This window comes from Ptychodera flava, chromosome 18 (genome assembly GCF_041260155.1).
Source record: "Ptychodera flava strain L36383 chromosome 18, AS_Pfla_20210202, whole genome shotgun sequence".
Lineage (NCBI taxonomy): Eukaryota > Metazoa > Hemichordata > Enteropneusta > Ptychoderidae > Ptychodera > Ptychodera flava.
Genome location: NC_091945.1, coordinates 18,220,053 through 18,280,180, shown reverse-complemented (window position 1 = coordinate 18,280,180; position 60,128 = coordinate 18,220,053). Strand labels below are relative to the sequence as shown.

Here is a 60,128-nt window from a genome sequence, read left to right as displayed (position 1 = left end):
ATCGCACGCTTTATTTCATTTCTTGTCAACCACTTTGGGCTTCAAAATGGTTTCTTCCGGAAAGGGAGCCAGAAATAGAAGGGAGATCGAATGGCAGTAACACAGCAGGCGCCTTGTATGTTTATTGGCCTGTTTATCGGCAACACCAACCAAAGTACCTTGGTGTTTTCCAAGGGATATTGGAAGATTACGAGGGAAATTGATAGGGCTTATCAAAGTTGATCTCCGGTTCATTTTGACGTTCGCTGTAACCCTAGAAAATATGTTGCACACCCTTTACTAGACTCTAATCGAGATGGTGATGAAATAAAGCCAGTTGGCTTGAATCCACTTTGACCACTCTGACCTTCATGTTTTCTTTTCAACCTGAGACAATATGACACACACACACACACACACACACACACACACACACACACATATTATATATATATATATATATATATATATATATATATATATATATATATAATACATATATATATAAATGTATGTATGTATGTATGTATGTATGTATGTATGTATGTATGTATGTGTATGTATGTATGTATACTAAGTTTTAGAGGGAACCTTGAATGTGAGAGATTTTCATGCATTTTTGTGAAACTAAACATGGCATTGAACTAAAGGAATAGTTATGTTGACGTAGACAAAACTCCCAGCTGGCTCGAGGTAAAAGTAGCAGAGGAACTCAATGCATAAAGTACGCCTTCTCCGCTCTGCAGTAGATGCACAAAATAATGCCACTGAAAAAATGCCAAAGTTATACAGAAACTATTTTTTACTTTTTGAAAAATTTTCATTATGTTTTTACCAGTGATTTACAAAATAGGTCTTCGGCAAACTTCAAATAAGTTATAGGAATGTATACAGATTTAATATATGAAGTTCAAAAAAATATTCAACTTTACATTGAAGTTGTAGCCCTTTCCTATAGAGTCTATGTGACTCAGGTAACAGTACTATAAATGAAAGTCAAAAAGACCCTGCATTGAAAGATTGTTTTGTTTTCAGAGAACCTGCTGCTTATTCATAATTTCTTTGGCGAAAACTGGAAGAGGGAGTACATGTACATTCAGTTGAAAGCAAGTCGTGTATGACCATCACTGAGAATGTTCAGTTCATATCTGGTCTGCTGTGACATGAAGGCGCCTTGACACTTGTCTCATGAGCAGAGCTTGTTAATCATTTGGTCATTTGAATATCTATTATATTCTTTGGGCTACATCTCCAGAATTGTTTCACCTTTTCTTTTATCAGTCTATCATCCCATGGGCGTTAACACAATTACAGGATGAGCACAATACCGTTCTAGAGTCCTTAACTCGCCCTCAGTGAGTCATTTACTCTACCCGGTGTCGCAATCCTCAGATAGTGAGTCCATTACCCTTAGCACTGGTCCACAGCGTCTCCAATATCTGGGGTAACTTTACATTTTGCATATACTCTCGTCATACATAGTACTATACATACAGTTTTGCGGGCATGGCTTGCTATTTAATTCTCCGGTTTTGCGGGCATGGCTTGCTATTTAATTGTCCGTTTGTACCTTTAAAGGGACAAAGTCGGCCATTTTTCATTAATTTTGTTTGACATGTTGAAAGATACCGGTCATGACCATTATTTATTCATTTTCCGATTTTTTCGCAATATTTTCATTTATCGTTTTTAAAACTGGGGTCGAATGTATGCATGGTCACCCATTCATTAAGTATCTTTCGACATGTCAAACAATGTCATACAATGTAAGTAGTATCTCGTATCAAACGAGGTCAACTTGTTATTGCTATACTCTGAGGGGTGACGCACAGGTCAAACTAGCTTATTCCTGAGATACTTGTAATGACATTTGCACCCTGGATGTGTTACATCTTGTATTTATGCCTCAGTGTAGGGTGACTAAACTCTGAACTATACACCCATAAACAGGTGTCGCTTTTCAAACACGAACAATAGTTCACCGAGAATTAGACCTTTACTTGCATCCTGCTGACATAACCCACGCCTGAATATTTTTACAGTCAGTTTTTTCATGGAAACAGGCAGCTGTGCTTTGACCCAAGTCAGAATGGTGCCCACTTATGTCACAACACTGCATGGTGTTAATCAGTCTGCTGTGTGCATCCCTGTCAAAAGCCCAATGGCATGCGAAGTATATATTGTGTCCACAAGCACCGCGACATCGATGTAGTGCATGAATCCCAAAATGCGTGCAGCATTGATTGGACAGTCGATCAAAACTTGCCCCGCGATGCGAAGTGTGAGGTCGAAGGCCGAACCTGGGTCCTTGTACCCTTCGTACACTAGTACCGACACTCGGGCTTCGCCTCACACTTTGATCCCAACTCTGCACGCACCTGTGCACAAATCTGTCCAGGTCGTCGATTAGATTTGTCAGTCATGACCTCCATAACGAACCTCATGTTGAGTATTACTCATAAGACTGTGGTTTTTCAAGTAATTTTATTTCATCTGCTAGCTTCCGGTTCCTTTCTTCAAATTGATGTCAGGTGTATCTGTATGTATAATCTGCAAGATTAGATTTCGTTCCTTTCGTCAGGATCGGAGTCATATTCGCCTCCCCCTTAACCTGAGACCTCGTCAGAAATTATTATTCCTTGTCAGATGATCAGCAACAGCATGTTAAAATTATCTGTGGATTAGTTTATCAGTTCTATAAATTAAATATTTGAAAACTGTTGCAGTTCCTTCCAGAGAGCGTTCCCAAGGCTTCTTCAACACCGAATTTGAGTTAATTTTACATTGGTTTCGATCCATAAATGAACATGCAATGTCTTTGAACCGTAAGCTGACGAAAATGGCATTGAAAACACTGACTTTCATATCCCAAGTAGTGTAAAAGTTCAAACGCAGAATCATCAAGGACAGTTGCTTTGTTTCGCAAACATTTACACCGAATTATTTGCTTGTGCATGCTATGTTTTACGTCCAAACATTTACTTTAAACATCTTCCAAATGCTCGTGACATTACTTGTATTTTCCTTCGTTTCATGAAGAAAATATTCAGAATAAGTGGTCAAACCAGTCACAAATTGCATCATTCAGTCACAGAATTCGAAGTTTTTAAGTGCATAGCCTTGGGCTTTAATATACCAGCGATATATCGGAGATATCTGGGTGCTTGAAAATAGAAAAGCTGATTTACAAAGTTTACTAAGTGTCATTGGTACAACAAATCTGCGGCTCATATTAAAAGCAAGACAAATTTTATACTTTTCTGTTTTCTCTATGTCAATTCAGAATGACGGTTAACAAAAAGCTGTTTTGTCATTACTAGCTGTAGACCATTCCTTTAGTTATTAAGGTGATATTGATATTCATAGAAAATCGACAAAGCCAAAGTTGTAACTTTGTTCTCTAAAGGCATTATGACCGTGGCTAAATTGTACGGGTTTTCATTCACTGAATATAGGTATAATATAACTATAACATAATTTGAAATTAAGGCCTATCACAACATAATTCTAAGGCTACAGTTACTGTTACATGTAACAAAAAAGATCATGAATGATACTGGTCCTAGCCTAGATTATATTCGTACGCTTGCTTCCTTACCTCCGACCCACTCCGGGGGTACGGAGGCAATCGTACGAATAGAATCTAGGCTTTACTGATCCTTGCTATGGACGTAGATCATAGCAGGGAGAGTGGAAAGTGATGTTCAGTAGACGCAGTTGGCAGTATGTTGCAAAGCGCGAAATTAAGAAAAGATCAGGTGAAATTGTTTCTCTTATGAACATTAGTCATTGATTTGGTCACATCATGTTGACAGTTATAAAACAACAGATTGACATCGCATGTTTCAAGAATCCAGCTTGGCTTAAAGGAAGACGGCGACAGTTAGCAGTGATCCCTGCCGTAACGCCACATCAACAGCAGGAATGATGAAAAGTGGCGTTCGGTTGTTACAGCAGGTAGTGTAGTGGCATAGGTACGTTCAGAAAACAGCAGGTCATATTGATCTAATATGCTCATTACTCCTGGATATTTTCACATAATGTTGACATTTATATCATTACAAACGCCACAAGTAATCGGTATCGGGCCTGGTTTAATCGAAGTGGCCACAGTCAACAGTCATTATACATCTTGATTGCGAAATCGGTCACACGGAAGTCGTTTATGTTCTCAATCAGATCCCTTTAACATTTCTACCATTCTCCAATTTCAAGGGCAAAGAGGAAGACAGCAAGGTGGACAATCTGAATATTTTGAATTTTGATAAGGTCCATGTGCATTTGCCTTCTCGTTGCTGATTAGCTCCATCTCCTTCATACCTCGTCCGTCGACTGCATTCTGGCCTGATCTAAGGCCACGATCAACGACACTATTCTGTGGTCGTGCCTGGATAATCACAAAGGCTTGAACCATCATGGATACCACCTAGCCCTGCGTACAGGTCTGTGTGTTCCCGGCGTTATACGGCCTCCACCCCATGATGATGTGGTGGAGGCCGTATAACGCCGGGAACACACAGACCTGTACGCAGGGCTAGGATAGCACCAAGATGCACATCACAGTACACAACTTCATACTTAGCATTCTTTTCGTGATTGTACGTTAGCTGAATCTGTACTGCAGCTTGTGTTGTCTCGAACAAACTAGCAAGAACTCAGACTTATGTCAAAGGAACTTGAAGTAGTTGACCACACCTAGCTTTATGAGAGTAATCACGCAAGCGCATCAAACACAAAACTTTCAAATGCTGACCCATGTACAACCGAGTGCAAAGTAGCTTGATCTTATACTTATCTGCAGCGTATATTCAAATCAGCTGTATCTGTTTTGCTCTAAAGGCAATGTTATTCAATAGGTACATATATTTTAATGTCAATAAATTCCGACGAGATGGAAATCATCTGCCATGGCACCACAAATTTTACAAAACAAACATGTGACTTCGATGGCCCTTGTAATGAAAAAGTTTAGTGCAAGTTGACAATTGATAACGTACAGGACCAATTTTAATTTTTTTAACCAAACACAGGACATATTCTTTATGCAAATTTAAATTTCCGTTCGAAACAAAAGTCACTCAGTATTTCGACAGGCTTCATGGAGGAGAAAAAATCTAGCTGAGGGCCAGGACACAAATTTTAAGTTGTGTGTCACTTCCTTCACTGTTTTCAATAGATGTACAATATAATTTATAATAATCTTTTCCCAGCACTTTCCCTTGTGGAGCAGTGTAGACAAAATTCTGCAAATTCTGATATACAGGTCAAACTTGTCACTTGGTTCGATGATATACTCGTTAAACCAGCTTATTTCTGAAGTCCTTTGTATGGTCACATTTGGACATTGGATATGTTGCATCTCGTATTTATGCCTCAGTGTCAGGTGATCAAACTCTGAACTACACATCGATAAACAACATTTTTCTAGTGCCCTTTTTCAGCAAGTTCATATAGCTCACTGAGACCTTACAAGCAGCCATGCTTTTACCATGGCAATAGTAGTGCCACTTAAGTCATAACAATATATGGCTTTAATCAGTCAAGTATGTGAAGCCTTGTCAAATCCTTTCCGGCACAACATCGTCATACTGAATAAATCTATCTAAGACGTCGGATAGGTTTTGTCAGACATGAGCTCCATTGATGAAAACATATTAAGTATATCATATAAGACTCTGGTTTTTTAAACACAGGTACAGAAATTTACGAGAAATAAGCGAGAAATGGACACTTTCTCGCTCTTTTGCGAGACGTGTGCGAGAATACATTCTATCTCGCACTTACTTCACGAGAATTTTGTTTTCTCGCAATCAGCCAGTGAGAACTGTGTTTTCTCGCTTCACATCTTCAATCAGTCGGCTAACTAATTTCTTTCTGGTTGATTGCAAGAATTCAATTTCTCGCATATGAACAACCATGGCTAGCACACAACTTCATACTTAGCTTCCTCTTCGTGAGTGATTGTTCACTGAATCTGTAGTGCAGCTTGTGTTGTCTCTAATAAATATCAAGAACTCAGACTTACGTCAAAGATACTTGAAGGAATCGACCACACCTAGTGTTATGACAGTAATCACGCAAAAGTACCGAACAAGAACTAATTGAAAAGATATAGGGATGTGTAGGAGCGGGACTCGAAACTAAACTGTCTCTGATTGAGTATGAACTAGGAGTGTTGCATTGTGTCTAAAATAAAAACTCGCAAAAATAAATTGTATGGAAAAAACATTCTTTGTGTGTATTTATTGTTATGAACACATACACCAACATGCAGGTACTTTCTGACACCCATATTTATTAACCCAGATCATGTTGAACAGCTCCAGCCTCTTTATTCTGTGTGTCAACAGAAACATTAATTTTGTTTTTATAGAGCAGTACAAAGCTTAAGATAAGCAGCTTGTTCCATTACACAAAAGTTAGGATTTATGAAACAGCCCATCCACAGTCGTTGCAGCATTCTCTGGCAGAGACTCGAAACCAAACGTCTGACCTTAGAGTTGTAGAGCTTAATGCAAGTTCTTGATGACTTCTTAGAACAACATTTCAGACCCCCTTTCAGTACACCAGCATCGTAAACTGGAAATCACATTGCGTCACTTTTACAATAGGACACAAATGGAACAGTATACACACTCTGACTGATCTTTCAGTAAACAAGTCAGATTTATGGGTGGGAAAACGCCATTTACATGATCCTAAAGTGACCTTACCTCCTAGGGTTTTATGGCAGTATCTTACAACAATAAACTTTTCTCCTTGCTAACAAAGATAACCGTGTTTTTGTTCACGAAGCTGTCAAAAAATTCAATGGTATGGTATCTACTAAGCAAAATGCCGGGATGTAAAGTTCATAGAGGGGTTAGGTCATAAAAGTTGCACAACGAATTCAAAGTAAAAAGTGATAATCATACACAACGTGCTTTCAACTGAATGTACTGGTAATACACGACTTGCTATTAACTGAATATACATGTACTCCCTCTTCCAGTTTTCGCAAAAGACTTTAAGAAAAAGCAGCAGGTTCTCTAAAAACAAAACAATCACTCAACACTTGGTCTTCTTGACTGTCAGTCATAGTACTTTTACCTGAGTAACACAGACTCTTCAAATAGGTAAAAACGGGGTAAAACATGATATCAATGTAAACGTGAATATATTTTGAACTTCATATATTAAATCTGTACAAATACCTATAAATTATTTGAAGTTTGCTGAAGATCTATTTTGTAAAACACTGATAAAAACATAAGAAAAAACTTTCAATAAAAGTAAAACATATTTTCTCATCAACTGTCACAATAATCACAAGGTATCAATTTTATAGTTCCAATAACTGTATAACTTTTTTCAGTGGCAGTGTTTTGTGAATGTGCATCAGTTTCTTCTTCTACTCCTGAAGTGTGATGATTATTCCTGTTTTTAGATTATCAAAACAGCCATATGCCTACAGTCAGCATTGTTATCTTTTAAAATTGAATTCAAGTTCGGACTGGAATTCATTTGTCATCATAACAATGATTACGGTCTTCACACATATACAGATTATTTTGCTAAACCGAATATTTGTTATTCTAGCATTCTGTGGGGAGCAAAACAAAAACTACAGTTGATACACAAAACAAAACGCACTGACAAATTAGCCAAAAGGAACTACTTGTGTCCTTTTTACACAATTATTTGTTAATTCTGTTCACTTTTCCTGACAGGTGAGGGAAGTCATCCTGTTTCAAAGTCTATCTTTTTCGTGATCGCTGGTTCTCTGTTTTACAAAATAAAGTTTTCCTGTAAAGATAAAGTTTCCTGTGAGAGACAATATGTCAAAACAGCACAATCCTTCCCTGGAAGAAAAACAAACCCATATACACACCGGAAAATTCAGTCACTTTCAAAATAAGGCTAGTTTTATTTGACTCAATTTCAAAACTACAGCAAATCAGAAGGGGGTACTTGAATGTCTTTTCAGTTTGTTGGGGGTTTTCTGGAAAATCTGAGAACTTGTTTTGGATTCCCCCTCTAGAGGTGTTTATGTATGCAGCCTAAGACGTCGAATGGTTTTGAGCTCCAATCGTGGTTTTCCAAATGGCTCCCTATTTTATGACTTCTGGTCGCTTTTGATACCTTTATCGACATTTAATATAATGTTAATTGGTTTGTAGTGTTCAAGGTTGCGTTTCTTTCCTTTCTTCAACATCGGACGCACATTGACTTTCCCTCGTAAGCTGAGACCTCACCAGATATTGTTATTTGCTTGTCAGCTGATCAGCAACAGAATTTAAAAATCTGGGAATTAGTTTATCATGTCTAGAAACATTAATATTTGATAACCCTTCCTTTAACATAGTCCTCCCTTCTGCAATACCAGGTGAGAGATGTCAAGAAGATTCATCAACTTTCGGAAGGTGGATGGGGCACCACTAATTTTGACAGAGGCAGAAGAGCAATTTCCGTGACCCATACCAGGCCTATCATGATGAACCTAATTTATTGTAATTGCAGCTCAAGCTACGTATACGTTGCTACAATTATCACCACGACCCCTCGATACACTGGTCTCCAACAAAGAAACTATATACAAACATTCAAAGTAGCAAACATTGGACACAATTTCAACGAAAGCAATGTGAATATATGGCACCAGATTAGTTAAAGTAGTCTGAAACAAGTCCACAAAGAGAAAATAACAAGATATTTTTCGTTCTCATTGATGCATTTATTTTCCTTTCTCTCGCAGGTTTTGTGTTTATTTAGGATTTGTGTTTATTTCATTGCTGAAAGGGCTACTGAAAACTTACAGGGGGTGTGTTTTGGTAACCATTCATTTCAAACCCTGTAATTGGGCGTACAGTGGATGCACTCAAGAGGTGGCTGTGGGTACTTCCGAACTCATTTACGAGTATTTACAAGTAGAAGATGAGATACATTTTCTTTTTCATTGCAAAGGATACACAGACATTAGACATGATTTTTTCAGTAAACTAAACATTTGTAAAAATGCATTCAGAGGCACACAAGACCTTGTAAGCATCTTTTCAAGGACAGATAAAGCATCACTATGTGAATTGGGAAAATACATACATACATGTTTTAAACTCAGACAAGACAAAATGAAAAAGACAAAGTAAACTATTTATGAACCTTTAATATGTTGACCTCATGTATAGATATTTATATTTTATATATATATTATATATACTCTTTCATTGTTGTTTTTTTGCAAAACCTTTATTGTACTTTATGATCAAGATCCCAACTGGGATACGATTTCAATAAAGGCTTACTTTACTTTACTTTACTTTACTCATTTACAAGAACCTAACACCGTATGTTGTTCTCGAGAAAAACAAAAGAACTCTCTCAAGAGGGCGTATTTCATAGCATAGCGTGCAGCTTCCGCAGGCAGAGGGTTTTATTTGTCCCAGGAGGATTTTCGAAGCCCTAATAGCTCGATGATGATACGCAATTCCGTTCAATTGAATAAACATTTTTTTTACATGTAAATATAGATATTCATGAAATTTTAATATTTACATATTACGGTCAAGCTGCAACTTAGTCACATGATTGTCACATGATCTTTCGGTGACTCAACCAGGAAAAAACAAAACAAAAATGGCGAAAGGAGTGTGTGTACTTCTGCTGTTCAGTCTTTCGACGGCTTTTGCGCTGCTTGGGGGTCCTGAAGAGATCGACTTGTCAGACCCGTCTGTCAGAGATGCCGCGCTATTTGCCGTTGACAAGTTGAATGAAATGACGAACTCGATGTACCGCAGTAAGCTAATCAGAGTGGTGGAAGCCAAACGACAGGTACAGTGTGTACATGTACGCGGGCGCCGGAATGGAGGCAGACCTATCAACAAACAATAATGTTACTACATGTCTTTGTTATATTTTCTTCTTGTTGACTAGCCGGTTGTGCTTTCAAAATTTTGAACATCTTCAAATTCGGTTGGTAACGTGAACGAGGTTCGAAGTTCCCTGGTTCTAAAAGTGTTGGACAATACCTGACGTCATGTCTGAGTCATATGATGTCGCTGGCGCTGACGGGATGTTACATGGTTTTATTATGACGTACAATACGTTTAACCTCGGCCATGGAATTTTTCAACAGTTTGCATACAATGGGAACAAATATCGAGTAAATAGGCAGTGCCGATGAATACGCAAGACCCTCCAAAGGATTTAAAAGCGAAATTGGGTCACTTTTTTCATGTAAATTGTAAGACGCTGTCCTGATCCATTGAGCTATGTGTGTCTTATTTTATCCCCTTCCCGCAACATAATATTGATAAAGGGAACTCGGGACTTCGGTACATGTAAAAAAAAATTGGTTGCTTTATAGTTGAGTATGCTTTTTCATCGGCTCTTTATAGTGAGAAATGAGAAGTAAGAATTTCTATTTATAGCAATGATCTCGTGTAAATTCCCATAAAGTGTGTACGACATCCAGGAGTTTTTAAAAGTGTTACCTTGGCATTGGGTTGCCTATGTACTTGAGGGAACACCTATGGACAGGACTGGAAGAGATATGCTCGTGTATATTATGATAGAGCTGACTTGTTGACCATGACCCCAGACTTTGCCAAGCCTCTGTGGTACATTGTATGAAGTTACATTGTCTTAAAACTGTGTGGATAGTCATACACTATATCTGGCATTTTAGATCATTGTATACTAGGTCTTGGCTCATCAATTTTTCACGAAATTTGCCTCGATTGAGTCATTCTCTCATTATCAGGCCGTATTCAGAGATTCAATCCGGTGTTGCATAAAAAAATACGAAGATGTTGATCCTGATCGTTTTGGTAAAATTCCCTCTGAGGTATTAGAGCGGGAAATTACTCCTCATTTGTAAATTTAAACATCTTAAAATCTCCAAAACTTGTTTACCTTCAGACAGTTAAAATCATGACTCATGGAGAGGTGACTTTGTCAAAGACCTGTACACGTCAAGGTCAATTTCAAACCAAAAAATCTTTTACCATGTCAACAATAAGCTAGTAAAAATTGTTGCAAAAAGGAGATTAACTCACTCAAAAAGCTAGACCAGGAATGTACAAAAACTCAAGTGCCACGCGTTCCAGGGTTTAAAACAAAGGTCAGCGAACTTTGAGCAAGTTCAACCCAGCAATTGATCAATACAACTGCCTTGTCTGATATGAATACAAGGTTGAATGTTGGAACCAAAGTTGATAAAGTTTCTGAGTTGCCATAGTTTATTTACCACCATTGAGTAGGCCTGAGTCACATTGTGCCTTTGGTGTGGTGTGTTTATATTCAATTCTCAAACTGCTGAGAGATTTTTTTTGTTCAGGTAGAACCTGTTTTGGGACAGATATTTGGACTTCCAAACTTCTACATTATTTTTTGGCATACAATACCACATGTGAGGGCTTGTTTTGAAGCTTATGGAGTTAATAAAGTTTTCACCAGCTTAGTTTTATGAAAATCAGGAATTTTGTTTTCCCCCATAGAGATAACACAGGGATGGCAGGCCATTTTGAATTTAAAATATTGGGTAATTTGTCTCTCTACGGGCAAAATTTGCACAGAATCCCCGATTTTCGGTCTTGATTTTTAAAGTGAATGCTTGAAAGTTTGCCTAAGGAAATTTGAGCAAAAGTTTAAGTCTTTCATTTTTGAGGTGTGAACTACCTTAATCATGTAGTCAGGCTTTTTACTTGCCAGATATTCAAAATCATGCAAACACTGAAAAATTTTCAGTGATAGAAAATTTGAGAGATGGGAGTTATTTTTTTTATATGGCAAGGAAAATGATGTCTTGAATATCATTCAATTATCATTCAGCTGTTTAATAGAAGTTTGTAATCTTTCCATGTATATGACCATGCATCAGAGTCTGTTTTGTGTAATCAGAAAATTAGTATGTGATAAAAAGCTGATGAAAATTTCACATGCTGTGCCATGTGGTTAGTACTGTGTCCAACTTTTTATGCAATGGCGCCCTCTTGCTGTGAAAATGAAAGAATGCATCTGTCTGCAAATATTTCAACTTCTATCATGTAGGCTATTTCTTTCTGTGTCAGTCATGCCAATAAAGGTAATTGTTTACCTTTGCAGAAATCATGTGAAATATTTTATCTGTGTTCATTTCTAGACGGTTGCAGGACAGATTTACCTCCTGAAGATCGAGTCTGGCACAACACTTTGTCACATCAATGAGGCTACATCTTTGGATCTGTGTGACTTTGATCCAAAAGGACAGGTAGGTGTCAATATCATTATGTATTCCTCATTTGGAGTAGTGTGTAAAAGTGTACTTTTGGAACAGTAGGCAATCCTTGCTCTTAAAAAAATGCTGTGAAAAAACGAAAATGAGATAGTTTCTTCCATCAAACCCGAAGTCCTTCACCCTGGTTTCAATTATAGATTTTATCCATCCAACTTTGTGTCCATAAACTGTCATTTAAATGTTAAAGGTATCCTGTCACCTGTTCCAATTTTGCTACAGTTACCATGGAAAGTGAAAATCTAACCAATCACAGATTTTAAGTGGGTGGCCGGTTTTTTAAAACAGCACCCTCACATGGGCATTTTGAATACCAAGGAACGCCCCTTTGACCATCTGTGGGTGACTGTATACCTTTAAAAACTCCAAATCATGCAAAGACTAATATTTTTGTCAATGACATATATTGCAGGTTCATACTTGTGAAGTGAGGTCTACGTTAGACCATGGGAGAACCAGAGAGAACTCATGGAGGGACACAACTGTGTTCTCAAGGATGACAAACCTCCGATGAAGGTCAGTATAGTGATCGCAGAATCAAGTTGCAATGAACGCTCATATGAAATCATGGAATTTGCAGAAAAAGACAGATGAAGTAGAGAAATGTAATTTGCATGATTAACAATACAGCATTTAATTACTTCAGAACACTGAAGTCCAAGTACCATATTCGCTTCTCATGTATACGAGCTAAACATCCAAAAAATGTAATATCAAAATCTCTTCCGCTCCTCCATGAATTAACCTCTATTTACTGATCTGTGTTAAAAGCTGTGTCTGGGTTGGCTATCCATGTAAAGCTGATTTTAGTTTCAATAGCAGTTCACTGTGATCTGGAATTTGTAGCTATGCAAAGAAAAGCAAACAACAAATCGTGTTTTTAATTCAAACTGTCATGCTGACAAAACACCTTTTACTTATCCTTTTTCTCTGGCATCAAAGTTTCAAAGCTTTTTTGTTTTCCTTAATTGATCACATTTAGATTCCATGAACAGCTCAGCTTGACAAAGTACAAGTGCTGAGAACAAGTGGTATACATGTAGGATTAGATCTGTGATTTGTCACACCACTCTATAATCAACATAGTTGTCTTTCTCTTTACAGACTGGTGATGGAAAAGGCCTGCTCCAACTTGACATGTTCAACGATTTTATTCAGAAGTATGGGAAGAAGTATTCAACTGAGGGTAAGAGATGTTTTGCCCGTCCAAGTTAATGACCCCAACCAATGTAGTGTCAGTGACCTTTTGACCTCACATGTCAGAGGTCATCGCATATATAACTTCTTATGTTAATTCTGGTAAATTATTCCAAGTTAAAATCAACGTAAACTTTTCATCAAAGATTTGCCTTTTAGTGTCGTGTCCTGTCAGAAGAGGAATTAAACCACTTCAGTTTTAGTTATGAAGAGCAAGGAGTCAAGAAAAATGTGTGTACAGGGTCAGAGATGACTGAGAAAACAATAATCTATAATGGAGACATGTTTTACGGCACATCAAATGCCCTCCTGAAGGCTGCTGTAAGTTGTAAGCCAGTGAACATGTACATTGTCATTTCACTCACTTCCTCCAGGTTTACCAATTTATACCATTCATCAAAGTTGTAACCTCAGCAAAACACTGTCAATGGTATAACAATATGGGTAACCTTACAATTTTTCCCTCTCTCCCTTTGTCTCACAGAGTTTGACTTTCGATTCAGAGTCTTCAAGTCCAATCTTGCAAAAGCGGAACAACTTCAACAAAATGAGCAGGCCACAGGACAGTATGGTGTCACAAAGTTCATGGATCTTACAGGTAAAGAAAAAATTTAATATTTTCATTCTTTTGGATATCACTTCATCAAATTTTTTCATCCATTTCAGTGTATTTTCTATAACCATTTCACCCATATTTCCAGTATATAGGGCCACCAAGACCCACATTGAAAACATCCTAAGAATGTACCTCTGGTAACACAGTGTGACAAACATCTTTAAAGCCCCACTAGCTGTAACTTTTGAAATTTGTTGACCTCAAAATATCTTCCTTTTCGCTCCTTGTTTTCTCTGAATTCTACCCTCTGAAGGAATATGGGATTTTACTGCATTAGGAAATCATTCCCTTGTGAAACATGTGACAAGTAAATTCTAATTTGAATAGTCATTTTGATTTCCTGCCATTTTAAAAAATTGGTAATATTACAAAGGAAACAGAACATACAGTATCACAGTTGAAAACACTCACCCCTATGCATTACATCGGACTACTCTGTGCAGTTTATGTGAAGATTTCAGTGTAGATATGCACAGTATCCACAGTTTTTCGCTTTTCCACGTGGAGCTGCAATTTAATATTTGGGCAAACATTTAATCACAATGTAACTTTATCTTGTTTAAAAGTGCACGTACAGGCCAAGCGGGTAGTTAATAATGAGTGTATATACACACACCTAAATTAGTACATTCTCACATACGTATCTTACTTTGAAAGTAAAATCATAAAAATAATGCTTAAAGATACATGTACAGTTGGTGGGGCTCTAAGTGATATGGAGCTTCATAACTTTGTGATTTTTTCACCCATATTGCAAGACTTTCAGTCATTTCTTAAACTTGTCAATGTATTATTCCCCTTTTACAGAGGATGAGTTCAAAAAATTCTACCTCACACCTGTCTGGCCGGCTCCAGGTGTTAACTCTCAACCACCTGCTAAGTTGAAAGGTGAAGCCCCGGAGTCCTTTGATTGGAGGGATCACAACGCTGTGACGGAGGTGAAAAACCAAGGAACATGTGGATCATGCTGGGCATTCTCAACGACTGGAAATATTGAAGGGCAGTGGGCCATCAAGAAAAAACAGCTGATATCACTCTCTGAACAAAGTATGTTGATAAATGCTTACTCTTACCCGTTCACCTCAATGATTTGGTCCAAACTCATTGTTACGAATTTTGATTGTGGACCTGTTCACAGGGAATTAGGGATGAACAGGTCATAGCATTAACACAACACAGCAAATTCACCAGCTTTCTTTATTTGGCCGAACAAAAAAAATTGTGCTGTTCCGATAACCTGACCTACCCTATTTTTTACCTGCCGACCCTAAACATTTAAGAGCTACATAAACACAGAATTGAAGTAAAACAAGAGAAAGAAAAGCCCCGTAAAATCACAAGTTCGTTACTTGGCATTTGATTTTTTATGGTTTTTTCCTTTTATATGTATGATACATTTTTCTGGAAATGTTGTGGCCAGTGTTTCACCACCCTGAACCCCTGAAAAATGCATATTTAAAAATAAAAAATGTTTGGAAAAAAAAAATTCCTTGCGACCTACCTACCCTATTTTTGAAAACCATTTTATCAGAACAGCACAATTTATCACTTCTTTTTGACTGACCATTAATGGTACAATGTAGCTTTGTTAGTAATTGCAGCATTATTTTGGTTGCTGACATAAACTCTGTCTAAATATTTTCTGTTTTGCCGCTGGCCAGGTTTTTCGCTAGAGTTGATTAATAGTCACAGCCCTCAATACATGTGAGGTTTACTACTTCTGTCATACTTAAAGTAGCAACAGGATGTACAATTTTTATCAGTTTTGTGAAATTTGCAAACGTGTAAATTTGAATAGTCAAAATTTTACATGTGTAAGACAAATATTTAAATTTACATATTAATGATAAATTTGGGACACGTGGAATTACATTGCCACAATGCAATACATACCGGTATATCCATGTGCTTTCTGTGATTCCTGTATGGAATGTATTGGCTTTAATTTCATAATGTCTGTATGTGTTTTTCAGTGTTGGTTGATTGTGATAAGCTTGATGAAGGATGCAATGGAGGATTACCTACTAACGCCTATGCAGAAATCATGAGAATGGGTATGTAAAGGACGAAACTCACTCAAATTTCCAGAACCACAAGATACTTGTCAAAACCAACTACTGAATGATTGAGTCAGTCATAGAAACTCTGAACAAGAGGTTTAGCACTCAGAAAACATCCAACATATACCAGTAATTAAAAAATCAATCAAGGCAAACATGTATATTTGACAGATGAGAAAGGTTGAAAGTCCACAACGGCCAAAGTTAGCCTTTTTTGATTCTTGACTTCACACCATATACAGTAGCATGTTGTGCACCCTGCAGAGAACATGCTGATTATTCAGGTTTCAAATTCTCCATTACGGTTACAATTGTAAAAAATGGCTGCTGACACTGAAAAGACTTTTGTCAATACCAATTTTCATTGTTCCAACTTTGGAAAATCAAGATTAAAAAATCAGGGGCCACTGTTCAAAATGTCGTACCAGTTAAACAGATTACCCAAAATTGACTGACACCTAAATTTTAATATGGCTGCCATCCCTGTGTTAACTCTATTGGAAAAATTCAAATTTTGATGTAATTTCTGATGTAAACTTTATTTGCTCTGTGAGCTTCAAAATTAGCCCCAACAAGTTGTAGAACAAATAGTGTTGTAAACGTTTGAGGAGGCGTTGAATATCTGTCCCCAAGACACATTCTACTTCAAAAAAAATCCTGCCAAAGCCTTCATCCAAATGACATTGTGTACTATACTGGTACAGTGATTGCTACATGTTCGTCCATAGTAACTCCAAAAATTTGAATTTCGCATCCAAAATATTTCAGGCAGACTACGCTGTATCTGCTGCCTTTGAAGTACCAATAATAACAACAAAATTCAGGAATTTCAGTCGTGAGACATTTTGAATGTTAATGAAAATTAAACTTGTCCGTCAAAAACAGAGTCATACTTGCAGAATGCTGAATATCTTTATGTGTTGACTTTCTTTACCATTTCAGGCGGAATCATGACTGAGACTGATTACCCCTATAAGGGAGTGGATTCTTCCTGTAAGTTCAACCGCACAATGGCCAAAATTTACATCAACGGATCCATGAATATTTCACAGGATGAAGGAGGTAAGGTTGGGAAAAAAGTGTTCAAGGTTGAGTCAGTTACTGTTTTGATGGATTCAGTTTAGTTATTTACTAGAAACTGATGGAAGATATGATCGGGAATTAACGTCACACTTGATCTTCTTCATTCATCACGCCAAGACGGATCGGATTATCTAGAAGGAGTCATCAAGTCTTTGGACATGAGTGTTGTTGTCAACCTTTGACACATAATTTTCATGACAAGGATGGACTATGGGTCAAACTAATAACCCTTTGAGCGCCAAAGTCAATTTTTGTCACCCTTATAAAGTGTGCCCCAGTCAAATATTTTTTAGATTTTTGCCAAAATTTTGGTGAAAAACTGTAGTCAATGAAATGTGATGTCCATTTCATCCAAAATTATCAAAAAATTGCAGAAAATTTCATAACATTTGGTAAAATATTGCACTGAAATTTTGATGGAAAAAAATACAGCAAAGGGTTAATGATTGAAATATATTCCTTACTCAAACATCATGTGAAAATTATATTTTGCAACCACACATGTTATGTCACTTCTGTAATTATTAAAGTTTTCATCCCCCGGGCAGAGGGAGAATTTCTGACAGTATCAGCATTATTCTTCTATCCACTATATGTTTTTTTTTCAATGCTCGACTTTTGCTATCATTTGCTATCTTTCATTTAATGTTCTGGATGTTATGAAAGCTTAATGCTATTAATGTAGTAATACATTGCATTTAGACCCATGAAGACAAAAAGCCATCTTTACGTGCAGTCAGTTCTAATTACAGTTACTTGATAGACCATTTTCTGTGTTTTACAATGCCTTATAAGATCTAATCCATACCGTATGTGACAGTTATGTCATCAATGAAGACAAAGGGTGCACAAAACATTCAATTTTACTCAAACTGCCCAGATACACATACCACAGTCATAGAAAGTTCGAAAATGTTTCGTGTGGCATGACCCTTATTTTGTCCATGGAACATTAATGATGAAAACTGACAGAACAAAGCCTATCAACATTATGCACAATTTTGCACTGAGCTCAATATTTGCAAGTTTTTCCTCTATGGGCACTATATATATTTCATGGGTACATTTTTAAAAAATCACTGTTAAAAACACAAGTCTTCCAATTTTCAACCCTACAACTTTCAGTTCTCATCTCAACATTGCTGTGTCATATTTTTTTGTCAGAGATTGCCAACTGGTTGGCAGCCAATGGTCCCATATCCATTGGCATCAATGCCAATGCCATGCAGTTTTACTTTGGAGGTATTTCGCATCCCTGGAAAATTTTCTGTAATCCAGAAAACTTGGATCATGGTGTTCTCATAGTTGGCTATGGAACAAGTAAGTAGCAAGCAATTGTCAGCCACGGAGTTTTGCCTGCAGGGAAAGGCAGAATGGTATCTCTTTTTCCTCAGCCAACTTTTCATGATTATTTTGGTGTTCCTGTAAAGACAAGTGTTCGCTGTTTAGCCTGTACATGTCAGTTCACATGCTAATTACAAAAATGAGTAAAAAAATGCCGATTATCAACTTCACTTAAAATACCTAATCTCACTGCATGAACCGAAATTTCAACATTCGGTTGTTGGTGGTTTATGAGCCATGGTACACTGTTTCCCCTCAAAGGATGTAATCAGACGGAAATGTTGACAATTTATTTAGAATCAACCATAGGAAATAGTGAAGTACACACGAGCCTAGCCGGTATCTCTCTAATAGAAAATGTTGTGGTTTTCAGTACATTTTATTCCAAATTTTGCTCAAACAAAATTTTTATTTTGTCCGAACAGAGGATGGTACACCTTACTGGATTATCAAGAACAGTTGGGGCAAAGATTGGGGTGAGCAGGTATGTCCGTCACTCTTGTTTTTATAAAATTATAACCCTGGAATTTTGTGTAAATGATAAATTTTCACAGACCTGTTATGAGCTGTTGAGATTTTGATATGAAATAGAAGACATGACATTGAATCTGTGAATTAGATACAACCTTCTGCAACCCTCACACCACCAAAGTTGGTACAACCCCATTGAATTCCATGTTGAGGCTGGACCACTGCAGCAGGAAATAGGGGTGTTATAAGACTTAAAACAGTGAAAAAATGAAATCACAGTGATTGTCTCCATCAATCCTTGGCAAGTTGTCAGCATTCACGCCCTCATCGATGTCATCCAGACGTAAAAATCACCAACATATCCAGACCTTTCATAACGCCAGATCATCTTTTTTCTTCCCGCCATTTTCAGGGTTACTATCTGGCGTACAGAGGTGGTGGAGTTTGTGGACTGAACGAAATGTGTACCTCGGCAATCATTAATTAGTGAATCAATGAGATTCATTTTTACATCAATAACATTGGTTAATGAATTTCAGTGCAGCTAAGCATACTTGCATGTAACTCCTTAGCCCTATGTCTTTCTTACCCTTTTTATATACTTCAAGTATATATTATATATCTGCACTTTTTGAAAATAGATACATGTATGTATTTTAAAATAGTCTTCCTATACCTTCATAGAGAAGATGACTCTTCACCATTGGAGAATTTACAACTTCTCCCATTTTATGTTTTTATCTTGATTGTTACTGATTTTATGAATAATTTTAAAACACACATGTAAAAAGAAGAAAATTCTATACAAGAATATTATAGGAAAAATGTAGATACCTGTATTATATCAACCGTTACATTCCATTCTCACACTTGCTGAGGTTTGTAAGACGCCTTCAACATCAGTACCCAGTACTCAGGAGCTAATTGCTAGTTTCTTGGTCCATAGCAACCATCTTCCAATCAATTAAACCAGACTTCAAATACCAAGGTAGTCATGAAATTGCAAATTTTTCCCTTCTGTGTACTCAGCCGTTAAATTGTTTGCTTTGGTTTGTCCTGTCAACAAATGAAATGGAAAGTAACTTGGAAGTTAGGCATATGCATACACCATTAAATTCCAAAAGATAATGTGTTTCAAGATCATTCTATTGATGTGCAGCATGCTCAGATGGTTATATCTAATTGGTTGATTGTTACTATTCACAGCAACTTAGGGAGTCTTTTTGTATTATTCAATCGTCACGGCAAGATTCAGCCACCCAATTGGATAACAGCTTTCAAGATGCTGCACATCAGCCCAGATCATTGACAGATGCACAACGCACACTTATACATTAGTGTGTTTGTCCTAGGCACTATTGTCAAATATTTGAACTTCTTGTTCTGTCTTTGGTTGCCATGGTTATTTGGCTTGCCGTGAGTAGGTATTGATACAGGTGTTTTCTCAGTGTTTATTGGTGGATGCAACACTGCTAACTTAGTAGTGTTTTCCAAAGGAAAGACAAATGCATATATTAAAGCTGACTCAATTTACTTGATTAGATCTGTGGCAAAATGTGTGATAGACATTTGTAATAATTTGAAAGACATAAACTTTAGCCCAAACTTTTCTCGTGGAAAATTTTAACATGCCCTTTAAAAATGAAATCAGGGGTCACCATGCAAATTTTGGTACCAGATACATGGACACTTGAAATTCAAAATGGCTGCCATCTCTGTGATAGGTCTATGGGGAAAACATACAAATTTGCAATTTCGAAGAAATAAGGCAGTGAAAATTTTAGTTACTCCCAGAACTTAAAAGTGAGTCCCTGCATGCAGTAAACTAGAAGGTATTATAGAAATTTGAGAGTCTAAATATTGCCACCAAAGCACATTTTACCTGAATGCACAAGTTTTTTCGTTGATAGCAGCTTCATTACAAATCACAAGGAATTTAGGCAGACTTTAGTCACATGATCACTATAATAAACCACAAATTCTTATAAATTTTTCTCATTTACATTCTCGTCACAAACATTTACCAACATTTTACATGCAACCTCATCACCATGGTAATTTGCAGACCCAATCTTGAGAATGATTTTTTACCATGAAATAAAATGGAATGTAATTTTTGTAATGTGTATTTTCTATGAATCATGCAATAAAACAGTTATAGACAAAGTTCTCAGAGTACCATTTCAATCGCCGAAGTACAATAAGTACTGAAGGAGATGTTCTGATGATGTGGAAATCTCGTTGAGTAACAGTAAGGCCAGAGTAATTAAATTCTTCATTTTGCATCCTCTTGAAATTTGGATAGGTAAAACGTTGTGCAGTTCAAAAATACAGAAAATTTTACACACTCAAGTTTCAAATACATTTGACAAAATATGTGAACAAAAGATTTTGTAGGCAAAAAAACAGTGTAGCAAAGTCCTATTTAAATACACTTTGGGTTTAATATTTTTCGTGAAAAACTTCAAAAATCCATGTGCAGGGAAGCAAAACAAAGAATTTAATTACTTCTTTCTAATCTGTAATCACTAGTTGGACACATTTCTCATAAAAAGTAGAGGATAGACCAGTGTTTCCTCTCAGCTCAGTGGGCATACCACTGACTCAACAAAGATCTCTTAGCTTAGAAAATTTCATACGTATAGGGCTGTTCCCAAATGATGTCATTGGTTTCTCATTAATATGCAAGAATAAATATTTGTCTGCAAATGTACAGCACACATAATTTAGAAACTACACATGCCAGAATAACAAAAATAATACAGGCAACTGTCAAAATTACAATGAACATTAGAAAAGACAAAAAAAGACTCAGACTACTAGCCCCAACAACAGCCATACAGCAGTACCTGAATTCACAAATAGCTATGCTAGTATTTAGGGAGCTGTCATTATTTACGGTCTGGGGGGATCAGAGGGTGGGAATTCAAAAAAATTGAAAGCCCCAGGGGGTGCTCAATATGTGTGGAGGAAGAAGGGGTTACTCAATATATTGGCGCAAAATTCATAGAAACACTTCTCAGATTGCACCATTTCACATATTCATTTATCAAAATTTTCGATGCGAGATGGGGGTCACCCCCTCTTATGCTCTCCCCCTTGGAGTGTTCTAACAGTTTCACTAGTAAAGAACAAATTGAAAACACAACTTCAGTTCAATAATAACCTCAGGCTTTTCATCAGAAGCTGGCAGCTGGAGAAATTTGTACGGCTGATGAGGTTGCGAACACATAATGAATGGATTAAAAAAATACCGACTCTGACTGATGGTCCTCTAACATTGTTTACAGAAATGTAAGATTTTGCAAATGACACAAGAAGGTCACAGATTAGCCATTCCTCCATCTTCTTTGGTCTTCAATCTCTGGCTAACTTCGAACTGTTTTTTACAAAATGTATTGTCATCATTTATTTGTTGAATATGGTGACTCAAACACTGATCATGCAAAAAATATAATAAAAATATCAGTGTTCAATGTCAATTTCAAAGAGTTTTACCAAGTGCATAAATTGAAACACCTCTCAGATTGCATGCACATCAATTTCTCAAAACTGGCAATGCGAGAGGGGGACCCCCCTCTTGTGCTCTCCCCTTTGGGGTGTTCTAACAGTTTTACTTAGTAAAAAAACAAATTTAAAACACCCCTCAGATTGCACCAGACTGCACCATTGCACACATCAATTTCTCAAAATTTCACATGCAAGATAGGGGACACCCCCCTCAGCCTCTTGTGTGTTCTCCCCGTGCACTTTCAAATTCTGCCCAGTCAGATATCCTTGTGAAAACCCTGTCATGATAACCATCAAAATTAAACAATACTATATTGTTTGATACCGGTTATAGCATGAGCTTTTATATCTGTATTTTCTTGTGACATTGAATTTCATTGTGTTGGTTTCACCTTGTCCAACTGTCATAAGATAACCAATGATAATCTAGCAGAGTACACCAGAATTTGAAAGGTCTTTACTATTTGTGTGTTGTAAATTTTAAAAAAATTACAAATACCAGTACATATATTGATATTTAACTTTTCTAAGTCGGGGGGTCAGTCAAAATTTTTGTGTTAGAGAGGGGGGTTAATGAAATTCATCATGGTTGGCAGGGGGGTGCTCGAAATTTTGGCGTATCCGATGAAATTCCTCCAACCTCCCCTCCTAGGCCATATATAATGACGGCTCCCTTAGTGACAAACCTGCAACCGTGAATAGTGCTATTCACACACTGGTATTATGTTCCTCTGACATCAGCCTGTCTTTACCAGTACAAGTATCGCATTAAAAGCAGCTCATGCCAAAGCATTTTGTTAATGATGAGTAATAAATGAATAAAGTACAAACAGACATGCAGGCCCATGTATATTACAGGAAACACCGTTTATGGCTTTTCAATAGGTTGGCAAAATTGTACCATACTTTCTTTTTAAGTATGTTTTCCGTTACGTAGCTGTTTTATTCCTTGAGCAAACAAAAGCTCTCTGACCTTGGCTATTTCCCTAGAACGAGGTGAACGTTTCATACTCAGAAATGTTTCCTGTTTTACACGGAACTATTCACAGTAAATTGATAAAAAATTGTCACTTTGCAATGAACAGACAGGTGCATCATGGTTTTAATTTAATAACCCTAATAATAATTTCAATTGAAAGTACCATGGCCATTCAGAAGATTGAAAATCCGTCATCTATGTAATAGGAAGCCACAAGATGTGTTTTCGCCTGAAGGAAATATCATAAATCACGATCATTTAAGTTTTGTTTAACGAGTAAGTATAGCTACATCACAGTATTTGATATAATGTACTCCACGAACATGCCGCAAAACACATAGTGCGACTGAGCCTGCTGCTTGGTGGCGCACTTTCGATTTAAAACGCTCAGGTTGATTCTACAGTGTGTCAGAGAGCCCAGCGTCAGATGTCCTTGCGAAAGCGACGATTGACTGACCTTTCTTTGATGATTTTCCTCTTTGATGAAACTGTATTCAAGGATTTCGTTTATCATGTATGTTTCTCCTTTCCGTTGTATCTTCCCAGCTCATCGTAAACATTTGTCGGTTTGTACAGTTTCAAAGTTGGTATAACTTTAATTTTCGGAGACGCCGCGCACGAATGATTAAGCTTATTTAACTTGCAATGCACTGGTATTATTTCAACGCAATCACGGTTTTAAAGTAAAGTTTTAATTTTGAAAATGACAGACCATCTCTAAGAGATCATCTCCTGCACAAGAAAATTATCAAATTTTACCGTACGTCCCGCACCTGGATCTGCACAATTGGATGTATATGTCTATGGCTGTCTTTGTGGTTTTTGTGTCCGTGATTAAGCTTCTGTTTAACTCCTGACTCAATAAGTTCACAGCCGAAGTGAATGAAATTTTGTAATGCTGTTTGTGCATAGATCTAGTTTTCTGAAGTTGTATCTTGCATTTGCGTAGTTACGGTGATTCCGTCTCAACTGCAATATCTGAAGACTTATCGGCCCCGGACGAAAGTTGAGGTGACTTTGGGATTATATTTCACACGGTCAGACTATGAACAGGTTCAGTGAAGATTTAACATTGAGAGTACATACTGATTATAGTTGGAGATTTTATCATCCGTCCAGATAATCCTCATCCAAAAACCGTTTAAGATATTTTGATATTTTAAACATCTTCTCCTTGATGAATAAATTGGTCCGACTGGTCCTTCTCATCGGTCTATTAGTCATGTCATCACACGCAATACTGAGAATTTCTTCTCCGATGTCTGGGTATAGCCTCGCCAATCTATGTCTTTTCGGTTCACTAACCGTGTTTTTTCCTATCAAAACTGCTTTATACATGCACTTCCAACTTCCCCACGTATAAACATGAGAAGTTGTAAAACATTCTTTGCTTAATTAAGCTTATTTGCGTCCGACTTTTCATATGCCATTAAGGTAGTATGCGTCTCGAAAGTGAAAGACTTAAACTTGCTCAAACTTTCCTCAAGGAATCTTTCAACCTTTTTTTATTTTACCAAATCAACAATAAAAATCGGGGTCTCCGTGCAAAGTTTTGAACTAGCGAAACAAATTACCCAAAGTTTTGCGATATTTGAAATTCAAAAGTTGGCGGCAATTCTTGTGTTAACTCTATGGGGAAAATAAAATTTTAGATTTTCGAAAAACTAAGCCGGCGATTTTTTTCTTTCTCCGAGAGCTTTAATGTGAGCCCTCACAAGTGGTAGATCAGAAAAAAATTGAAGAAATTTGAGAGTCTGAGTATCTGTCTCCGAGGCGCGTTCTACCTTAAGACACTGGAAAAAGCTCATCCAAACTTAACTCCGTTTATTGTGTAATTCGTGATGCATGACATGCTCGATAATCATGCCCCTCGGCGGAATACGATTGATTCCAAAAGTGCAATCTCTTCCACGGGTAATGTATTCCATTATCGAGGCAAGGGAAGTGAGGATGAAAACTGAAAGAGCCTGGAGAAATCTGACCTGGAAATGCGTCGCCATATATATACAGAGAACTTGGAACAAACATTGCACGAGAAGTTAAACCTGAAGATCGTTTTTCCCAGTTTTTCATGAACAGGGCAAACCGATCTGCTCGCCAAGATTTCCCTAACATCACTCATCCCGAAATTTGGATCAATTAATAATGTTAGGCATAATCAGTTCTTCATCTGCTCCCTAAAGCAGGAAAGGATGAAGAAAACTAATTATTTCCATCACCATTTATTGATCCAACACTCGAGACGAGTGATGTTAGGAAAATCTTGGCGAGCAGATCGGTTTGCCCTGTTTTCCGTAATTTTAATCATTTTAATGAACCCATCTTGAATTTTGGATCTGTTAGGGCCTAATGCTGTTAAAATAATCAGCTTTCTTCAACTATTTTTGCTTGGAGACCAGGGTGTCGATTGGTAAGTTAGCTCTCACTACTGTAGACTAGGTTGATGAGACAAGTCACTTATCGCCCTCTTTCACTTGCTCTATTAATCGTATTCCTACTTCTGTTGGCTTCCGTTTTAGGAAATCTAAGACCTAATTCTGTTGTGTGTTTGTTTGCTCCCCTTCTATTTCAAAAACCAGACGTCGTCATATCTGTTCTGTAAAATAAAACTGGCTGAATGGTCATATTCTCAAACAATCCTATAGACATTCTACCTTAAAACAACTACTTGTTGTAGTTGTCTGAGATTCTGCCGAGACGTCTCTCCTAAAGGTTACCGATAACATTGATTCTGAACACTAGCATGGTGTATTTTTTTTCAGATCTTTAAGCTGCTTTTGACAAAGTTAATCAAACTTTTGTTGACTCGCTTTTCTATTCTACTTACCGTCGGTAGGCCACAAGAAAACTTAATTGTGCTGTTCCGATAACCCGACCTACCCTATGTTTTTTACCTGCCGACCCTAAACTTTTTAAAGCTACGTAAACGCGGAAGTAAGGAAAAGAAAGAAAAAACCTGTAAAATGACGTGTTCGTTACTTGGCATTTGATTTTTGCTTTAACGAGAATGTCTTTTCTTTTCATATGTATGATACGTTTTTCTGGAAATTTTGTGGCCAGTGTTTGATCGCCTTGACCCCTGAAAAATGCATATTTAAAAATAAAAATAATTTGCAAAAAAATCCCCACCTTCCTACCTACCTACCCTATTTTTGAAAACCATGTTATCGGAACAGCACAATTTATTTATTTATTTATTTTATTTTATTTAATTTTATTTTATTTTATTTTATTTTATTTCAGTTCATTTTTTGCCTAATGCATGGAAATGGTTTGCCTGGTTCTCGCTTCAGTGTTTGTTTACATTGACTATTTACGTGATGTAAATCGTTTGTAACTTATCAGTAGTATCCAATATGTTTGAAGATAAAGGCGATATTGCGTCTGACCCGTCGAGATAGCGCGCCTCGAAATTGAGAGCCTTATTAAACTTTTACCCAAACTTCCCGGGGAAATTTCCGTTTCGAAATCAAGAATAGCAACCAGGGGTCACCGTGCAAAATTAGGTCACACAAGTGGCAGGCAAAAATGATATTGTAAGAGTTTGAGAGTCTGATTATCTGTCCCCGGGGTCATCTTATCTTTGTGATCATGGACAGTTTGGTACATTAACTCTGTTCAGTCACCTTATTACCGTATCATCTTGGCACATGTGTACCGCAAGGCTTGGTCATTTGCCCGATACACATCTGGCTATTCACGATTGTAAAATAACATTGATTGTAGATCTCTTTACCTCTGGCAAATTATGATGACAAAGTTATCTTGAATAATGTATTCTAGATGTCAGAGCTTACTGGACATGTCTTTAAATTTCCTTTCCTTACTGATGATAAGGCGCCACCTATTGATTTTTTTCTGTTTAATATCCTTGCTAACAAAGGCATACAAATAATTGGTATTATCGATGTCTCAATCCCTACCAAGCGCCAGGCAAAGAGCCCTGAAACAAGTCTTGATCTCTGTCGAGCACGTCTCACTTTGAAGCTCTTTTATTGTCTAGGACCACGGACTCCGTCATCCGGCCGCAGTATGGACGAAGGCCAAAAGAGGAACCGAGGTTTTAGACCATGAAGCCTAGGCTACTCAGATTTGTCGATCTTCCATGTTTTATGTTCGTTGTAGTGCTGTCGTTCTTAAATATTTGTCTGGGTCTGCCACAAAACATCAAGTCCATTAGCTTTTCATCTCGCATTGATTTGTGCAATTCATTTCTGTATGTTATATCTGGCATACCTCAGTACTCTATAGATCTCAATCAACATACATGTACAAAAATACAGCAGGAAATGTTACGCATTTGATGCATCATCACTTATCAACTTCGGGATTTACACAGGTTGTTTGTACATTAACGTTTACCTACTATATAGAAGATTTTAGTCATTATAATTACTTTTAAATGTCTCCATGATTCTAGTACTCCCTGTCTTTGGACGTTGGTCAGCGACGTCTTTGCCACAAATCACATCTTTTTGAACTTCGTAGTATTATAGCTAGTGACACCCTCGCCTTAAAAAACAAACACAAAACAATCAAACAAAAACGTTGCGACAGGATTTCACTTTTGCTTCCCTAGTTTTATTTTAGTCTGCACTTGAAATCCGTCGTGGCAATAATTCAAATGTTTCAAAATGCATGCTGAAAAGGATCTCTTTAATCTTGCTCCTGAATAAGCTTGTAGGATTATTTTTTCCGCTTATACTTGTATAATATTGTATTTTTAAGCATCTCTGATCACTGTGCTATGTAATGTATTATCATTGTTATTATAATCTTAATAAATATTTGTTATGCTAAATAGATAACATTGACGTATTTATGACTGAACCATTTCTACCTAACATGTGGAATTAGTTATTTTAATTATGCATAATGGTTATTTGTATATACAGTATGTTATTTAGATTATTATCATTTTATGAACTTCTCACACGTGGGCCACTTATGCCTTACTTTTGCTTTATTATTGGGGTTTTTTAGCTAACCAGATTCAACTACCAACGTGCGTTAAAGTGGCAAAACTTCTTTCTTACCCTGGCAATTCCTTCATGTAATAAGGTGATGGTGATAATTCACTATAATGCTTGACTGTTCAGTTAGTACATCTGAACCTATACATGTGACATTTATGCCATACATAGCCAACTTTCATTTTTTTTTCATTTATTTATTGACTTACTCTATTTATTTATCAAGATGTCTATTTATTAACTTATTATGTATTTTGCAAGCAAACGCCGTTGGTCTTGAAAAACATGAGCGGGGCGAGAAACTTCAAGGCAGTGCTTAAATCATATACCCTAAAATCCGTTGTTAGGGTCTATGCTTTAATAGTGGATGTAGCACACGTGCGTTCAGTGAAAGTAGAAATGCCCTGCTTTTATTCAAGCCACTTACCAACTACCATTTTTGCCCTTTGGTGGGGCATAAATTAGGGCCAGACGCCAAGGCTTACGATCCCGGCACTGTCAGTGCACAACGTCTGAATCTATTTCGAGTTGTCACAAACGGCAGCGTTAAAATCTAAGTAAATATTCCCGCGAAATAAAATCGGTGGAAAGCCGACAATATTCAGAATGTATGCCAATTTAGAGCTGTACACATTGTGTGTAATAAACACTGCAATTGCACTAATTTGGCACAGATTCTGCACATCACTCTCAAATTACTCAGAGAAAATATCCAATAATGACAGAAATATTACATTTCTATCAACAATGTTCGTAATCATAAATTTTAAAAACATTAACAATATTTACACTCTTGCTGTGACTAACAATCATGGCCTTTGGACCTGTGGTTTATATCATCATAATTTACGCCATGAATGTAAATAGTAGGCCTATCATCATGATGTAAATGAGCATCGTCATAATATAAACGGGTATCATAATTAGTACATGAATCTCATCATAGTGTTTTTGTACCATCACATATCGTCAACGCATAACAAGACTCGGAAACAGTTCCCAAATACGGTGGCGGCTTTCCATAGCTCTTCTCGGCCTCGGCACGCGATGACCCGGGACGACCTTATCTGAACCAGACAACAACAGCACTATAAGTCACGTGATCGTCACTTTAAAACTTTACAAATGTGTAGCCATTCACAGTCGACTGGTCGTCAGACGCGTCTACACATCGCTGTGTTATTTGCATAAAACTAGGAAGATTGTACACGGTTTTCGTCGAATGGCGAAATTCCAACTTATAAGAAACGTTATCTCTCCGTTCGGTAAACAGACTTACGTGATATGACATCGTGTGGAATTCTGTCATTGGTGGCGTTCCTTTGAATTGATCGGGTGGACCGTGGACGTTTATGAGCCGACCCGCGACAGCTGACAGAGAGTTTGATTTCTTCCGTGCGATCGGTACGTGTATACACTAGTGGACTTCGACATGTTGGAAATAGAAAGTTGTACCAAGGCGTCCTGCACTACATAGTTCCGGAAAACAGTTCGTTTACTTTATGATAGTGGTGTCCGGAAGTCGAGAATATACGCTGACAGTGAAGAGAGACGACTAGCATTTCACATGGCCCGCTGACTGCGCTGACCAGGTGTGTGGGTTCGATCAGCACAACGCTCGTTTCACCCCGGCCCCCGCGCGTCTCGCGTCTACATTGGCAACAATGTTGCCGTCTATCTCGAAGTATTTCACCGGCATCGTGGTTGTTTCTCTGATTTCTTGGGGCGGCGTGCCTTCCCGAGCCGCGGTCACTCCACGAACATACCAAGAGAGAGTTCACGAGCTGTACCCTACGTATGACACGTTTATACGGGGCTTGGGGCAATATCATCACCGTCTGGACTACACAGAAATCGGAAATTTATTCGATTTTGCGAAAAGTCGCATTTTGATACAGTTCAACGTCACCGAATTTGTGACAGAGACATCTTGGACGACGAATGAAGACGGCGACTTGCCGATGAGTACAGTCGTAGAAGCCACCTTGAAGTTATTCTGTGTGAATGTTATCACATCGCACAGTCAAAATCGATATGACCAGGTCTTCAACGACACGGTGAACGTTGCCAAAATACTTGTCCCGTGGGATGTAAATAACGTTACCAGTGTTTGGCGATCAGGCGACGAATACTGGCACACTCCTTACCTGGCGACCACGGGACAAGACGCGACGCCGTCACTTTTCCGCAGCCAAATCACGATAGATTTCAGGAGCTGCAGCGACTCCGGCGACAACGCCGTCTTGGCGATTCCGTTGACGGACGTGTTCCGCGAGTGGCTGGAAAACCCCAGCGAAAACTACGGATTGCTGCTGTGGGCAGACGATGACGACGACGACATAGGGGTGGTCAAATTTGGCTCCACCGAGAACGGACTCGTTGGGAAACATCCCAGAATAGATGTGCTCATCAAAGACTTCATTGATGAAACAGGTAAGTCATGACCATTCTGAATGCCATGATGACGTCATGAATCTTGGACACACACAAGCATACACACGATTTATTTCAGTAGCACAAGCGGCAACGCTCATCACCTTTAGGCTGTAACGAGAACTTGCCAACATTTGTAAATGCTTTCTTGTCTGAAATGGGTTAGAAACAGAAGTCAGGTACACTAAAAACGTTATCCGTTCGTTCTCCACCTCTCATATGTTTATCTAATATTGATAAAAATATTGATGTGACAAATTAGTTGGTGCCAAGAATATAGTTGAGCGTCAACTCTACTCACAGTGTCACCATCACGTTCAAATTATTCATGAATGATCGAATAAATCTTTTATACACTACAATACTACTATGAAGCTTGGTAATTCAACGGCAGCAATCCTCGACTCATTAGTGTCAATTAATAAAGTCAACACATCGTGAAAAAGCCATTTAGATGTGTATACGGGAAGCGAAAATTGTTTCAATATTTACAGTGTCGGTACAAGTACTGACCAACTAATTTAGTATGTACCCACAAACCTGCTAAACTCTACTGAACATGCATATCGGTGCATTGACCGTCCTCCTTGTGTCGCACGCAGAAGCATTTTGTCCGGCATAGTAAACGCGTTTTCTGCATACTGGAGTTGCCTAAATTTGTTTTCCACTTGAATAAAATGATCGAGACCGAAGCGTCATTTTTGAAATGTGAAGAAAAATGATTCGAAGCGTCATTTTTGAAATGTGAAGAAAAATGATTTAAAATGTGACAGACGGAGTGTACAGAATGATATTGATAGCCACTGGTATTAAAACAGTGGTAGGCTTGGTCGCCGGAGACATTTTTTTACCTCCTTAGTGTGTGTCCTTTGTTTTTATAAATTAACCCTTTTGTGGTTATAGGTCTTATTCTGTGGGCAAGATATTTTTAGTAAAAGCTTTTGACTCAACGGGAAATTCCCCATTATATATAGTGAATGCAAAGAATCACACTGTGGTGTAGTATTGATGCTGGCATTCGTTCTTTTAAGAGTCTCGTGTTTGAGACATAGGTAGCTTGTCGTCTGGTCAGTGGGATTGTAAATTGTAATGAGAATCTAGTGCTCTCATCAGATTTCCCCTGCTGTTATAACACCGCCTGCACAATAAACATATACATCGATTTTCTATTACTAGTAAAGTATTCTGGAGAATGTGTCATATGTTACAGTCATTTAGACTGTCATGCAAAGTCTATTCAAACATTTTACGCAGTATTATAGCATTTTTCCAATATTAATGAGAAGTTTAATTACAGCAAGGTTAAATTTGACTGGGTAGTTTTCAATATTGGCATGCTTATGTAACCGGGATTTCCTTGTGTTGCTGTACTGATGTTTCTTTTGTAATAAATTACCTTGTATCAATGGTTTGTATCGATGGTAAATGGGGCTGTCATCTTTTTTTCCGGGCACAACTTCACCATTGGAATGTTCATGCTAATTCTATCGATTAATAAAAAATTTCTGTCCCGAATAAGTTAATTTAGGAAATGTAATATACTGTTGATAGTGTCTATACAACATTGATGAACAAATATATAGGTTAATGAACTTACAAATTTAGATACTGATAAATGTTAATTTGGATGATACCGCCGCTCTGTCAAGGTCCAATAAATTTTAAAATCTCAAGGTTTTAATTGATTTAATTCCCTAGTCCATTAAGGAAAATGAAAACAAAATTCTGCCACTGATGTTTAACACTGACCATGAAATGTGACTGATTGATTGATCTAATGATAACCTAGTTTTTTTTTTGAATTTTGAGTTGCTACTGACATTTGACCTTGCATAATATGATTTTCCAATCTGCATAATTGTTGTCCTTGAAAATGCATAGTATTTCATTCATATTCCTGCCATTCAATGTATCTGCCATTCTATGTATATTATGACAGTGTCCAAGAAAATTTTCCAAAAAACAACGGTTTTCTGAAAAGAAGTAAAAATTTCAAATAGCTTTGAAGGCAAATTTTCTTGAACTTGCTAGTTTTATTATATGAAAGAATTTATGAATAACTGATAACTAAAACTTAATTTTCATTAGTCGTTAATTTCTTTGGTGTTTTTCAGTATATATGTTTAATTATATTACACAGATGGGAATAAAAATCAGTCAGAACGACTGTGCCTGGTTAACAAAAGTGTAGTACAGAAAGTGAAAAAGTTGTTGATATACTATAAAGTCACCCAGGTGTAAATTTAATGTGTAAATCTAGGGCAATTGTTCACTCTTTTCAGCTCTCCTTGACACACTTTTGGCTTCAAATAAGTCATTCCGACTCATCTAAATAGGGTCTTCTCCTGTCATATTAACATGTTTCACTCAGGATTCATCAGGATTCAGTGACATCAAACTTCAAAGGATAAGAAGTGATAAAATCTGCCAATTTCTGATCGTATCAGTAAAGTGTGAGCGCATTCTGCCAAATGAGATGGTGTTATACAATCTGTGATTTGGAAAGGAAATCTTGTACACATGCTACCAGTACCACACTGTGGGATGAACAAGACTTCCAGAAACTAATCCTTTTATTTATCAGTTACCAACATCAAACAAACTGTTGGAGATGTATCATGTTTCTATTCCCTGGCGTCACTGACCGCTGACCGTAGACGCTGTATACAATATGACCTTTGACCTCAAGAAAGGCAACTAAATAATTCTCCCAATTGTTCTGAAATCTAAATTTAACGCAATGAATGTGATATCAAAAGTTTCATCCCTATTGAAATACATCAAGTCTGATTCTCATATAGTTTTATTCAATCTTGTACCAAAATCATGCAAATTTCGGTCACCATATCAGAAGCTCAAAATTCTATTGAACCATTATCAGAACATAACTTTTAAATGATTGATATGAGGTCTTTTGTTTGTCAAACTGATAATATCATGATTTTTTTTAAAGATCAAAGGGGATTACATGCTAATAAAAGTGTCAAAATGAAATATTTATCAGGAAGGGGAAAAAAGCAGGTGTTGTCATAAATAAAAAATGATAATAGTTATTATTTACATTTAAGAGGATTGTTTCAGTGTTTTAAGTCTCAGCTTATCGTAAAATTATCATAAAAAGCTAACAGCATTAAGAATTGTGAAAATATTGTGTATTCTATAAATAATTGATGCAAGATACATTAACAGGTATTTATTGTCATCATGTCATGACCCCTGACCTCTTCAGGGCAAACAGCTAGATGTACTCAAACCTCACCTTTGTGTAGTATCAGTGAGTGGATATATAAAGCATAGACTAACAAGACTGTTTATTTTAAGTTATTTCCACATGTTATTTAATGAACAAAGAATTATTTCAAAGGCTGTGAAACCATATAGGTCACCGGGGACCATATTTTTGTTTGCATAACTTTTCCAGAAGTCTGCCGCAGAAACGGTATGTGTTTGACAAGCTGGCTTTTTCTGTGTTTCAGTCGGGACGGTTCCTGGAGAGCACTTGATGCTCAGGTTACCTTACTGGAGGGGCATAATTGCAAGGCCGATCGCCATACAGTGTTTTGTGTGTGTAACCTCTGCTGTTCTCTGACCACATAATTTGCAGGTTTGATGAATATGCAAGGACATGCTGGGTGCAAGTGTGAAAGCAGGCACACCAAGGAGACAATATTGAAAAAGTACTAGTTTGAGCAATTCCGTCTTTCAGGGACAAACCAAATATTAGGAGGGGGTGTGGTGGAAATGTGCTGACATGTCAACTGGGATAATATATCATTTTTTTATGTTCGTTTTATAGTTGTTTTTGTCAGGCTTCTGTTGTACAGAAAATTATATTTCACCACATTTGCTCGGCAGCAAATATTCATAAGGCCTCCTCTACTGAGTGCCACCCCCATGGTGCTGAATGGTTGTACCCTTTTTCTGCTCTTGGCACCAAACTTTTCCATGACCCACCCAGAGCCTTCAATTTCATTAGCATTTTAATTGGATTTGACAAATATATGGTGAGGTGTTTCAGAAGTACAAAATCTACACAGTATATATCAAGCATATGCTTTGTAATGTAAATTAGTGTTTTCCTCTTTTGTTGTAGAAATCATCAAATAAACTGTAAATTTAAATCAGAAAAGTTCGAAAGAGATGAAAACAGATGAATGTCATGAATGAATAAGTGTATTTTGGAATTTTGGAAAATTAAATATAAAAACATTTGACCCAAAAAATAGGATGATATACAGTTCTTGATGTTGTACTATAGGCTGTTTGAGCTTTCATAAGAAAGTGTCGTCCTCGCATTGATCCAACAGACTGTAAACATATACACAACCTGATCATAATATCTGCAAAGGTGTCACTGCTTAAAGCTCGATGTTTTTGCTTCCAATTGGACGTCCATAATAGCCCTAACCATATTGATTTTGCCTCCACCATGGTTTGCCAAATAAATGACTCTGAAATTTTTTCCGTCGCCTTGAAATCAAAGGAGAAAAGCTTTAAGTAAATAAACTCGGCAAGAAAGTTACCGCAATGTTTTGTGTGAACGTCGTTTCACCCGTGCAAACATCATGTCCTTACCATTTTAGTGTGAACTAAAACTTTTTTCAAAGCTCTTTGTAGTCAATTGTGTGAGCAGACCCCTTTTATTAAACTGTTTTCGAGCTTTTTTAATCCCAGATTATATAGAAGGAAACGTCTACAAAAGAAGAGATCAAAGGTCATGGGGACGCACAGTGTGTGTATCTATATTTATTTTGATGACTCACTGTTTGGGAATGGTAGGACCACACTAACAAAGTACAAGATGTACAAAATCATTCAAAAATTGGATATCATCCTCCTCCAGAAAAAATGAAAAAACTTTGTTTACAAATTTGTAAGTTTGAAAAATTAAGTACCCTGTATACGTACAGTACAATAAAATCTCTAGCTCTACGTGCATGTACCGTTATATCGATCTATACAGTTGGTATGTACAAACACCTTATTCAGTGTTTGATATCGACCCTATGTCTTCATTAGGACAAGATTGATGTTTTAGACACTTTTCTATATATTATAAAATACCTCAACAAATAAACCATGAACTGAAGTATGTCAGTAATGCAAGATATTAGTGTTAAATGCTCACTGTACCGGTTAATACTTATAGTCTGCAGACTGTAACATAGCAACGGTAGCTAATTCACATATATGCCACAAATTTTACCCTTTTTCCAATCTATCTGTGTGGTTTATGAAAGTTTTACTCAGTCTTTCACTGTTTCAATAGTGGAACTTAATTCTTCTGAAGTTCGATAAAACAGGGACTGTGTGTCTCTTCAAGTGGTGTCCTTGATAAAAAAGGTGGAAGTTATCTTGCCAGCGCAAAAGACCAAGACAGAAGGATGTAGATAGGATGATGAACCTCTTCACTCCACTATCTGCCTAGTCTAGGATCTTGCCAGTGTTTCCGTCAGCAAGATCCTAGACTATAATCTGCCAATCTGCTTGTGCATACAACATTTGAGGAAGCTAATAATTCACTCCTATGTAGGTAATAATAGGGTACTGATATCCATTTCAATACAGCTAGGTGGACAGTTTGCTCTGTGCAAATAATTGAGCTGAAACTAGTGGGTACACTGCAGTACCACTTTTCAGTGTTCTGTAAACTTATAGTAATACTATGGAACTTGAAAGTTAAGAATGAGGAATCAGGCAAAATCACGCTTCAGAGCTGTCGATTTAAATTTGCCACTTTTCCCCATGTTTTTACAGTCTTCCATCCTACTGTGTAATGCCTCACAAAGTACAATGTATTTATTTTACTTATTTATTTGTTTGTTTATTTATTTTCTTGTTTATATGTATATATTTTTATGCAAATGACTAATATTATGCAAAAATTTGAATATGAATTCATATTTGAAAAATCTAGTTAAACTTGAATATAGTAATTTTGACTGCCGACTGGTCTCTGCAAAGTTCAAATTTATGAACCATGCCAGTGTATTCACATAGTCTTTATGCACATAACTTCTGTGATTGTTGCCACTGAATAAGTATTGGTTGTATATATCTCAGTAGATCTGGCAAAAGCATTGAATTGCATTGTCAATCTACACCCATATACTGAAGTTGTCGCTCTGTAGGTGATACACACTACATATTTCTCGAACAAAGATTGGTTTCTGACCCACTTTCTCCATTTGAATTGTTATCCCAAGTCTGTATATGTCGGTGTTCTATTGTACAGAGATTGCTAAATAAAAAAAAGGTCTTTTCGTACATTTATTATTCTAGCTTTTTTTTCACATCAAGTGCCAATCCATGATGGGTGTGCAAGTCAAACTCTATCAAGACAAAATCTACACTCACTTCTATCATTAATCTTTGCAAATGTAAAGAGAAAATGTCAAATTATATACTTCGATATTTACACGACATTTACATACCTTCATGTCGTCATCAAGAAGTAATAATTATGTTGTTGCTTGATATTAAATGCAATGAAAATAAAATGCCAAGTGACGTATTTTGATATTCAGTATAATATATTATGGTATTTACAGTAATTGCAGTATTGTCATAAATTAATCATAACAGTGACAGTTAACATGACAGACATATATTTCAAAACTTGAACAATACAGAGAAGGAAAAAGTATTTTTGAGGGTTGTTTTTTGTTAGGTGCTGTACTTTTATGCTCCGCAAGTTGAAATATTCAGCATATCAAAATTAGGCAAATCCTGAATATGGCAGCTAGATTCTAGAGAAGTTTGTATTAATGCGTATTTGCTCATGTACCGGTATGTTTCCAGCAACCCTCTGTTTGCAGTTAAGTTTGATTCAAGCACTTAAAACGGTGCCATGTGTTATTTATTTAATAATGTGTTTAAAAAAACCAACTGGATTCAGTCCAGGGATGAGCTCTTGAACTGAAAATCACTGTAGAAGATTGTAAAGGACTGGACAGCCCCTGGGAATAGCAGGTGAATCTGTGTGTCAAGACACTGTCTTGTCCAACATGTGTTTCTTGGATTCATTGCAGCCGCAAATTCTCTTCAAGCTTTGGAATAATTTAAAATGAACCTTGGAATGCTTTTATGGTGGAATCAGCTTACATACAATCTGCAGTAAATCTGGGTAATGCTTCAGCATGCTAAACTCTACTTTTCAAATTCTCCCTTCATTCCTCGGCAATTGTAAAGGGCCTGGGCTAAAGGAAGACAACTGGTATGACATATTGTGCAGTATTAACTCAAGGTAGGAGGAAGGGCACTCACCTAAATTTGGGAACAGGTGTACCCTGGACAGTTTGAACCACAAAGCACAAATTGTCTGCTAACCATGGGGTCAAAAGTCAACATTTTGGCCCAAATACTGGCATCAAAACTCAAAATAATTATTGGGATAAAATTGTGCTTTTGGCAAAAACAGGAGTCTACCTTTCTTTAGTCAAAGTATAAATGGGGCGAAAAGGGGAAGGGCCGGGTGCCAAACCAGGTGTATGTATTGTGTATGCCTTAGCTACCAGTATGGCAGTGCTCCTATCCACATCCATGGAGTAAAATCCAATCATTGATTCAATAGTATTGTGGAAGATTAAAGAAACTTCTTGTATTTTTAGTCTGCTTTTTTCTGGAATAATTTTTTAAAAAAATAGCTTGATACATGCACATCACCTACAAAAGTATCCAACAGCAATCCTATCAGACAAAGTCCATATGAAATCAAACGGGGGATTCCTTTTGTAAGTTCGCAGGATCTGATGGTTAATTTAACATAGCGTCACATGCATCCTATTCCTTTTCTTCAAATTCCATGGCAATCGTCAGGGATGGTTATCAGTACTATGGTCCCATACAGTTATTGCGCAGGATTCCTGTGGGATATTTTTGCCAGAAGTTGTCTTTAGAAAGCGCAGTTGGCATGTCAGATGAATTATGATAGTATCAGAGATCAGTAGCAGACGGCCTGATCCCGCATCTGACCGCCGCAAATGCAGTGTCGCATTACGGTAATGAAATACATGCTGACGGTATTTTGGGATGAATTTAAATTCAGTGCATATCATCAGTAGCACCGGTTGGATCAAATGTGCATCTTTGGCAATAATGGCTCCTGATTTATCATGTAATTGTATTTGATTGCGGTGTTAGATAGTATTTCATAGGGTAACGTCGGCTGAGTAATCGGCCTGAACCGCACCGTTCATTCGCAACCAGCTGTTGTAGAACCGATCGTCTATCACCTTATGATGCTGTAAAGTATACTTGAAAACCATTCGTCTCATCATGCTGATACTTTTGAAAAAATATTTTGACTGTGCAGCAAATAAACTTATATTCAATCATCTTTGGTGTATAGCTGCCGCACTGGCTATCGGTCAGTTCACTCTGGTTGTCAAGATACATCTTACTTGGCTTAACCACAGACAGTAGAGAAACGTTTCTCTACTGTCTATGGCTTGATGTATCCTTTGAGAGCTGTGATTTTTCCCACCAAAATTTTGGTGCAACATTTTATTTATTTTTATGAATTTTTCTGTATTTTTTGGATAATTTTGGATGAAATGGATGCAACGTTTCATTGGCTAGTTTTTTATCAAAATTTTGACAAAATTCTGAAAAAAATTCACTGGGATATATTCTATTTTACATTTAGGCAACAAAAATCTACTTTGTCGCTAAAAGGGTACAATAATGCACTGATGGTCCACCAAAATGGTACTATCTCAGCTACCAGCTACAAGTACCTGGTTGTTGACCCTCCCAGTTGCAAATTTTAAGATCAGATTAGCCAACGGGTAAAAAATGAGATTTTTGGTCAAGAAAAACAAAACTCAATGAGATTGCATTTGAAATGAAACCGCCCATGTAATACTTGTCACTAGTATGAATAATCATTTTTATTTTTATAAGTATCGAAATTAAAGTACCTTTAATACTGATGTTTTGAAATTACACTTTCAATATCTTTTGAGATCTCTCGGGCAGAAAAGTGTTCAACGCAATTCAACACAAAGTAAGATCAAAAATTTCATTCACAGAAATGTATATACAAATTAGAATGTGAAGTCTAGCTGTGTACGCTCCTTCCCTCAACCCTTTCAGTAACATGGTTTGGCCCAAACCTCATCGTTATCCATGGTAACCTTTTTACAGGGAATTTGGTGAGCAGTTTAAACTGCAGATGGTAACTCAGCTATTGATAGCAAGTATGTGCTCTCTTTTTTTCTTCCACAGCTTAGTACCCATCCTTTGTAATAGTTCACACCTTCCCTAATTGTCAATAAAATAGATTAATCTGAGTCTTTTTTTGGAACTGCACTTCTGTCAAAAAGCCAGCATATCCGGAATCAGTATTTGATATCCTAGTTTTCAAAAGACATCTTTGAAGAGCTACCGAAATAAGTCCGTTTTTGTTGAATCAAACTGCGGGGGAGAGAAAAGTGGTTTTTTCCGTTTCCTGTTTTACTTTCTAACAATACGCAGAGTGCTTGCAGGAAGTCTCTTCTGGTTTCTTTGTCTTTCGATGGATGTACCTGCGTGAGCACTTTGGTATATGTCATACCTAAGTACTCTCACATTCAAAGACTTTCTGTTATCGATAAGCTGTTATTTCACTACAATGATAGAGCTTCACAGGTGATGTGTCGTGTATTAAAAGAATGTGAAGTGCTGTCCGTAGGGAAGCTGTAAACTTGTACAAACACATCAAGTGAAGATGATTGAGAAACGATTGGAGTACATTTTTAACTTCTCATTTTGTTTTATTTTACACAAATTACGCTCACAATAATAACAGTGCATATTGTATATTGTAATGAAAATATAAATATTCATTTAATACTGGGATAAGTATCGGTAGTACTATAAGAATTTAAAAGCAAAAAGGAAAATGCAGATCTCAGGTTTGCGAGTTAATTTCTGTATTTTCCTGGCGTAGCAGAAGCGTCATGACCTTTCTGGAAAGGGAACTTATTTCACAAAATGAAAGTCTTACTAATTAAGAAAGTATGAACCTTGAAAGTGAAAGACTTCAACCATTACTCAAGTTTTCTGAAAGGAAACTGTAAACCACTTTCTTTCAAAATCAAGCAATAAAAACTGGGGTCTCATTGCAAATTTTGGGACTAGAAAATAAATTACTCAGCATATTTCGACATTTGACATTCAAAATGGCTGCCATGAAATGATGATGCATCCCTTAACTCTGTGGGAAAAATTTTCAATTTTTTCTCAAAAGCAAGACAGTGGAAACTACTTTAACCGAGAACTGCAAGATGAAGCCACACAAGGACAGAGTAGACCAGAAAGTTATTGTCGAAAATTTAGGGTGTGTCAGAATATCTGTCCTTTAGGTGCATTCTACCTTAAAGCAATATCGACTGAATCAAAGTATTGACTTAAAGCAGTTGACTTCCCAAACCAACTATTGTCATGTGATAACATTCAGACCAACTTCAAGGTTCCGTGGCAAATGTTGTTGAAGGGCTCCTTTGATTTGGGATGTAAACTATGAATTTTTGTTGTCATTTTGAATTCAACAAATTTGAAAAAGCAGTGATTAATACACCAGAGGAGTATGCTTGACAGAAATTTTAGACTTTTACAAGAGGTTTTATCACCTACTGTAAGTCAAGACAGGAAAGTCGTCATCGCATTTGAATGTCGTGGAATAAATCATCATGTGGATGTGAAAGTGGAATACGTGTTTGAAGTGCCTCTTTGAAATTCAGCGAATCGTTTAAAATTTGATACCTTATCAAAGGTGTGAGAATGAAATAGGGAAGTCCATACAAGAGGGCTGGCAGAAGTGAATGAATTATTTTTAAGTAAAACTTTGAAGTAAATACTACAAATTAGGCACTAATTGTCAGTTCTCTTTAAAGCCTTGTCAAATATTGAAAAGTCGATCGTAATCTCTTTTTTTTGATGGGGGGAGAGCAATTTACAACCGGTGAAAACTTTAGAGTGTCTGTAAACTCTGTAATCACAGTTGTACATAAAGAGGAAAATAAGATATCTGAAAAAAAAAATTATATAGTTATTTTGTTTGTAGCACAGACAGTAGGATCTTCTTCTGTCTTTGATTTTAAATCATAATTTCCAACTAACCATATGTAAGACTCAGAGTAAGCACAATTTTTTACAGAAAAAATAACGGCAAAAATTAGCTTAAGTACTTTGGTTTCTCAGAATGAAAGTATAAATTCTATTCAGTTTCTACATATATTCCACAGAAAAGTAACGTTAGCTGTAATGTGAAAATTAGCATAAGTACTTTGGTTGAGTCAAAATGAAAGCACAAATTAAAGTCTGTTCAGTTTCTACATAAATTCCACAGAAAAGTAACATTAGCTGTACTGGGAAACTGGTGTTAAGATTGTAGTGTTTAAGAAAAAATTCAGAAATGTGTCTACATGACCTGTTAACCAGAAAACTATGTTTCACGTTTTGAAGTTGAAAAAAATAAGTCTCTCAGTTGAATTAAGCACAAGTCAGTACAGTCTTTCATTTTGCTTTTTTGATATATATAAAACTTGCTGAACGAAAGGTTATTGAATAGTGACACATAATTTTATCCAAAATTTATAATAATCTTTAATGTAGTTGTATGAATAATAATATCATTAATTACAGTGATTTAATCATAATTGAAGATACGGATTGACAACAAACTTAATTTGTCAGCCATATAAGCTGTAAGAGTTTTATAGGTCAATATTTATCGTATTCAAGTTTCTTCAGGGGAGTATTGGCAGTGTGGGTGAAATTTGTCATTTTTCCAGGTGCATGGCTGGTTTTATGTTGGTCTGTCAGAGCTGAGGATTGAATTTTCCCATAGCGTTATACGTACAGAAGCAAAATGACATCACCAGGAAATGATGAGATCACTGATACGATCTCTTTGATAGGCAAATCATTGGTGGAAGGACTTACTTTGTTTACCATACAAACGATGCCAGGAGCTTTCAAATATGGTACGAAAGACTTCCTGTGTGTCGTAAGTCTGCGGTGAACTTCAAAGAGCACCAAAAAACAAAAACTCAACTTGTATTGCTTTACGGACACACCCACTGGACTCCAAAGCCGTGACATTCAATAGGTCGATTAAGGTTGTTTGTTCAAGGCAAGAGCTCTTAAAAAAAAGGAGAATTAGTTTAACTTTTAATAGTGTGGGTTTTGCCAACACCATCAATGTCTTCTACTTTGATAACAATGAAGTTTTACGTCTTGACCAAGACAAATCAATACCAATTAGTTACATAATGGGCACGTGGCAGTGACAGAAAGAGTTAAGTGTTTTCTTTTAATGGCAGATTTCCCAGGTAAACATCAAGTGTACTTAAACTGGCTATAAAACAAGGTCTTTTAGTAGTTAGTCTATCTCGCTAAATCGTTTGTGTCAACACTTTCTGACTGTATGAGACAAAAATTTTTTAGGACACGTAATTAAATTGGCTTGGACTTCGAACACTCTAAGACTGTAACTTAGTACGGATATATCAAAATCAGTGTTATACGTATATAAACATTACTTTCTAACTTTAACTCAAAACTCTGCGTACGGAAACTTACCGCCAAATCTATTTTGGAACCAAGTATAAAATCAGGGGTTTTTCATCAGCAAAGAAAATTAATCCTTAAATTTACCATTGTTTCCATTTTCAGCGTTATCCTTATTGGAAAAGATATTTGATTTTTTACAAATTGCAAGATTATGAAAAATTCACTGTCACGTCAGGTTTCAAAACAAATCCACAGGTTTTAGATCAATGAGATCCGTACAGTCTGCATATGTGCTGTCCCCAGGCAACAGTCGATGGAATCAGACTTTGCGTTGTATTGACTATTAGTTCACAAGCACAGATACTTGCAAGTTGTCAATTAAAAGCTCAATAAAACTGCTTGAGTCCTTCAAATTCCCGGCACTTTGTGATGGCTGCCTTGAGTTCTGTCTCAAAATAAGAATGACTAATATTTCTGCAACTATTGAACAAGTAAGACCCACGTAATACTCTCATCAGATGTAGGCTATCTGTCATCACACTTGTTTTTTTCCTGGAAGAAATGGAATTTGATATTCCAGGAGCACTCGAGCAGCTGCTCGTTATTACAAGAACAACAAGGACGTACATTATCCTTGTGCAAATGTTGAAACCCAGACAACTTGCAAGTGGAACTGGCTCTCATAATTATCCGTCATAACCCTGCCAGTGGACAAATATTTTATCACAATCATTTCCTTGACTTCCGTTCACTTCAGATCTGTAACCTTGATACACTCTAGCACTCTAATAAAACCTGAATATAGAGCCTTGTTCTGAATTGTTCTTTATTGCAAATGGAGTTTTTTTCTGCTTGCAGAGGGATTTTAACATCTCGGTGTGAGGGCTTCATTGATGATAGCCGCATGCATGTACACATGCAAGGTTGTAAAGTCACTTCATGGAAAAAGGAAGCAAAAAGAAAAGATCAAGGCCAAAATCAGTTCCTATTGGGGGATTTATTCCTAGAATCTGACAAATTTTTCTGAAAAAAGGAAATGCCACATAGTACAAATTATCGCCTTAAACCTTTTATACTGGACTTGGAAGTGTGGCTATGGCAACGAGAAAACTATTTGCAATAATTTTGAGTGTATCTCAACAGAATGCGAAAGTGAGTGGCAATTATATTTGCTCCAGTTTCTACCGGACTGTAGACACAGCATTTCCTCTTGATTTTCAACCTCACTCGATCACTACCTCCCCCCCCCCCCCCCCCAATCAAACATTCTGCCCTTTTATAGTGCAGTGTCAGCACAATATACGAGATGCCACTACCGGTATAGTGTGTCACATCTTTCAGAGCTTGCACGTCTGTATGTAAATGTCACTGGGCATTGCAAGATTTTCTACTTATGTCATCATACGGTAAGGTGAATCCCAGAGGACAAAGCCTGACATAGGACAGTCACTATCAATAGTAAGATAGAAATCAACCAGTCGCGTGCTGTGTGTGGAATGTCGCTTGATGAAGACACTTTCCGTAGAAAAGGCATTATGTCTCTTCATCCTCGATGACATTTCGTCACCGAGCTGTCTCCGCAGATTTGATACTACGCGGAAAATCTGACAACTTCACTTTTTTGTCGTCTCACACTGCTTATTGTGGCTGCATGCACTCATCGATCATGGACCTTTAACATTTACATTGGATCAAATTTAGTCAACCAATATTCGTGTATTGACTTGGTGACATTCAAGTCAATAAAACTTCACTCAACTGTAAATGCTTGCAAAATAAATGGCAAAGTGCAGAGATTTGTGATAACCGTTTATCTCAGAGATTTTTTATATACATGAAATGCATATCAAATATATATATATACACTCTGTGCCCAAGTTCAGAGGTTGCCATAAAGCCATTATGGTGATAACCGGGAGGGCACATTGTATACATTTTGTGTATATATATAATATATATATATATATATATATATATATATATATATATATATATATATATATATATATATATATATATATATATATATATATATATATATATATATGTATCCTTTAAAGTTCAGATATTTTCACGGTGTAAAACAGTGCTCAATACCTGTATGGCAGAGCAATTTACTGCATATTAATTGATTATAATCAGTAGAAAACAGGACTTACGCGTTACTCAGAGTTTCACGCTACAATTGTGTTCTCTGTAGAACATATATATATATATATATATATATATATATATATATATATATATATATATATATATATATATATATATATATATATATATATATTATATATACTATATATATTGAGTATATATGCAGTTATGATTTTCAACTTTAAATATGTACAAAACATACATGTGTATATGTACATATACCACTACATATGTGCACATACGGTATGTATTTACTTGTTTAATGTTATTCATGTACTTCCAATTTAATGACCATTTGTTACATTAAGCTCAGTAGGAAAACCACTGCTAGTAATCTTAAGAGGTTTTGTCAGAAGAGTGCAGCAGATAAATCAGTCGATAAATTTGTGATGATCATACATTTTCAGTGTAAATCCTGACCAATGCCAACACTCGATTGGTTCATTTGATAAACCTAGCCGAAACCCAATCAATGAATCAGAGCGACGTGACACTTCAGGGGAACTAATCCGGTATGTCCCACCACTCTACTGTGGCGAGGTTGACTTGATGATCTATTGTCCTGGCTCTGTCTGGCATCAAAAGATGCCTTTGAGCATCTAATAGCTTATGTAACATAGTCTTAAATTGTTTTCGCTATTTCCATGAAACCCTTCACTTTCTTAATCCAAGAGGAAATAGGATGTTTCATTTATTTTGCTTTCATGAAAACGATATTGTTTCCACCTTTCTGGGAAGTTGCATGCTTGACTGCAATGGTAAATTTCGATGTCCAAAGAAACTTCTATCAAATTTAGTAAACCAAGTAGATATGGTTCAAGTCAATGATTTGTTAACGTGTGATCAGTGGGATGAACGCGGTAATTTCTGTTCTGTCACTAAAAAAAACCTGACGTGAACCGTCAAATTTCAAATAGGTTTGTGTGAAATGGAAGAGACTTGAGAAAAACAGTTGCAAATGATTTCTTTTTTTTTAAATTCACCAACTTGAACCAAGTCTATCAACCAATCAAAATCAGTAAAGTTCACAAGGTGATTAAACCTTTCAAGTATTTAATTTTCAAACTTTTATGAAGAAATGGTGATTCTTTATTGTCATAAAGTTCAGCTTCTTCACTATTTGATTGACTTTAAATGTTGGAATAAATCAAGTTTTCATGATCTTTTATTCTGTGAAATTGACAATTTTAAGGTAGTATGGGCCTCAAAAGGGAAAGAATTTTGCTCAAACTTTCCTCAATGAAGCTTTCAACCATTCTCTTACCAAATCAAAAATAAAAATCAGGGAGTCTACGTGCAAAATTTGGTACTAGAGAGACAACCTACTTCATATGTCTCCATATTTTAAATTCAAAATGGTGCCATGCCTGTGTTAAATCTATGGAAAAAATAAAATTTCTGATTTTTAAAAAAGTTAGGCTGTGAAAACTTTTCATAATACACCAAGAACTTTTAAATGAGCCCTCACAAGTGATAGATTGGAATAGAATCGATCAAAATTGAAAGCCTGAATTTCTGTCCCATTAGGCACGTTCCACCCTTAATGATTTTTTTCCTCATAGAGTTACATGTACAGGTAAAACTGGGATTGGCAGCCATTTTGAATTTTGCGCAGTGATCCTTTAATTTGGTTTATGATAATGAAAGAGCATGAAGTGATTTTCTTTGGGCAACTTTAAGTTTGAGCTAAAAGTTGTGGATTCAGCTTCAAGGCACGTACACGGCAGAAAGAGCAAAAAGGTGCTTCGATCACTTTCTGTGTGCTACCATGCCAAGTACAGCAACATTGACAAATATATATACCTTTCTTTGCTCCATTTATCTTACATGGTATTTCCAAAACCAATCAATATCAACCTTTCAAGCTGACGCAGTATATTCCCAAGGGTATCTAACATCCTCGTTATAAAGAATGAACACCAAACCGGGACCACCTGATAGTTTAAACTTCATAAACAATTGACGTATAGTCAGTACATCGGCAAATTTGGATTTCAATCTCTGAAAGGTCTTGACGTTATTGTCAAGGACTAACCACTTTACTGTGATTGCAGCAGACGTCTTTCCACTATGAGTAGAACCTGCTCTAATGGAGTCAAGAGAATGTATATACATGCTATTTTGGCAGTCCAACTTTACAACACTTTTGACTTGCGCTTTTCTGTTTAAGACATGATAAGATTTTCATTAGCTTTGTCACTTTAAGCAAATAACCAACTATTAACCAATCACAAACTCATTGAGTTGTCGTTTGAGCGTTTTTGACCATACATGGATTTTGTTTTGAAATTCTAATTTTATGCATCTGTTTTAACACTGAAATATATACCTTTTAAAAGCTGCAAAACTTCCATCGTGCCAAATAATTACTGCATGTTTAAATTAAGCATTGGTCCAATAGTCTTTTACATTTAGAATCTGAACATATAGGGGATAAAGAGCAGGACACTTTTTAATGCCATACCCCTCACTTAAATGAAATTAATAGGATATTTCGTGTACAGGAGAATTAAACATTCACAGTGAATACTTCTATCAAAATCAAATTTATGTTAAGGTAGTAAGCACCTCAAAATCAAAAGAGTTATACTTTTTCTCAAACTTTCTGTAGGGAAACTGTAAACCAATTCCTTTCAAAATGAAGAATAAAACTTAGAAGTCGCCATGCAAGATTTGGAACTAGAAAAACATATTTGAAATTCAAAATGGCTGCCGTCCCTGTGTTAACTCTGCGGGGAAAACTATTATTTTTGATTCCCACAAAAATAAGTATTGTATATAGCTTGAGAGTCTGCTCTGTCTCCAAAGCACATACATAAATCAGTAAAAATTTCTGAAGTACAATGTTTGTAAAACTATTTGAAATTAAAGTGGTCTTTACAGTAGAAAAAAGTTCCCTCTTTTATGAAAGTACTGTGAAATGTTGTACATACTGAAAATTGAACAACAGCTGGAAAAATTCCCAAAACAAGTTTTTGAATAATCACAAGTAATAGCATGTAAATTATTCTTAGTTGACACTGAGAACTTCACAGCTGTCAAGAGGTATGCAAGGTTGCGAAATGAATATGTAGAAATTATCTCATTAGACAGGAAAAAAAATCTTAAATTTCATTACCAGTGATTCTTTGTGTGGGTTGACTATGACAGCCGAACTCAGATGGCACATAGACTTGACATTAATTGAATTTCAATAGGTAGAGAAAAAGAATAGGCCAGGAAGTGTTCATGTGATGATGAACCAAGGTTGAGATTTTAATATCCTGTGAGAGTGATAACCCTAGCTGGATTAATTTACACGGTACCATGTAGATTCATGACAGTGAACCCAGACCAAAAAGACTCCCCTACACATAACAGCTTTCTTGTTGCCAACATTTTTGTGTGCATTAGGGACGGTCTCCGATTTTCGCATTGAGTTCAAAAAGCGAAATTCGTTCGTTTACAGGCCGGGAGGGGGTTGGACCTGACTTCATTTAGTCGGAGCTTCACTGCACTTTCGCTATTTTATTTTGTGATCACATTTGTTCTCTTTACATTGAGCGTAAAAAAACCCAAAAACTGCACACTTGTACATGTACCAACAAATTTTGCGTTAAACTAGCTGTATCCAAGAGTCGTTCGCGTTATGCTATGGTTAATAGTACTCAAATTTGATCAATTACTTTACAATGTGCATGTAATGTGGTCTGAGGGGATATACATGTATATTCTCCAGTAGCTAGCAAAATGCTAGATTGTACTCTCAGGCAGACATCAACATTTCGCACTTTTGAACTTTGGTTTAAGGGGAGGGGGAGGGGGTTTTGATGTAAACGATGGAATTTCGTTTCTTGAACTTATGCGACAATCTGAGACGGTCCCTTACTATACAGACCAAGGCAATTACTCTGATGTTGTATGTGCTACACTGCACTGACCTGTTAAAGTCCCCCGATATGATGGTGTATCTGTCGGAATCCATATTTTCACTTGTCAAGTTGACCTTGAGGATAATTGGACTGAGTTAGCATATTCTGATGACTGCTGGAATGCTGAAACTTCAAGCGTAATCAGTCATGCATGGGAGAATCATATCCTGCAAGCAAACAGAAGTCTTACAAACAGGCACATCATCCTCAAATATTGAGATAATTATTGAAAACACTTCCACCTATTATTTATTTCAACATTTCAATCCTCTTTCTACCAGGCTCCATAGATAAACCATAGAAATAAATAAATCTAATGGGAGAAAGAGGATTAAAATGCATGTATCCCTGATTTTTTGGCACCTGGGTACTTAAACAAGCATTGCACATGGTGCAGGCCTTCGTTATTATTGCGTGTCTGCACATCTGTCTGTCTGTGTACAGTGTCTAGCTCACACTCAGTGAGTACTGTGTGCAACAGTATCATAATTGTTGCAAACATAAATAATATTTCATATACAGATTGATGAAACATTATTTTGTGAATGTTTCGAACCCGATTGAAAACTAGCCGTATTTGCAAGGATGGCATCGCATAATTAAAAGTGGTGATGAGAACAGCATGCATGAGGGTGCAGTCCAATTCTGCAGGACAGCTGCTCTTAACATTGCTGTGGTACCTGCCCTCCCCTCTGCTCTATAGAAACAATGTACCGCACAGTTATTTAATACAGGCTTAGAATCATTCTTATGATAAAGCCAATGAAGTTATATGCAAAAAGTCTCGCAATATGTCGGTGGTTTTGTCTGAAACTATCAACTACAGTGCATTTCACCTAGGTACCACAACTCAGCGTATTGGGACGGACATATTTCACGTACAAAACAAACTTAAGCTTGGGCATCACAACGCAATTCAAAGCCATCGAATCATTTATTAATTACAGTAAACCAGCATGGGGCAGCCTCTCTGTCTGGACTGAGAGATAAAAGTTCAAAACATTCAATCTACAATGTAACTGGTTTTACAATTTCAGCTAAGATACAGAGTTGTAGAGCTGAAGGTTTTCTCAACAGAGAGTAAATAAAAGAGCCACACATTGTAGATAAAGTGTATCTCTCAGTCTAGACAATGCGGCTGCCCCATGCCCGTTTAGGGACCGTCTCAGATTGTCGCAGAAGTTCAAAAAGCGAAATTTATTCGTTTAGGGGGGGAGGGGGTTTGACCTCCATTCATTTAGTGAACTTCACTTTCGCACTTTTATTTTGTGATCACAAGTTTTCGTGTGTTTATTTTAAATTAAAGATACACTGCACACTCGTGCCAACAAATTTGTAACTGTTTCCATCTCGTTTGTGCCCCAAACACAATTTACCGATAGGAACGTTGTATCCTAAACATTTCATTCAGCAAATTATACAAAGACAAAAAGTATCATTTTTTTTAAATGTGCTATTTATAAGCGTCTGCTCTAACCACTAGATGTCTTTATTCTCACTTGTTTTGCACCTGGTCATAGTCGTTTTAATATGATTGAACATGCCTGGGCCCTCTTGTCAAAGTTTCTCGCTTATTTACCGCCCCTACCAAATACAAATTGCGTGTTCACAAAGACAAAGAACAGTACAAGAGATGCAAAAAGGGAAAGTAAAATAAAATGAAACTTTTATGCGGTAAAATGCCCTGTTAGTACTCAAATCTGATCGATTACTTTAATTGTAATGTGGCAAGGGGAATACGTCTTTAGTAGCTATAGCAAAATGCAACATTGCACTCTCAGGCAGACATGAACATTTTCGCACTTTTGAAGTTTCGTTTAGGGGGAGGGGGGAGGGGGTTTTGATCTAAACGAAGAAATTTCGTTTCTTGAACTTCTGCGACAATCTGAGACGGTCCCTTGCTGTAATAAATCAATGAGTCGGTGGCTTTGAAATGCGTCTTGATACCCAAGCTGAACATTTGTTTTGTACGTGAAATGTGTCTGTCTCATACGCTGAGTTGCGGTACATAGGTGAAACGCACTGTAGTTTGTCCAAAGTGACTTGACATGCCTTCCAAGAAATAGGCATGTCTTTTTATAAACCTGTTTCTTTGAAAGTCATATTTATTTGGCCCTGCATTATCTTGCAAGGGTCTTTGGAAAATGACAAAAAGGTTATTTATTTATTTTAGAGAGTTAACGGCCCACAGAATTGTAAGTTTGTAGTATGCTCGTCACATGTACTTTTGTTATCTATAAAGCTAGAGAGAACAAACTTTTTCCAAGCATATAGGGAGGGTGGAACTGCTATAATACTGTAAAGGTATGCACTGTGCTTCTTGTAAACTCCCATGAGTCACAATGGTAACACTTTGAAGCTGACGTACACTGAAAAAGGGAAATGGTCGCAAAATTTTGGAATATGAGGCCCACACTCAAGTTCCCCTTTTTTGATCAGTCCCAATTATTACACTTCAGAGCCGCCCCTGAAAATCAGAAATGGTCACAAAATGTTCGATTCTTAGGCTTAAACTAAAAGTTACTTGTTTTCTCAGTTTCACATGATCCACTTATAACTCTCAAGGTTAAATAATTGACTGTTAATTGGCAATCAAGATAAAATTGATAAAGTATGTATTAAATACAGAAAGAATATGCTAAATTATCAAACCCAATGGTATTGCCTGAAAACCATTAACACTATAACAGTATGACAAATTTGGTAGCATATAGACTTCAAATTAGGGAGATGTGAATATAAAAAATTTCAAAGTCACCACAGAATGACAAGAAATTTTGGAAGTTGATGATGCAACTTATCTAATTTCTGATAGGAATTCAAGGGCAAAAGAATTGAAAGGTAGGTCTGGAAATGTAATTGTGACAACAAACAGCTGATAGGATGAGACAAATTATGGTGATATCGCATAACATAATAGTTCATATCAGGGTTCTTCTTAAGTCTGACATTTGTAACTCGAATCTGACCCTATATAGTCATGCTTTGTCACACTTTGGAGTACAGGCAAACATACTCCCTTGGAGAAATGACAATTAGAATTTATTGTCAATTGATCTAGGAGATGAAGCTGAATACATGTACACCTGAAGATAGGTCAATGACCCACACCTCAATTTCACTATGTTGGATATAGTCAGTGATAAAAAATTTGTTCTCTTGTTGTACATTTTGAATTATTCTTTTGTGTTGTCAAACAGATAATTAAAAAAATCTATTGTGTGTATATACATCAAATGTTAATTATTTATTTCTGTTTCCATTTCATCAGATAAGCGATGGAAAATGTTAATTTTTGACTGAAAAAATTAATATCTGCACAGTATGTCTGTGTTATTTATGTTTATGGATTTTCCTCAAATGTCATCTTTATAATCTAGCGTTTTGACCAATTTTTAGCACTTAATGTTTCTGCTATTTTTGGCAGACAATTTTCTCAGTGGACCTGAAAATCTTGAACAATAATCTTGCTTATTTAAAAGCTTGACACTATCCTATGTATAATACAGACCACTTTGCCTCAGGACACATGGTTACCAATTTGCAGTTATTAATTGTACTGGTAGACTGTCAAATTGGCCAACATAAATATAAATGAGAAAGGTGCACAAAATGTGATTATGCACATGTCATCTGTATCAGCACATCATACCTCCATGTATGAAAAAAAAATTGGCAATTTATATTACATTTTGCGAAAAATAACCTCTCCAGGATTAACTTGAAAAAATGAACAGGAAGGCACATATTGTGAATGATAAAATTTATGTTTTTATTTGCTCTACTTCAGGATAAATGTTCTCACATAGATGCCCTGAGCATGATTGCTTCAATAAAATCCGTATTCTTAACATCAAAGCCTCCATTTAAGGTAGTATGCGCCTTAAAAGAGAACTTTAGACATAAACTTTTGCTCAAATTTTCCTCAATGAAACTTTCTACAATTTTCTTACCAAATCAAGAATAAAAATCGGGGGTCACCGTGCAAATTTTGGTACAAGAGACACAAATAACCCAAGATTTACCGATATTTTAAATTCAAAATGGCCGCCATCCAAGACTACAGTGTTAACTCTATGGAGAAAAATAAAATTTTCGATTTTCTAAAAACTAAGACAGTGAAAATTTTTCTTACACCAATAGCTTTAAAATTAGCCCCCACAAGTGATAGATAAGAAAAGAATTGTAAGAGTTTGATAGTTATAATATCTGTCCCTGAGGCGCATTCTATCTTAATATTTGATTGAAATGACCACAGATACTGATACTTTAATTGTTGATTTTCAGATTACTTGCTTATAGTCATATCTGTCGGCTGAATGAATTGATTATTCACTTATCACGGGCAAACTGTAAACGATGAAAATGTACGATTAGTGACTGGTATGACGTAAATCGTGTGATATACTGAAACTGAGGGGATGAGGCGTGTGAAAGATAGCATTGATTCGATTGTTCGGGTGAGTTAATCAGCTCAAGATAATTCCTTGACCTCCAAAGCTGACACTGAGTATACATGGCTGGGGAATGACTACTATACAGAACCCTGTGTACAGTACTTTGAATATTAATAGCTCCAAGTATTACAATAAGCTTTGCATAAAATAACCTGGACATTTAATATAGACATATTTTGCCAAATTTAGCCAATAAATCTGTTAGAGAACGGAATTAGTATGTTATGGTATAGGTATATGTCTCTGAATAAAATATCATATTTACATATGTACTAATTATTTATAGGTTTGGTAAGCAGTTCAGTAATTTGATAGAGCATGTAATTGCATAATATTATTAAAGGCAAATTCAACAAATGTCAGCGTTTTGCTGATTATTGTTGAACATCAAATAAAACTTAGACAATCTCTCTCTTTGCTGTACATTGAATGTTGGTTGCAATTGAGCACTGATAGTTGAAGGAAGCCACTGCGAATTATATGGTTGAAAGTTTACATGATACAACTATAAGAAGAGAGCTGACATATACGTAACAGTACAAGCAGATGCAGTGTGGCATGGCCTTTGTACATTTTCTCACCAAGAGTAATCTTTGGCGTGTTGACAGTACAGCTGACAAAATTGACAATTTAATCTATATTGCATTACTGTAACATCAGCATCACTTTACTCATATGCAGTGTGAAAAATACAACACTCCAGTTATTATGCGATTATAGACTGCAGAACAATTATCACTGTGCAATTGAAGTACAACCATACTTGTGGTTAATGCCAATTTAAACATAAATTTGAGGAGTAGATAAAGAGGTATATGCAAACAGTTTACTTCTAAGTATCTTTCTACTGACTTAATTATTACTGCCAATGGTGGAATCTATGGTAATTCTTACTTTTTGTACACAACACAACATGGACACAATCATATTGACTCTCTCTGCAAAAAAAAAATTCTATCCTGCAGTCTTAGCTCATCCAAAAATACTATGTGCAGTTTGATTAAATTTTTGTCTATATATGAAGCCTTGCTCAGCTAATGTAAAATAAATTTATTACATATTTACATTAGGTAGTATAATGTGCCTCGAAAGGAAAGGACTGACATTTGCTCAAACTTTCCGTGAGGAATGTTTCTACCATTCGCTTTCAAAATCAAGAATAAAACTCTGTAGTCACCATGTAAATTTTAGTACTAAAGCAACAAATTACCCAAGATTTACCAATATTTGAAATTCAAAATGGCCGCCATCCCTGCAGTGTTACCTCTATGGAGGAAAAATAAAATTTTTGATTTTCGAAAAGCTAAGCCGATGAAAGGTTTTCTTCTGCAAGACCTTCAAAATCAGCCGCCACAAGTGGTGGATCAGAAAAGAATTATAAAAGTTTGAGAGTCCGAATATCTGTCCCCAAGGCGCGATTTACCTTTAAGTATATGGAACATCACTCTATGCAGCTTGTCAGACTTGACTGAACTTGAGATTTCATGGCATTACAGCAGGCTGTAAGCAGCACCTGCACACTTCAGAATAAATATCAAAGACCCTGTAGAGGTAATTTTATAATACTAACAATATCTGCACATACTGTGCATTTATATAAATGTAGTTCATGCCTCAAAAATGAAATGAAAAACATTTGGTCAAATTTTTCTAAAGCAAACTTTCAAATATTCTCTTTCAAAATCGAGAATTGAAATCAGCAGTCACCATGCGAATTTTTATACCAGAGAAACTACCAAATATTTACTGATATTTGAAATTCAAAATGGCCGCCATCCCTATATTATCTCTTTGGGGGAAATAAATTCCCGATTTTCACAAAACTAAGCCAGCGAAAACTTTATATAATCTATAATCTTCAAAATGAGCCTCAACGAGTATTAGGCCAAAAGAATATTGTAAAAGTTTGAGAGTCCGAATATTTGTCCCCGAGGCACATTTTACTTTAAGTCTGAATCAATGCAATATTAACGGCTAGGCGTTTTGAACAGGACCACGACTTGAGCGGGGCGTTGCGCACCATAGCGGAGTCACTCTATATGTAGCCATACTGTACAAATTACATATAACATATACCTACCTGAGAAAAACTAACAATTCATTTATTTTTTCTTGCGTAATTCCAAAATGGAATGAAAAATTTAAAACATATGCTGTACAAGGTTATTAAAACTCAAGTAATCATTGAAATATGATACCTTCTAGCATTTCCATATAAACACAGAAATAAATTGCAAATGAAATTGACATAGATTTGTCAATGTGTAGATCTACTCATTGATTAGCTCGATGTCCTCAATACAAATACAAAATCAGTAGTATAAAGTACTTGAATTTTCATCTATCCACAAGTGTCAATTGTTGATACACCATACTTCAGGCAATTTATCTTGGGTACCATTTGTGGGACTGTATGACTAGAATATTAATTACATTTATTGCTACGTACTGATCACCGTTAGCAAATCAAGTTTATCTCGCCAAGTATAACTGGATTATCATTTGTTAATTCAGACCATTCAGCTTTGTGGTCAATGTAATTGTGTCGTATCCAGGCGATCGAATAATTTCAGGCTGATGAGTTAAACCAGGAATTTGAATGGACCTAGTAACGCATACAAATAAACCCATGTGCACAAAAGTACATAGAAATACCTGCTTGTACACGTGCGTTAATTTGTACCACCATAAGATGATCTCTTGAGCATACAGTATTGAGTCTGTAAAACACTCTGTGCATACATTTTATTCTGGACTTAGAAGCATAAGGGGGGTTTACACGTGGGAGTTAAGTCCGGAGTAGACACCGGAATAAATATAAACCTGTGTCAGTTGGACGTGTGAACAGACAACACCGAACTAACAAAGAACTAATTAAAATTAATTCGGTGTCAGAGGGCTGGTCCAGGTTCGGTTCTCCGTACTAAACAATGGCCTATTTACACGTGTGACCAGAACACCGAACTAAACGCCGAACTATATCCTGTCTTCGGTCATTACCACAATGGACGGTGTTCAAGTAAGAAGCTCTCGCGATCGCGGCAACAATTGGTCACAGGAAGAGATCAGGCTATTAATTTCAATCTGGAGAGACGAAAACGTCATCGGTATGATGGACGGCACGTCGAGGGATCGGCAAGTGTATGAAGACGTCGCTGCCAAGGCCAGGGAGAAGGGACTCGAGAGGACAGCGGAATAATGCCACAACAAAATCAAACGGTTGCCAGCTCAGTTCAAGTCCGTGTCCGACAACAACCGTCATAGTGGCAGAGCTAGAAAAACGATGCCATTTTACGATGAGTTGTTAGTAAGGGAGAGCAACTGATAGTAAAGGGAAAGCAACTCCACACATCGTTCATATTTGGGTTGTTTGCGTTTTGTGTATGATATTGTGTATAATATAAGTGTACATCATGTTTGGCTGTTTTATGTAAAATGTCGCTTAGCCATGGCGGGTACGATATAGTGGGAATAGAAACCGTATGTCGCCTGTATACGGTAGTATGGTTACAGAAAGTATCCGATGAAGTCTGGCGCTTATAAGTGTGTCGCCTATATTTCTGTTCCATCTATATGCGATTATTGGTTGGTTTTGGAACAGTTTTTTTAGTGTTTCGTCTTTTTCAAGTTCACTCCAGTTTTATGTCAGGGCCTTCTTGATTTTTGTCGTGTCGATGTACGGGCTATACGTTGTTATGAAGACTATTGTATTGTTGGTGGCGTTATTGGTTTCTTTTTGTTGTTCAAGCAGTCTTTTCCTGCTTTTATGATCTGTCTCTCTGATAATGCGTTCTATTTCTTTTTTTTTTATATTGTCGATCTTGTAATTTTTCACTAATTTTTTTTCACTAAATTGTGTGACTTTCTGTGTAAAATCGGTCTCGTTGTTACGTGTTCTGATGTATGGTAATATTTCACCTTTGATCAGACCGTTGATGTTGCTGCCAGATGGCATGAGTTTCTTTGTAAGAACTGGAAAATATCTGTTGGTTTGTTTGTGGTCTTGATGTCGAGAATATTCTCTTTGTTGTACCGACGACCTTTGTAGATAGTCAGGTCTAAATATGTGATTCTTGAGAGGAGCTTTCAAACGAAAATTTGAAGAAGTAGGATGCATTTTGTTGATGTTTGATATGAATTCATTGAGTTCGTGTTGTGTTCCGATGAAAATCAGAAAAACATCGTCCCTGAACCTCAGCCAGGTCGGTATTTGTTGTTTGCGTTTCAGTATTATTCTCATTTCTGTCTCGTGAAATGAAGGCCTAATATCTGCTATTTCTGGCGAACAACCCATCGAGATTATTTCCGTATAAGAGCATCCCCATATTTGCCGGTAGAATTCATCGTTGAATTCAAATGTGTTGTTTATTAAGATTATTTCTAGCAGAGCTATCATGTATTTCGTTGTTGGTTACTTGATTATGTAATTGTTTGATGATCTTTCCTGATTTAATGCTCTGCCAACTGATTCAATTGCCTCATAATGTGGTGTATTCGTGTTCATGGAAATCCAGTGTTACTAGTGTCGCAGTGGCCGGAACTTTGATTGTCTCAATTTTCCGTATAAGAGTCTGTATTGTAGGTGTCTGTCTAGGTGTTTCATCTTAACATGAAATAGATAATGACATCAGACGGGGCGAGGCCAACAATATTCTCTCCTAGTAAATTTCTTCGCCAAAGGCGTCTCGATTGGTTGACAGAACACAAAAAGAGCGTAGACAGCAGCTACATGATGTGTGGGTCCGCCATTGCAAGCAAGCGATTGTTCTCTAGCCCAGATATTGCTGAGGGCGCTTGACCCGAACTAAATTCATACCTTGTATATGACGTGTAAACGTGAGATCGCTTAGATCGCTGATAAGGAATATTTACAGAACGACTAATCAGATTCCCTCAGGTTTAAAAAAATACACGTGTAAACCCACCTATAGAGTGACGTGATTACAATTAATGCCTGCAGCCTTCTGAATAGCTTTTGAATTTAGATTATTTGAAATCCCAGCGATTATCTCATCCCGATTTGTTGAAATTGTGATGTAATTTGCATACCTAAATTTTCTGGGATCTCTGCATCTTTTGGTAGAAACTTCTCTTTTTCTGAAATATTGTACAAGATCTTTAAATGCTAGGTGTATAGATTCCTTGCAGTTCGGCAATATATATGTTCCTTTCACTGGCGTCACATGCATTTGTTTAATTCTAACTTAGTCACGGTTGGATTTTCTTGTCTATGTGATAACACAATACTGTTGACTTTATAGGCAGAGCTAGGCTTTTTATGGCAGGATTTTGTCTGGCAAAAAAAGGCAATCAAGATCATGTTTTCCGTCGAGTGTACATGCAGCTTCATACAGGCATTGTTATGGCATTTGAATTGTCAGATTGATCTCCGTTGCTTTGATGTGCAACAAGTGCAAATTGGAAGTGTCATGACGATTTATAGAATAGTAAACGGACACTGGTTTATGGTTCCACAGGGTATAGCATTCAACAGTGAAATGTTACAGTTCTTCTGTGAGGTCATCACTCTGCCAAAGCAGTGTTAGCATTATTATTCAGTGGTAATGACACCTACAGATATCTTGCCATGTAAATGAATACTATTAAATATATTGTGAAATCTGTATGTTAAGAACAACCCAGCTATCACAAAAGTGTTGATCATGTAGATGTAACTCTAAAAGACAGCCCAAATTCTATCTTAAACAGAGATCTTCTGATCTTAGAAGTGTCTGTATATGAGCGAACTTTTACTTTATTCAGATTAACAGGTGAGAAGTTTGTCAAAGAAAAGATTAGTTGCCTTGGCTAACGTATAATGCGGTATATTTCTTGTAATTTAAGCAGAATATCACTGTTGAATTAAGTACTGCTCAGATGAAAAAAATTAGAATTTGAAAAAAGTTCCAACATCATTCTTTAGTCTGAGAGAATATGAGTATAATGGTTCTAAATTATTTGCTTCCATATTACATTGAATACCAAGATACAGTATACTAGTATACATGTATATTTTTATATGCAAAAATCATCTTAGTCAAGGCTACAATTTGTATCACACATGCCAGCATAGAAATGAATCTGAAACGAGATGCTGTGACTCACAAAAGGACTATACAATTTTTAAAAACTTTCAATTTTTGGTGAAAGATTTGAAGTCAATGCTACTTCCAACTATACATATTCCATATCCAAAAAAATCATGGTTAAATT

The 60,128-nt window shown here is 36.6% G+C and overlaps 2 protein-coding genes across 2 annotated transcripts; both read left to right on the top strand.

The window, feature by feature from the left end:
* The first annotated feature begins 9,539 nt into the window (after positions 1–9,539).
* On the top strand, positions 9,540–21,166 carry LOC139117065 (cathepsin L-like). Its single transcript, XM_070679898.1, has 11 exons — positions 9,540–9,786; positions 12,098–12,205; positions 12,642–12,745; positions 13,334–13,415; positions 13,911–14,024; positions 14,850–15,089; positions 16,016–16,096; positions 17,045–17,164; positions 18,350–18,505; positions 18,955–19,013; positions 19,413–21,166. The coding sequence occupies exons 3-11, from the start codon at positions 12,698–12,700 to the stop codon at positions 19,485–19,487; spliced, it is 975 nt and encodes a 324-aa protein (XP_070535999.1). The 5' UTR covers positions 9,540–9,786; positions 12,098–12,205; positions 12,642–12,697; the 3' UTR covers positions 19,488–21,166.
* Positions 9,592–12,475, top strand: LOC139117634 (cystatin-C-like). Its single transcript, XM_070680876.1, has 3 exons — positions 9,592–9,786; positions 12,098–12,205; positions 12,452–12,475. Exons 1-3 carry the CDS (start codon positions 9,592–9,594, stop codon positions 12,473–12,475), a joined length of 327 nt encoding a protein of 108 aa, XP_070536977.1.
* Positions 21,167–60,128: the final 38,962 nt, after the last annotated feature.

Excerpts from the sequence above, each read along its gene's own strand:
- LOC139117634 (XM_070680876.1), top strand. The coding sequence starts at position 9,592 with ATGGCGAAAGGAGTGTGTGTACTTCTGCTGTTCAGTCTTTCGACGGCT. Across the intron at positions 9,787-12,097 it reads TGGTGGAAGCCAAACGACAG|ACGGTTGCAGGACAGATTTA; the intron begins GTACAGTGTGTA and ends GTTCATTTCTAG. Across the intron at positions 12,206-12,451 it reads ACTTTGATCCAAAAGGACAG|TTACCATGGAAAGTGAAAAT; the intron begins GTAGGTGTCAAT and ends ATTTTGCTACAG.
- LOC139117065 (XM_070679898.1), top strand. The coding sequence starts at position 12,698 with ATGGAGGGACACAACTGTGTTCTCAAGGATGACAAACCTCCGATGAAG. Across the intron at positions 13,416-13,910 it reads GAAGAAGTATTCAACTGAGG|AGTTTGACTTTCGATTCAGA; the intron begins GTAAGAGATGTT and ends TTTGTCTCACAG. Across the intron at positions 19,014-19,412 it reads GCAAAGATTGGGGTGAGCAG|GGTTACTATCTGGCGTACAG; the intron begins GTATGTCCGTCA and ends CGCCATTTTCAG.